Source organism: Odocoileus virginianus, chromosome 19 (assembly GCF_023699985.2).
Source record: "Odocoileus virginianus isolate 20LAN1187 ecotype Illinois chromosome 19, Ovbor_1.2, whole genome shotgun sequence".
NCBI classification, from domain to species: Eukaryota; Metazoa; Chordata; class Mammalia; order Artiodactyla; family Cervidae; genus Odocoileus; species Odocoileus virginianus.
Genome location: NC_069692.1, coordinates 55,092,139 through 55,164,227, shown reverse-complemented (window position 1 = coordinate 55,164,227; position 72,089 = coordinate 55,092,139). Strand labels below are relative to the sequence as shown.

At 36.6% G+C, this 72,089-nt stretch overlaps 1 pseudogene; it reads right to left on the bottom strand.

Annotated features, from left to right (window-relative positions):
- Nucleotides 1-13,834: 13,834 nt before the first annotated feature.
- Nucleotides 13,835-62,520, bottom strand: LOC110137809 (stathmin-like; annotated as a pseudogene).
- Between the last annotated feature and the right edge of the window lie 9,569 nt (nt 62,521-72,089).

Below are 72,089 nucleotides of genomic sequence, written 5' to 3'. Positions count from 1 at the left end.
TTTTTCTTGATCGCTCTTGCTTTTCCGATGATTCAATGGATGTTGCTATTTGACCTTTGGTTCCTCTGCCTTTTCTAAATTCAGCTTGAACATCTGGAAGTTCATGGTTCACATACTGTTGAAGCCTGGCTTAGAAAATTGTGAGCATTTCTTTGCTAGCATGTGAGGTAGTGCAATTGTACATCAATTACTTTGATAGCAAGTGAAATGAGTACAATGCGTGCACAATTGTACAACTGCACAGATGAGTATCTGTTTTTAACTCTCTCTGCCTTGGTGGCCAAAAAGATGGCTGCCTTTTTATCTTACTTTAATCTAGATAAAATTCCTTTTCTTACAAAATCTATTCTTGATGTTACCATGTTTTTAACAACAGTATTGATTTGATTTCTAATATGCAGCCTTCTGCATTCAATTGTTAAACAGAGTGTGAAATGGCAAGGGTGATTAGTAGTGACATTTCTGTTTAAAATCCAATAAACATGCATCTATCCTGGGCTGGTGTTCTGTTTCACCTTTGATAATATACATGTTTCGATGCTGTTCTCTCTAAACACCCCACCCTCGCCTTCTCCCACAGAGTCCAAAATTCTGTTCTGTACATCTGTATCTCTTTTTCTCTTTTGCATATAGGGTTATTGTAATTGAGAAGAATACTTCTGGGTTATTTTTTAAGCACAGTGTATCCATACTAAAGATTGTTTAGAGTGTTAATTACATGAACTGTTGTACTCTCTGTCTTTTAAATGTGAGTGTTAAATAGACGAAACTATATGGTCTTTTCTTCATCTCACAAATGACCTTCACATCATTAAAATATATATTATCATCTGATGTCATTCAGAATATTTCGGTTAATTTTGGAACTAACCCATCAGAATGACAGCCTAAAGAGATCTCTTGCATTAATACTGACTGATCTTTGTGCCTCTGGGGTCCATCACAAATTGCTTTAAGCTGCACCTACTTGTTTGTGTATCTTAATTGCTTACTAGTACATAAGTTCATAATATAAATTCAAATACAGGGATGGGCTATCATTTCCTCCTTCAGGGGCTCTTCCTGACCCAGGGATTGAACTCACCTCTCCTGCATTGCAGACACATTCTTTTCATCACTGAGCAACCAGGGAAGTGTGATTGCATAATTAATATTTAGTAATCTATTCTTTTCAGAAATCCTAAGGCACTTTCATTTTTAAGAAGAAAATAGAAAACCACGTAACGGAAGGTAAAAGGGAAAAAAAAATGTTTTTAAATGATAAGCAAATGTGGGAAATATAAAAGAAAAATATACAAAGGAAAGGAGGAAGTAAGGACTAAAGAAAGGATGGAAGGGAAGAAGAAAGAAGTGGCAATAGAAGGAAAAATAAAAAGGAAAAATTATACCTTAATAGTTTTATCTTCTACATTAAAATGATTGGTTTATTATAGTTTATCCCAAAGCAGACCATCTGTGAAGGTTTTTCTTTTTTATTGAATAACTTCATTGACTTTATATAAAGAGCAATTTTATAATTATGAGTTTAATACATTTAAATATCATATTATAGGCCCTGTTACTCACTGATTATTGACATATCTTTTCTAAATTGAAATAGTATTTGAACAAAGGAGGAGTGAGGAAATAGAAGAATTTTTTTTATACTCAGCATAGTTTTTGAGTAGTCCCTTGACTAAGTACTATTTAATTATACCCATTAAACGTTCCCACTGGTTGATAACAAGAGCAGATTATTTTACCCAATGGAAATGTTAAAAAAATACACATCAGAGTTTGAGGTTTGCATCATGGTATATAATTTTATTGATTAGTAAAATAGCCACTTTCATTTAAATGAGATAAGTCATGCAACCAAAATTAATAGTTCATAAGGAATTAAAGAGGTTAAGTCAGCCAAAAAATACAATATTATTTCAAGACAGGAAAAATGGAGGTGCTGTGAGTAATTGATACCTGGGTTTATAAATCAAAACAATTGCATATATTACATCTTGAAACCTGAACATTATAGCATAGATGTGTTTGATTTTCAAAGTATATATGCTGTCATTTCACAAGTAAATGGTCTGAGGAATTAAAAATCATTCCATGTCTTCAGAATTGCAGAAAGTCACCATGTCGTTGCAGAGGAATGATGGCTTTATTTCAGTTTGCATTCTCTGTTTCCACTGAGAGTTCAGTATTATCTGTGCTTTATCTAGATTAAGCCTTAACATAACTCTTTCATCAAAGTTAGTATCCTGACATATAGTGCCTGATTCTAATGGAACTGATGAAAAGACAAAGGAATGACTGCCCTGCCCACACCCAACATGTATCATTATTTCCTCCAGAGTTTTCAAATTTGACATTGAACAGGCAGTTTCACCACCTACAATCTCAAAGTGATTACTATTACTGAGCATGCCAAATGGATCAGTAGAATTTTGTCCTGAATTCTTTCCTTCCAAATAAGGAGTGTGAGATTAAATGGATATTAGAAGCACTTACTGAAATTCATGGATCAATTTTGTTGGCTAGCTTTGCAGACATTGCCTTATATGTTCTTAACTCTATACAAATAATTTTTTGTAAGTTAATTGATTTTCTTTGATCATTTTAAAAAAAATTGAAAAAAATTGCTCTGAGATTTATCCCACCCAAGTACTAACCAGGCCCGACCCTGCTTAGCTTACAAGATCAGACGAGATCAGACATATTCGGGGTGGTATGGCTGTAGACTGTCCTGAGACTTTTCAGTGACAAAGTTCAATAAAGATCATTTTATTCAATTATTGACTCAACAGAGAGTTATTAATCTACTATGTAACAGGAACTGGATTGTAGATAAAAATTAAGCAAGGAAAATAACCTGTCAATGAGCTTATGGAATAGGAGAGATAGATAAGTAAACAAATATGTAGAATAAAACGTGCTATAAAAGAGGTGAGCCTAAGTCTAGATGTCATGTTCAAAGTTAGACAGAAGTAGAGAGAACTTCAAGCAAAGGATATTCTAAGGTGTTAGGTCTTGGGGACTGCATTACATTGTTGAGAACTGGACAGTTTGTAGTGTCAAAACCTGGCTTTAATGAGCATAACAGGAAATGATGCTAGATCCTTTCCAGATCACAAGCATTACTTACATGAAATGTCTAGATATTTCATTGACAGTAAGAAGACAAGTTCAGCAAGAAAACAAATTAGAAGATTTGGGTGTTAGAAAAACCAACCGAGCATTTGTATGATGATTTTTAGTTATTCTTAGCTTCACCTTTTTAAACTAAACCAGTGGCAGAGAAATGGTGAGAGGAGAAGAGAGAGATTTTAGATGAAAGAGATGCAATTAACAGGACTTAATACCTAATTAAGGGCTTCTCTGATGGCTCAGGCGGTACAGAATTTGCCTGCAATGTATTCTTGCCTGGAGAATTCCTTAGACAGAGGAGCCTAGCAGGATATAGTCTATGGGGTCACAGAGAGTCAGATACAAATGAATGACTAACACACAGACACAGACACACACACACACACACACACACACACACACACACATTGCTTATTTAAACTTGACTGCAGAAATGGAAGAATAATTTAAATAATAATGATAATGGAATAACTGTACTCCAGATGCTAATTTTCCCTTAGGATAATATTATATTCCAGAATAACCAAGTCCTCAAAGATCAGACAATTCCTACAAACTACTACTGACTGGCTCAGTTGCCAAATTTTTTCTCATTTAATTATAACTTATATTTTCATAATACTAGGTCTCTGCCCCAAATGTATGACTATAAGTCTCTCATATATTCCTATTCTCTCGTATTCTCTAATATACTCCTATTCCCACATTTTAAGGATTTCCTCTTTCCAGTTTCAATCTCTTTCCATTACTTTCATCCCCAAAGTTTTCCACTCTGCTCTCTTAAAACTTCATCCCACAGTTAACCAATTTAATTTCATCATCATTGCTGAATATTACTTCAGTTGAATTTTCACTCTTTAAGAACCCATTGATAAATCTGCAAATCCCTAAATTGATACCTTCATAAAGCAAAAGTAAGCAAAATTTTGGAAGAAGAAGCATTATATGGGATACATACCCATGCTTCTCTGACTCAATTAGAAGCTCTTGCATTTACTATCGGAGAAGGCAATGGCAACCCACTCCAGTACCCTTAACTGGAAAATCCCATGGACCAAGGACCCTGGTAGGCTGCAGTCCATGGGGTCGCACGGAGTCAGATACAACTGAAGCGACTTAGCAGCAGCAGCAGCACCCCTTTACTATGTCTGCTTAGCTCCACAGCATGTTTAAGAAATATGTAAGTAGAAGCCAAAATATTTATTTCAAAATTATTTAGTTAATAATAAATGCAAATATTGGAAAAATTGTCCTTGTCATATTTTATAATATAAAAGAAATGTAGATCTTATTAGCCACTAAGGCTCTCAGCTGCCAAGTCTTGGTTTAATGCTGATGTTTTGTCCTTTGTATATATAGACTGATGTTAATTTAAAAAAGTCGACATTTGTAGATGACTTTATTTTTTAAAAATAGTTTAATAATATTGTCTTAATTCAATTCAAATATGCTCTATTTAGTGGGACATAAACATAATGGGATTTAAAACCTCCTAAAAATTGTTCAAAACCTAGATATTTCCAGAGAAGTGTACTGTGATTTGAGAAAAAAAAAAAAAAAAGTTCTCAAATTTTTATCACAATTAAAATCATAAGAATGATTTATATTTTTACTTTTACTTTCAACACAAAATATGTATTCGATGCATAATACAATGTTATCTTTCTACTTTTATAAATTTGCATTTTGGAATCGTTTCTAATCTAGAAGCTATTCCAACGAAAGGTCTCTAAAGCAATTTTTATTGTGGTAATGTCATTTAGCATGAGATCTACACCCCTAACAAAGGTTTAAGGGCAAAATGCAGTAATTTTAGTTGCAGGCAGAATGTTGTACATATCTCTAGAACTTGCTCATCCTGCATTATTGGACCTCTGTACCTGTTAGACAGCAACTTCTCTATTCCCTCTCCCACAGCCCCTGGCAACTGCCATTCTGCTCTTTGCTTCTATTTCTTTGAATAATTTAGATACCTCCTATAAGTGGAGTCATGAAATATTTGTCTTTCTGAGGCTGGCTTATTTCTCTTAGTAGTGTCTTCTTGACAACTCACGCAACAGAAATATTTTTAGAAACCATCATAAAAGATTATTTGGAATAATTATCAGACAGGTTAGATAATAAAGAGAAATATATGCATTTCTGGAAATAAACAAACTGCAAAAACTGAATCACCATACAATTGAAAATCTGAACAGATCAAAAATGAATAAGGGTATTGAATAAGTAATCAACATTTCCGAATAAAGTTTAAGACCAGCTTCTATCAAACATTTTAAGAAGAATGGATGCCAATCCTCCTCAAACTCCTCTAAAAAATAAGAAAAGAGAATATTTCCAAACTCATTTTTGAAGCCAACATTGCCGAGACAAAGCCAAAAAAGACACTACAAGGAAAGAAAAACTACAATATCCCAGACTTTGGGTACAGACAACATATTGGGCAGCAATTTTAGACTATCATTTCTTTAATTTTGACTATTTTTATTTGCTGACACTCTGGCAGTGCTGACTGGCACCATGTAAATTGTATTACCTTATTCATGGTCATTTCTTCTCAATATTCTTTGTTGGCATCTTAACATTTACTCTTAAATGTCAATATTCAGGTTCTTTATTCAGACTTCTGTTTTTCTTAAGTTAAACTTGACTCTTTTTCTTCAACTGTCTCATATGCCTTTATATTCTAAATTAAAAATTATTTCCCAGAATTCTATGAAATGCCCAAGAGATGAATATTTAAAGTCCGTCTCTCTGATAGTTCCAGAAAGTCTGATCCAAATATCTCTATATTTAATATGTGCTGTTGTTCAGTTGCTAACTTGTGTCCAACTCTTTGTGACTCTTTGGACTGTAGCACAGTAGATTCTTCTGTCCTCCACTACCTCTGGGAGTTTGCCCAAATTTATGTCCATTGAGCTGATGATACTATCTAACCATTTCATCCTCTACCACCCCCTTCTATTTTTGCCTTCAATCTTTTCCAGCAAGAGTCTTTTCCAATGAGTCAGTTCTTTTCATCAGGTGGATGAAGTACTGGAGCTTCAGCTTCAGCGGCCGTATTTTTACTGAGTATTCAGGGTTGATTTTCCTTAGGGTTGACTGGTTTGATGTCCTTGCAGTCCAAGAGACACTTAGGAGTCTTCTACAGAAACAATTCAAAAGCATCTGCTTTTCAGTGCTCAGCCTTCTTTATCGCCAAACTTTCACATCCATGCATGACTACTGGGGAAAAAAAAAAAAAAAGGTTTGACTATATGAATATCTGTCAGCAAAATGATGTCTCTGCTTTTTAATACAGTATCTAGGTTTGTCATACCTGTCTTTTAATTTCATGGCATCAGTCACCATCTGCAGTAATTTTGGAGCCTGGGGGGTGGGTGGGGGACACCGTCATGGCTTCCCCTTCTTCCCCTTCTATTTGCCATGCGTGACGGAACCAGATGCCTTAATCTTTGTTGTTTTAATGTTGATTTTCAAGCCACATTTTCCACTTTCCTCTTTCACCCTCATGAAAAGGTTCTTTAGTTCCTCTTCACTTTCTTCCATTAGACTGGTGTCACCTACATATCTGAGGTTGTTGATATTTATCTTGGAAACCTTGTTCCCGCTTGTGATTCACATGCCTGGAATTTAGTATGATGTACTCTGCATATAAGTTAAATAAGCAGGGTGGTAATATATAACTTTGTTGTACTCCTTTCCCAATTTGGAACCTGTCAGTTGTTTCATATCTGGTTCTAACTGTTACTTCTTGTCCTACATGCAGATTTCTCAGGGGATAGGTAAGACAATCTGGTACTCCCATCTCTAAGAAATTTCCAATGTTGTAATCCACACAACCAAAGGATTTAGCATAGCCAGTGAAGCTGAAGTTCAGTTCAGTTGCTCAGTTGTGTCTGACTCTTTGCGACCCCATGAACCACAGCACGCCAGGCCTCCCTATTACCAACTCCTGGAGTATGCATTTTTTTGTAATTCCCTTGCTTTATCCATTATCCAATAAATTCTGGCAATTTCTGGTACCTCTACCTCTTCAAAATCCAACAAGTACATCTGGAAGTTCTAGGTTCCTATACTGCTGAAGTCTATCATGAAGGATTTTTGATCACAACTTTGCTAATATGTGAAATGAGCACAATTGTATGGTAGTTTGAATATTCTTTGCCATAATCTTTCTTTGGGATTAGAATGAAAACTGAACTTTTCCAGCCCTGTGGTCATTACTGAATTTTCCAAATTTGCGGACATTTTCAGTATGGCACTTTAACAGCATCATCTTTTAGGATTAGAAATAGCAAAGCTAAAATTCCATCACCTCTATTAGCTTTGTTCACAGTAAATTTTTCATAGGGCACACTTGAATTCACACCCCAGAATGTCTGGTTTAGGTGAGTTACCACATCATTGCGGTTATTTGAGTCATTAAGATCTTTCTTGTATAATTCTTCTCTGTATTCTTGTCATCTCTTAATCTCTTTTACTTCTGTTAGGTCTCTACCATTTCTGTTCTTTATTGTGTCCATCCTTACCTCAAATATTCACTTGATACCTCCGATTTTCTTGAAGAGATCGCTCACCTTTCCCATTCTTTTGTTTTCCAATTACGTGTTTGACTACAACATTTTGTGTTAAATTTTTTTCATGTATAAGTAGAAATGGTAATAAATGTCCGATATGTAAATCCATCTTACATTATTTAAAATAATATTGCCTGTCAAGTGCCACTATCAAGTCTCTTTCAGACATCCAAGTTCTGGAAAATCACTGAAGGCAAAAAGTTACAGATGCTTAGAAAAAGTGCTTCCTATAGAAGCACAGTAAGCCCAAATGTATCTCTGGTGTGTCCCCTCTTTCCAGAATATTGCCCTTTGAAACTTGATAAAAGAATCAAACCCCCACCCTTCCAGGCCAACATTACTCTATGTACCAGCCCCTTTAATACCTTGGAAAGTAAACGCAAGCTGTCTTTTATTTTCTTATTAATACTTCTGTGAATATTTTCACAACATGCATTGGTTCATCTAACACTATGATTTCTCCAAATTGTATGGGACAAATGAGATCATCTGTGTGGCAGCTTTTAAAATCAATGAAGCTTATGGTAGTTCAAGCTTAAGGTTTTATCTTCTTGAGTTTGAAATGTAAGAAAAAAGTTGTGGTGTGAGAGATACACTTGGAAACCTTAGTAACTCTTTGACAAGACATGGTTCAAGCTCTCATTTTCAAATGGAAAAGTGAAAGTTGCTCAGTCATGTCCGACTCTTTGTGACCCCATGAAGGATACAGTCCATGTAATTCTCCAGGCAAAAATACTGGAGTGGGTCGTTATTCCTTTCTTCAGGGGATCTTGCCAACCCAGTGATCGAACCCAGATCTCCTGCATTGTGGGCGGATTCTTTACCAGCTGAGTCACCAGGGAAGCCCAAGAATACTAGAATGGGTAGCCTATCCCTTCTCCAGCAGATCTTCCTGACCCAGGAATCGAACTTGGGTCTTCTGCATTGTTAGCAGATTTTTTACCAACTGAGGTATCATAGGAAAGACCATCTCTATTTGGCTTTAAGCCCATGTTGGTAGGTCTGTACAAATTTAAATTTATCTTTCACATTGACAAACACAAGCACATGTATTAGACACACATAATAAGGATGTACTGCTTCAAATGTCCTTTTCTCAGTTAATAGATAATACTACTATACGAATACTTTATACTCCTTATATTTTTATCGTCTTGAATAACCTACTGTCAAGGAGTGGCGGGTGATGATTTTTTTTTTTTTTTTTAAGATTGGTTACATAGGTGCTGAAGTGTCCTGAGCCTTAGAGCTATATTTTCAAATGAGAATTTGAATTTTAAATGAGTTGACTCTTCCTGAAGCTACATAGCATCTGGAAATAGTTAATTAGCCATGACCTCTGCACTGAAACCCTCAACTCTCTTCTCTCTTTATTGCAATGTAGTCTCCTTCTGTGTTAGCATTCTGTTTTTTCCAATCTAACACATATTTTATTTCATTCTCTTTGCTCTATGATTTTTCCAAGACATATTATGTTGCCTGAAACCTAATCTCTTCCAAACTGAACCACGGAATTTAAAGTTCAGGATTCCGCGTCATTACCTCAGCCATTTCTGACTCCAAATTTTTCATTGCTGTTTCTCAACTCTGATTTTCAAACCTCATTTTGCACTTCTTGAGGTCTCCATTATTTGAGTTATTTTTTCTGTGTTTATTTTATTTTTAAGTAAATTTAACTGTTTTATCAGGTTTTCTTTTTTCCTACGCATTTTCAATTTTACTTTCAAATAAAGAATAAGTTCTCTTCTTTCGAATATACCTTTTGTAGAGTTTAAAGCATCTCTATTCAACATAATTTATTTTCTCTATACAAAGAGCTAAAACAAAGTTGATTATCATCTTTTTCATAAAATTAAAGACTCTAGGATGAAATTAAACAGATACAGTAGTCGACTTGTTTCCCATGTACAAACATTAAAATTCGGTCTTCCTATTAAAAAAAAAAAAATCAAAGAAGGAAGGCCTGGTGAGGTTTACGGGGGTGTGAAGTGAACACTTGGACTGCAAGGAGATCCAACCAGTACATTGTAAAGGAGATCAGCTCTGTGTGTTCACTGGAAGGACTGATGCTGAAGCTGAAACTCCAATACTTTGGCCACCTCATGCAAAGAGTTTACTCATTGGAAAAGACCCTGATGCTGGGAGGGATTGGGGGCAGGAGGAGAAGGGGACAACAGAGGATGAGATGGTTGGATGGCATCACCGACTCAATGGACATGAGTTTGAGTAGACTCCCGGAGTTGGTGGTGGACAGGGAGGCCTGGCATGCTGCGATTCATGTGGTCGCAAAGAGTCGGACATGACTGAGCAACTGAACTGAACTGAAGTGAACATGGTTTGCTGCCTAAGAGGAGCAGCAGTGTAGCTTTTCTTTTCCAGGAATGTAGTGTAAGGATTGGTTCATCATGGCATTTGCACCAGAGAATACTTGCTGTTTATTTTGTCACTATCCATGAGCTAAGAATTATTTTTTACATTTTCAAATGGTTGAAGAAAAAAAAAAAAAAACAAGAAACAAAAAATTACTACCTCTGACACATGAAAATTACATAAAATTCAAAAGGCATTAACATTGCAACTTTATTTCTAGGAATACATTGAAAGAAAATAAAGATATATCTACACAAAAACTTACACATGAACTGTCATAGCCCAAATGAACTGGATAAATAAATGTTATATATCCATGCAATGGAATATTCTTCAAGAATAATAAAAGATTGTACTGTTGACACACACTACAACATGCATGAATCTTGAGAGTGTTATGCTAACTGAAAACTGCCAGGCACAAAATATCATGCATTTTATGGTTTCACTTATATGAAATGTCCAGAATGAGTAATTCTTTAGAGACAGAAAATAGATCAATGCTTGCCAGAGGCTTAGGGGAAGAAAAATTGGGAGTAATGAAAGTGTTCCGGAGTTAATAATGAGGAATGTGAGACATTGTGAATTTACTTTGACTGACTTTATTCTATAGTTTAAAAGAATAAATATTATGGTATGTGAATTATATTTTAAGAAAATATTTTTTCTAAAAAAAGAGTTCATTTCCTTATTAGTTTTCATCAGTTTTGCTGTGAAATGTCAAGCAGTATATAAATAGATAATATAAGTAGATACACGGTATAGATGCACAGACACATAAATACATAGGTAAAGAGACAGAAGAATAGAGATAAATGTAGAAATTTTAAAACTTGTCTTGGTGTTAAGAAATTTTTGAAACTTATTTGAGGTTGCTTACCCTTTGTGCACAATCATTGTAAATTATCTCTGCTAATATTGCTTCTACACCTTTCCTTTTGGGATTCCAAATACCTGCTTGCTACACATTATTTTATCCTCTATAACACTCACACTATATCATATATTTTCCACTCATTCAACTTTTGAGTTTCATTCCATATCACATATTAGAAATCATTATACCTCTGTGTTTGGCTCTCCTGGAGGAGGAAATGACAACCCACTCCGGTATTCTTGCCTGGAGATTCTCATGGACAGAGGAGCCTAGTGGGCTTTATTCCATAGGGTCACAGGGTCAGACATGACTGAAATGACTGAACACACACACAACTCTGTGTTCATCTGTGTTTACTTGGTATTATAGTTCTATATTTTGGTTTTACTTGATTACTACTTTTTTCAGTTTTAAAAATTTTACTCAGTTTTCTAATAGCTTCTTCATCTTTTCATTATTACTGTGAACAGAGATACCATACTAATTTAAAGGCTAACCCCTATAGTTCAAACCCTTGGGGGTCATTGCTGTCTCTATTTTTGTTATTGTTCAAAAGCAAGTTGTCTTTTCTCCTCGTGTCTATGGTTATTTATGTATTGGCTGCTATTACATTTTCAAAATTGCTTGTAGAAAATTACAAGAATAAGAGAAATAACTTATGACTTTTTCTGTTGGAAGTGAAACTATCACAATTTCCATTTCATAAGAATAGGATCCTGTTACCCACTGGACCTTCTTATCTCTACAGTCTATCCAACTCAGTTGATCTTATTTAATATGTTAGTCTTACAGTAGTCTATGATGTGTGTGTCTCACTGTTGATTCAACTACAGACTTCTTGATAAATATTGCAATTTTTTTGTCTTTAAAATTGTTTCTGGAATAAACATCACTAAACTTACATTTATGCACTAGTATACTCTAATTGCTATGAAACTGAGTTTAAGAAGAAATAATTTTTAATTCACATATAATCTTTCAATTAATTTCTGAATTTGTTCTTATACATAGAAGAAATACTTTCTAAAATTTTTGAATAGTCAATGATCTTATTCTTGTTGGAACAAAATTGGAAGCTCTCAGGAGTTGAGTAAGTACACTGTATCTGCATAACAGTCAGATTAAGTTCCATGTTTTACACAGTACATAGCAAATTTGATGATGTTGCTGTTGTTGTTTACTCACTCAGTCATGCCAGCTCTTTGTGACCCCAAGGACTGCAGCATTCCAGGTTTTGCTGTCCTTAACCGTCTCCCAGAGCTTGTTCAAACTCATGTCCATTGAGTCAGCAAGGCCATCAAGACATCTCATCCTCTGCCATCCCCTCTGTTCCTACCTCCAATCTTTCCCAACATCAAGGTCTTTTTCAATGATTCAGCTCTTCACATCAGGTGTCCAAATTATTGGAGGTTCAGATTCAGTATCATTCCTTCCAATGAGTATTCAGAACTTCTTTCCTTTAGGACTGACTGGTTTGATCTCCTTGCAGTCCAAGGAACTCTCAAGAGTCTTTTCCAATACCACAATTCAAAAGTACCAACTCTTCAGCACTCAGCCTTCTTTATGGTCCAACTCTCACATCCTCCATACATGAGTAGTTGAAAAAAACACATAGCTTTTAACTATACGGACCTTTGTTTGCAAAGTAATGTCTCTGTATTTTAATATGCTGAATAGGTTTATCAGGAGATCAAACCAATCAATCCTAAAGGAAACCAACCCTGAATATTCATTGGAAGGACTGTTGCTGAATCTGAAGCTCCAATACTATGGTCAACTGATGTGAAGAACTGACTCATTAGAAAAGACTCTGATGCTGGGAAATATTAAAAGCCAGAGGAGAAAGGGATCACAGAGGATGAGATGGTTGGATGGCATCACCAACTCAATGGACATGAGTTTCAGCAAGCTCCAGGAGTTGATGGACAGGGAAGCCTGGCATGTTACAGCCCCTGGGGTCGCAAAGAGCCAGACACAACTGAGTGATTGAACTGATTAGGTTTATCATAGCTTTTCTTCCAAGGAGCAAGAGTCATTTAACTGCATGGTGGCAGTCACCATCTGCATGATTTTAGAGTCCAAGAAAATAAAATCTGTCACTGTTTCCGCATCTATTTGCCATTAAGTGATGGGGCCAGATGCCACAATCTCAATTTTCTGAGAGTTGAATTTTAAGCCAGCATTTTCAGTCTCCTCTTTAACTTTCATCAAGAGGCTCTGCAGTTTCTCTTTTCTTCTTATCATAATAGTGGTGTCATCTGCATATCTAAGATTGTTGATAATTCTCCCAGCAATCATGATTTCAGCTTGTGCTTCAACCAGTCTGGCATTTCACATGATGTACTCTGCATATAAGTTAAATAAGCAGGGTGTCCATATACAGTCTTATAGTACTCTTTTCCTAATTTTGAACCAGTCTTTTTTTTTTTTTTAAACATCACTGTGCAGTTTTATTAACCATTCAAGTACTGTAGCATCTGTAAGATCCGGACACAATTGGGATTTAAAAGCGAACACATATTCAACATCTAACAATTTGAAAGAAGCCACTACATACTCTTCACAGGCATGTTTTCATGGAACCAACACAGTACTAGCCATTAAACCCAGCACACCACGTGTACTGAAGTAGAAAAAAAAATGCAACAAGAAAAATAGCTACATTAGATAGACTTCAACACTTTAGGGAAAGGGTAATACACATTTCATTTCTCTCCTTTTGCCCCTAAATCAACATCATACCGTCTGAATTTACTTATACAGTCCTACATCAGCTTCCAGAATATTTTCCAGGGGGAAAAAAGTAAAATGACACTGGCCAGTACAGTCTTAAGATATTTAGGAAGGGGAGGGGGAGAAAGTCAGTTCTCAGAACAAATTAGTTGGCTTCAGTCTCATCAGCGGGATCTTTGGATTCTTTGTTCTTCTGCACTTATTCACTGTGCTTGTCCATCTCTCATAAATGGTCAAATTTGGCAGCTCTGTTTGCCCCTTGGTTCTCTTTGTTGGCTTCCATCTTGTGGGTCAGCTTCTCTTCTGCCATTTTACGGACATTGTTGTTCTTCTCTATCGTTTTCTGAAGCACTTCTTTCTCCCGCTTCGTTTCTCACCAAGCTGCTTCAAGACTTCAGCTTCGTGGGACTTGTGTCTTTCTTCCACAGCTTCTAATTTCTTCTGAATTTCCTCCAGGGAAAGATTCTTGTTCTTAGGAGGGGGAAGGGGAAATTCTGAGAGAGATTCTTTCTAATGAGGGCTGAGAATCAGCTCAAAAGCCTGGCCAGAGGCATGTTTCTCCAGATCCTTCATCTGAATATCAGAAGAAGCTACAGTGAAGAGGAGACAAGAGAATGGCAGTGTACTCTACACGATTCACAGGCAAGGAAAACCCTGCTCAGTCCGAGCCTCCCGGCCACACTCTGAGCACTAACAGACCCCGATGTGCACCAGTCTGTTGTTCCATATCCAGTTCTAACTGTTGCTTCTTGATCTGTATACAGACTTTTCAGGAGGCAAGTAAGGTAGTCCAGAATTCCCATCTCTTGAAGAATTTTCCACAGTTTGTTGTAATCCACATGGTCAAAGGTTTTGGCATAGTTAATAAAGCAGAAGTAGATGTTTTTCTAGAACTCTTTTGCTTTTTCTATCATCCAGTGGATGTTGGAATTTGATCTCTGGTTCCTCTGCCTTTTCTAAATTTATCTTGAACATCTGGACATTCTTGTTTCACACACTGTTGTAGCCTAGCTTGGAGAATTTTGAACATTAGTTGGCTAGCATGTGAGATGAATGCAATTGTGTGGTAGTGTAAGCATTCTTTGGCATTCCCTTTCTTTGGGATTGGAATGAAAACTGACATTTCCAATCCTGAGGCCACCGCTGAGTTTTCCAAATTTGTTGGCATATTGAGGGTAGCAAATTAACAGCATCATTTTTTAGGATTGAAAATGGTAAAGATAAATATTATGTGTGGATGTTTAGCTACTATTCCTAAAATGTTTACAGAAACAAATATAAATGTATGTACTTATCACAGTCTATTTCAAATGTTTAAATTTTAATAGAATGTATGAGGAAAATTTTTTTAAAAAAGAGAGAGAATAAATTTACTTTTTTTGTGGTATTTCCTTTCCCAAAGTAAATTATTCATTATGTGATGTGTCTTTCAAGTATAACTACTTCTTACCAGCATTAAAACAACTTATTGAGTTAATAGTACACCACCTAAAAGAAATAATAATAATTAATGGAATTTTAAAAGATAAATTGTGACTTTAGAAAGGCAACAAACCATATATACTGAGTTTCACCTAACTGTAATATGCAAAGTTGTGCCAGAGTATTTCACACTCTATATCATTTCTCAGATTTCAAGTATATTTGTTCCTGTCTTACTGATCCCTGCTACATTTTCATGAATTCTTCACTAAATCACATCACTGAATAGTTGGAAAAAACTGCTTCAGTATTTTTCATAATAAGAAGAGATTAAGTGAAACATAATAAGGCATAGTTCTGGAAAAAAAAGTGTACAGGTTTAATGTGTATTGGCTTTTATTGTATGCAGGGAAATGGAAGAGAAAAAAATAAACATCATTCTAAGTGCAATCTTCTAAAAAATGGAAAATCTTTTTTACTTCAGGAACTATTTTTTTAACAAGACAAAGATGGTGCTATAAAATAATTACTGGAATATTTTCCTAATACAAGTGTCTCAGTTTGCAGAACAGCTAAATGAATCAATTACCAAAGAATCCCACAGTGAAAGAGTTAGGTTTTTATAAGTTTTAGAATACAATCACAGAGGAGCCAAGATGGCGGAGGAATAGGACGGAGAGACCACTTTCTCCCCTACAAATTCATTGAAAGAACACTTGAATGCTGAGCAAATTTCACAAAACAACTTCTGATCGCTAGCAGAGGACATCAGGCACCCAGAAAAGCAGCCCATTGTCTTCGAAGGGAGGTAGGACAAAATATAAAAGATAAAAAGGGAGTCAAAAGAGCTACGGACGGAGACCCGTCCCAGGAAGGGAGTCTTAATAGAGGAAGTTTCCAATCACCAGGAAACCCTCACACTGGCGGGACTGGGGGAAGTTTTCGGCAATCTAACTGGGAGGAAAAATTAAACAAGGCCCACAGATTACGTGCCTAAAAGCAACTCCCAGCAGAAAAGTACCCCAGACGCCTGCACCCGCCAACATCAAGCAGGGGCGGAACGGAGAGGAGCGGGCGGCATTGCTTAGGGTGGGGACCGGCCTGAAGACCCTGAGAGCAATCGGAGGGAGCTTTTTTAAACTGTGGGATAGCAAGGGTCAAAATTAACCGGCCTGAACACACTGCCGGTGGTTCGCAAAACAAAGGGACTGAGAAACTCCAGAGAAGAGCCGGCCCATTCCCGCTGGAGGTAGGAGACGGGGGGAGGGGAAAGGGAAAACTCAGCCCCTGAGAAGCCACCCCCTCCCACACTGCAAACAGGCCCCGGTTCCTATCTAAAGACTTCCTGAGACCTGACTGGCAGCGCGCGCTGGGGCCGCGGAGGGAAAAAGCGCGCCGTACCTGGGGAGATTGCACCCAAGCCTCTGGCTGCCTGAGCCACTCAACGCGGAGGGAAAAGGCGTGCTGCACCCGGGGAGAGTACGCCCAAGCCTCTGGCTGCTGAACCGCTCAGGCCGGGGAAGGCACAAAACGCAGGCACAACTGAATCTGCGCTTTTGTGGAGTACCCGAAAACTGGAACCGCACTCAACGCAGGGCCCGCTCCATGTGGAGCAGCCGGGAGCCTGAGCAGTGTAGACGGCGAGAGCACTGACACCCGTGAGCGGGGCAAACCCAGTGTGGCCGGAACACGGCGAGTGCTATCCACACAGAGCGGTATCTGTCTGCAGCACCCCGCCCTCCCCGTAGCAGGACTGAACTGAACTAGCGAACCTAAATAAGAGATCACCTCCGCCCGCCTGTGTCAGGGCAGAAATTAGACACCAAAGAGACGCCAAACAGAAGCCAAATGAACAAAGGAAACCGCTTTAGAAAGGACTGGTGCAACAGATTAAAATCCCTGAAGGTAACACCGACTACACCGGAAGGGGCCTACAGATATCGAGAAGTGTAAGCTGGAAAGAGGAGCTATCTGAAATTGAACTGAACCTATGCTGACCGCAACAACTCCAGAGAAATTCCTAGATATATATTTATTAATTTAAAAACATTTTTTTTCTTTCCTTTTTTTATATTTTTTTCTTTTATTTTCTTTTAAAATTCCCTATTACTCCCCCATTACTCCTCAACTTTCATTTTCATATATTTTTACGATTTTTTTAATTAGGGAAAAAAATTTTTTTTTCTTTTTTTTTTCTTTTTCTTGTTTTTCTCTCCTATTTCCTTGTAAAGCCCTCTAATACTCCTCTATTATTCCTTAATTTTCATTTTCATTTCACTATAACCTTGCCAAAAAAAAAAAAGGGAGAGAGAAACCCTATTTTTAAACCAAATTTCATATCCATTTCTAAATTTTTTTTGTGTTTTTGTTTTTGTTTTTAAATATTGTATTTCAAAGAGTCTAACCTCTACACTAGATTTTTAATCTTTGTTTTTCAGTAGTATGTGATATAAATTTAGGTCATTTAAGAATGCAATATTCAGTTCCCATTTCTATTCAGGAGTGTGATGATTACTCTCCCACTTTTGACTCTCTGTTTTCTACCTCAGAACACCTCTATTTCCTCCTTTCCCCTTCGCTTCCCAATCCAACTCTGTGAATCTTTGTGGGTGTCTGGCCTACGGAGAACACTTTGGGAACAGATAATTGCATAGATCTGTCTCTCTCCTCTTGAGTCCCCTTTTTCTCCTCCTGCTCACCTCTATCTCCTTCCTCCCTCTCCTATTCTTCATGTAACTCTGTGAACCTCTCTGGTTGTCTCTCACGGTGGAGAATCTTTTCACCATTAACCCAGAAGTTTTATTATCAGTGCTGCATAGTTGGAGAAGTTTTGAGACTATTGGAAGAATAAAACTGAAATCCAGAGGCAGGAGACTTAAGCCCAAATCCTGAGAAAACCAGAAAACTCCTGACTACATGGAACATTAAGGAATAAGAGACCATCCGAAAGCTTCCATACCTACATCAAAACCAACCACCACCCAAGAGCCAATAAGCTCCAGTACAAGACATACCACACAAATTCTTTAGCAACGCAGGAACGTAGACCTGAGTGTCAACATACAGGCTGTCCAAAGTCACACCTAACACATAGACCTATCGCAAAACTCATTGCTGGACACTCCATTGCACTCCGGAGAGAAGAAATCCAATTTCACTCACCAGAACGCTGACACAAGCTTCCCTAACCAGGAAACCTTGACAAATCAATCGTCCAACCCCACCCCCTGGGTGAAACCTCCACAATAAAAAGGAACCTCAGACCACAAGAATATAGAAAGCCCACTCCAGACACAGCGATCGAAACAAGATGAAAAGGCAGAGGAATACCCAACAGGTAAAGGAACATGAAAAAAGCCCACCAAGTCAAACAAAAGAGGAGGAAATAGAGAATCTACCTGAAAAAGAATTTAGAATATTGATAATAAAAATAATCTAAAATCTTGAAAACAAAATGGAGTTACAAATAAATAGCCTGGAGACAAAGATTGAGAAGATGCAAGAAATGTTTAACAAGGACCTAGAAGAAATTAAAAAAAGTCAATTAAAAATTAATAATGAAATAAATGAGATCAAAAACACTCTGGAGGGAACCATGAGTAGAATAACAGAGACAGAAGATAGGAAAGTGAGTTAGAAGATAAAATGTTGGAAATAAATGAAGCAGAGAGGAAAAAAGAAAAAAGAATCAAAAGAAATGAGGACAACCTCAGGGACCTCTGGGACAATGTGAAATGCCCCAGCATTCGAATCATAGGAGTCCCAGAAGAAGAAGACAAAAAGAAAGGCCATGAGAAGATACTCGAGGAGATAATAGCTGAAAACTTCCCTAAAATGGGGAAGGAAATAGCCACCCAAGTCCAAGAAACCCAGAGAGTCCCAAACAGGATAAACCCAAGGTGAAACACCCCAAGACACATATTAATCAAATTAACAAAGATCAAACACAAAGAACAAATATTAAAAGCAGCAAGGGAGAAACAATAAATAACACACAAAGGGATTCCCATAAGGATAACAGCTGATCTATCAATAGAAACCCTTCAGGCCAGAAGGGAATGGCAGGACATACTTCAAGTAATGAAAGAGAATATCCTACAACCTAGATTACTCTACCCAGCAAGGATCTCATTCAGATATGAAGGAGAACTCAAAAGCTTTACAGACAAGCAAAAGCTGAGAGAATTCAGCACCACCAAACCAGCTCTTCAACAAATACTAAAGGATCTTCTCTAGACAGGAAACACAGAAAGGTGGTATAAATGTGAACCCCAAACAACAAAATAAATGGCAACGGGACCATACCTATCAATAATTACCTTAAATGTAAATGGGTTGAATGCCCCAACCAAAAGACAAAGGCTGGCTGAATGGATACAAAAGCAAGACCCCTATATATGCTGTCTACAAGAGACCCACCTCAAAGCAAGGGACACATACAGACTAAAAGTGAAGGGCTGGAAAAAAATATTCCACGCAAACGGAGACCAAAAGAAAGCAGGAGTCGCAATACTCATATCAGATAAAATAGACTTTCAAATAAAGGTTGTGAAAAGAGACAAAGATGGACAGTACATAATGATCAAAGGATCAATCCGAGAAGAAGATATAACAATTATAAATATATATGCACCCAACATAGGAGCACCGCAATATGTAAGGCAAACGCTAACGAGTATGAAAGAGGAAATTAATAGTAACACAATAATAGTAGGAAACTTTAATACCCCACTAACAACTATGGATAGATCAACTAAACAGAAAATTAACAAGGAAACACAAGCTTTAAAGGACACAATGGACCAGTTAGACCTAATTGACATCTATAGGACATTTCACCCCAAAACAATCAACTTCACCTTTTTCTCAAGTGCACACGGAACCTTCTCCAGAATAGATCACATCCTGGGCCATAAATCTAGTCTTGGTAAATTCAAAAAGATTGAAATCATTCCAGTCATCTTTTCTGACCACAGTGCAGTAAGATTAGATCTCAATTACAGGAAAAAAAATTATTAAAAATTCAAACATATGGAGGCTAAACAACACGCTTCTGAATAACCAACAAATCATAGAAGAAATAAAAAAAAATCAAAATATGCATAGAAATGAATGAAAATGAAAACACAACAACCGAAAACCTATGCCACACTGTAAAAGCAGTGCTAAGGGGAAGATTCATAGCATTACAGGCCTACCTCAAGAAACAAGAAAAAAGTCAAACAAATAAACCTAACTCTACGCCTAAAGCAACTAGAGGAGGAAGAAATGAAGAACCCCAGGGTTAGTAGAAGGAAAGAAATCTTAAAAATTAGGGCAGAAATAAATGCAAAAGAAACTAAAGAGACCATAGCAAAAATCAACAAAGATAAAAGCTGGTTTTTTGAAAAAATAAACAAAATTGACAAACCATTAGCAAGACTCAGTAAGAAACAAAGGGAGAAGAACCAAATTAACAAAATTAGAAATGAAAATGGAGAGATCACAACAGACAACACTGAAATACAAAGGATCATAAGAGACTACTACCAGCAGCTCTATGCCAATAAAACGGACAACTTGGAAGAAATGGACAAGTTCTTAGAGAAGTATAACTTTCCAAAACTGAACCAGGAAGAAATAGAAGATCTTAACAAACCCATCACAAGCAAGGAAATCGAAACTGTAATCAGAAATCTTCCAGCAAACAAAAGCCCAGGACCAGATGGCTTCACAGCTGAATTCTACCAAAAATTCAGAGAATAGCTAACACCTATCTTACTCAAACTCTTCCAGAAAATTGCAGAAGAAAGTAAACTTCCAAACTCATTCTATGAGGCCACCACCACACTAATTCGAAAACCAGACAAAGATGCCACAAAAAAAGAAAACTACAGGCCAATATCACTGATGAACATAGATGCAAAAATCCTTAACAAAATTCTAGCAAACAGAATCCAACAACATATTAAAAAAATCATACATCATGACCAAGTGGGCTTTATCCCAGGAATGCAAGGATTCTTTAATATCCGTGAATCAATCAATGTAATACACCACATTAACAAATTGAAAGATAAAAACCATATGATTATCTCAATAGATGCAGAAAAAGCCTGTGACAAAATTCAACATCCATTTATGATTAAAACTCTCCAGAAAGCAGGAATAGAAGGAACATACCTCAACATAATAAAAGCTATATATGACAAACCCACAGCAAGCATCACCCTCAATGGTGAAAAATTGAAAGCATTTCCCCTGAAATCAGGAACAAGACAAGGGTGCCCACTCTCACCACTACTATTCAACATAGTTTTGGAAGTGTTGGCCACAGCAATCAGGGCAGAAAAAGAAGTAAAAGGAATCAGATAGGAAAAGAAGAAGTGAAACTCTCTCTGTTTGCAGATGACATGATCCTCTACATAGAAAACCCTAAAGACTCTACCAGAAAATTAGTAGAGCTAATCAACGAATACAGTAAAGTTGCAGGATATAAAATTAACACACAGAAATCTCTTGCATTCCTATACACTAACAATGAGCAAACGGAAAGAGAAATTAAGGAAAGAATAACATTCATCATTGCAACAAAAAGAATAAAATACTTAAGAGTATATCTACCTAAAGAAACAAAAGACCTATACATAGAAAACTATAAAACACTGATGAAAGAAATCAAAGAGGACACAAACAGATGGAGAAATATACCGTGTTCATGGATTGAGAAGAATCAATATTGTCAAAATGGCTATACTACGCAAAGTAATCTATAGATTCAATGCAATCCCTATCAAACAACCAACGGTATTTTTCACAGAACTAGAACAAATAATTTCACAATTTGTATGGAAATACAAAAAACCTCGAATAGCCAAAGTAATCTGGAGAAAGAAGAATGGAACTGGAGGAATCAACCTGCTTGACTTCAGACTATACTACAAAGCCACAGTCATCAAGACAGTATGGTACTGGCACAAAGACAGAAATATAGATCAATGGAACAGAATAGAAAGCCCAGAGATAAATCCACAAACCTATGGTCACCTTATCTTCGACAAAGGAGGCAAGGATATACAATGGAAAAAAGACAACCTCTTTAACAAGTGCTGCTGGGAAAACTGGTCAACCACCTGTAAAAGAATGAAACTAGAACACTTTCTAACACCATACACAAAAATAAACTCAAAATGGATTAAAGATCTAAATGTAAGACCAGAAACTATAAAACTCCTAGAGGAGAACATAGGCAAAACACTCTCCAGACATAAATCACAGCAGGATCCTCTATGACCCACATCCCAGAATTTTAGAAATAAAAGCAAAAATAAACAAATGGGACCTAATGAAACTTAAAAGCTTTTGCACAACAAAGGAAACTATAAGCAAGGTGAAAAGACAGCCCTCAGACTGGGAGAAAATAATAGCAAACGAAGCAACAGACAAAGGATTAATCTCAAAAATATACAAGCAACTCCTCAAGCTCAACTCCAGAAAAATAAATGACCCAATCAAAAAATGGGCCAAAGAACTAAACAGACATTTCTCCAAGGAAGACATACAGATGGCTAACAAACACATGAAAAGATGCTCAACATCACTCATTATCAGAGAAATGCAAATCAAAACCACAATGAGGTACCATTATATGCCAGTCAGGATGGCTGCTATCCAAAAGTCTACAAGCAAGAAATGCTGGAGAGGGTGTGGAGAAAAGGGAACCCTCTTACACTGTTTGTGGGAATGCAAATTAGTACAGCCACTATGGAAAACAGTGTGGAGATTTCTTAAAAAGCTGGAAATAGAACTGCCATATGACCCAGCAATCCCACTTCTGGGCATACACACTGAGGAAACCAGGTCTGAAAGAGACACATGCACCCCAATGTTCATCACAGCACTGTTTATAATAGCCAGGACATGGAAGCAAACTAGATGCCCATCAGCAGATGAATGGATGAGGAACCTGTGGTATATATACACCATGGAATATTACTCAGCCATTAAAAAGAATTAATTTGAATCAGTTCTAATGAGATGGATGAAACTGGAGCCCATTATACAGAGTGAAGTAAGCCAGAAAGATAAAGACCATTACAGTATACTAACACATATATATGGAATTTAGAAAGATGGTAACGATAACCCTATATGCAAAACAGAAAAAGAGACTCAGATCTATAGAACAGATTTGTGGACTCTGGGAGAAGGCGAGGGTGGGATGTTTCAAGAGAACAGTATCGAAACATGTATATTATCTAGGGTGAAACAGATCACCAGCCCAAGTTGGGTGCATGAGACAAGTGCTCGGGCCTGGTTCAGTGGGAAGACCGAGAGGGATCGGGTGGAGAGGGAGGTGGGAGGGGGGACCGGGATGGGGAATACATGTAAATCCATGGCTAATTCATTTCAATGTATGACAAAAACCACTGCAATGATGTAAAGTAATTAGCCTCCAACTAATACAAAGAAATGGAAAAAAAAATAAAATAAAATAAAAAAACAAAACAAAACAAAAAGAATACAATCACACACACACACACGCACATGCACACACATAGAATCAGTTGTGTAATAGAATCTGTAATCCTACAATGTAAGGTACCTGGAGCTTATTATCATATAGAATAAAGGAAGCCATTTTAAAAAAACAATAAACTGACATTTTCATGGAGGATATATTACATAAATAATTTCCTAAGGCCAAAAGTGTCTTATCATTAAGGTGGGCATTATAGTAAAAGAATTGCCTGATGTTAAATTCTATAATTTTAGGTAGTGAAAGTTCTAAGAATTTGCTGCAATTTATATAAATAGATAAATTTAATAAACTGAAATCAACCAATTAAAACTTTAGAAAATAGTGATTCCCTGGTGGCCCAGTTATTAGAACTTCCACTGCAAGGGTGAGGGTTCCATCCCTGGTCAGGGAACTAAGATTTTGTGTGTCACAATGAGCAGCCAAAAAAAGAGAAAGGAAAGAGAAACCCTATTGTTATAATGTTACCAAAATATACAAAATATATAAGCCAAGAATATTAATAGTTTCAAGCTCAAGTGTTAAAAATAGCCAATGGCCCATTTCCTCTCCCTTAAACACTATAAAAAAATACTGGCAATCCAAAGTGCAAAGTTACTTTTAATACAGGAGACCAACAAAGGCAACAGAAGAATTACCACAAACTATCAAGGCTATGGAAAACTGTAATGTATTCATCACAAGAAACAAAAATATTCATATATTTTCTATTATAATTTATCATTAAAGTTTTTACCTTTTTTGTAGCTAGCAATTGTGACAGAATTAAATAACGACTTTTAAGACACAAAGACATTCAGCAAATGATAAAAGATCCCCCCATGATTATTCCAACGATTTCAATATTTTAAGTAGCAAATCTCTCTTATCTTGTGAAACGTTCAACTATGTTCTCTCCTCAGGGAAATTTCAGAAGACAATGCATAATTTAATCATGATTCTAATTAAATGCTGAGTAGGAACCCCACAGTGTGAAAGTTACATGGCAATGTCACTAATTATTTGTTACTTTAACTTGTGGTCTAAAACAATTCTAGGTAGCTTCAGGAAAGTATGCATAGAATTAGCAATCCATAGTAGATATTTCTCAAGAATACTCTTGAGATGTCACACATTTCATAATTATTGGCTATGAAGCACTTTTCCCATTGCCTTTGTGATTTATGTTATCTCTCTTTGTAGAAAAGTACATAAAATATAATTGTTTTTCATTATTGAAAAACATAACTATAATTATTCATAGTTAACCCATTAAATAATCTGCATGATATCCAAGCAATATAAAATAACTCTTGTTGACTTCAATACTCTTGTTGACTTCCTCAAGGACTAAAACTTAGCTTTTAAATTTTCAATGTTTTGGACTTCCAGTTCAACATGTTGGAGTAAAAGAACGTGTGCTCATCTCCTCCTGTGAGAGCATTAATATCACAATCGGCTGTTGAACAACCATTGACAGGAGGATACCTACCAAAATAAGATACCCCATACCCAAAGACAAACAAGAAGCCACAGCAAGACAGTAGGATAGGTACAATCACAATAAAATCAAATCTCATGCCAGCCAGATTAGTCAGCCAGAAACTGAGAACAGTAATACCAAAGAAATTCTCCAACTGTTGAAAGGGTTCAGAACTCCACACCAGGTTTCCCAACCTGGGGATCCAAAAAAGTGACTGAGAATCCACAGGGAATCTGACTCTGAAGGCTAGAGGGGTTTGATTACAAGACTTCAGAGGACTGAGGGTTACAGAGACTCTACTTTTGGAGGGAGCAAACAAAACCTTGCATGCACCAAGACTCAGAGGAAAGGAGCAGTGACTCCACAGGAGACTGAACCAAAACTACCTGCTAGCGTTGGAGGGTTTCCTGTGGTGGTGTGCATTGGCAAGGGCTCACCACAGGGATGAGGCTCTCGAAGGATCAGGCCAAGAATGGCCCCCTTTGTGCAAACCCTCTTAGAAGTTATCAATAACTGACCATAGAGTCCATAGACTCAAGGGTCGCCTCAGGCCAGAAAACTACCAGGGAGGGGATAATTGGATTAAAGCTTTACTGAGCAAGGCCCTGTTTTTCCCACCACCAGTGCCTTCCATCAGGAAGTTTGCGCAATCTTAGCCTCCTCTGCCAGAGGGAAGACAGAAGAAGAAAGAAGAACAGCAATCCCACAGGAACTAAAGCAAAACCACATTACAGAAAGTTAAACAGCATAAAAAAGAAGAAACTTATATCCCAGATGAAGGGACAAAATAGAATATCAGAAAAACCATTAAATGTAGTGGAGATAGGCAACTTCCCAGAAAAAGAATTCAGAATAATAATAGTGAACATAATTCAGGATCTTAGAAAAAGAATGGAGGCAAAGGTTGAGAAGATGCAAGAAATGTTACCAAAGACCTAGAAAAAATGAGAGAACAAACAAACAGAGATGAATAATACACAAGACATACTTGCATGAATAATACACAATCCATAGCAGAATATCTGAGAAAGAGGAATAGAGAAATGACCTGGAGGACAGAATGGTGGGAATTACTGCCACAGAACAGAATATAGAAAAAGAGAATGAAAGAAATGAAGACCATCTCAGAGACCTCTGGGACAACATTAGATGCATCAAAATTCACATTATAGGGATGGGTCCCAGAAGGAGAATAGAGAGAGAAAGACTTGAGAAAATATTTGGAGAGATAATAGCTGAAAACTTCCCTAGCATGGGAAAGAAAATAATCAACTAGGACCATGAAGAATAGACAGTCCCAGGCAGAATAAAACTAAGGAGGAAAACACCAAGACACATAGCAATCAAATTGATAAGAATTAAAGACAGAGGTAAAAATATTGTTTCTCAGTTGCTCAGTTGTGTCTGACTCAGGGATACCATGGACTGCAACACACCAGGCTTCCCTGTCCTTTATTATCTCACAGAGTTTGTTCAAACTCGAATCCATCCAGTTGGTGATGCCATCCAACCATCTCATGCTCTGTTGCCCCCTTCTCCTCCTGCCCTCAATCTTTCCCAGTATCAGGATCTTTTCCAATGAGTTGGCTCTTTGCATCATTTGACCAAAGTATTGCAGCTTCAACTCCAGCATCAGTCTGTCCAATGAATATTGAGGGTTGATTTCCTTCAGGATTGACTGGTTTAACCTTGCTGTCTAGGGGATTCTCAAGAGCCTTCTCCAGCACCACAGTGTGAAATCATAAATTCTTCAGTGCTCAACCTTATTTTTGTCCAACTCTCACATGTGTACATGCCTACTGGGGAAAAAACAAAACAAAACAAAACAAAACAAAGGTAGCTTTGACAAATAAGAACCTTTTTCAGCAAAGTGATGTCTCTGTTGTTTTTTAATATGCTGCCTAGGTTTGTTATAGTTTTCTTCCAAGGAGCAAGCATCTTCTAACTTCATCATTGCAGTCACTGTCTGCAGTGATTGTGGAGCCTAAGAAGATAAAGTCTATCATGATTTCTATTTTTTCCCCATCTATTTGCCATGAAGTGATGAGACTGGATGCCATGATATTAGTTTTTATGAATTGAATTTTAAGCCAGATTTTTCACTCTTCTCTTTCACCTTCATCAAAAGGCTTTTTAGTTCTTCACTTCTGCCTTTAGGGTGGTGTCATCTGCACATCTGAGGCTATTGATAATTCTCCTGTCAATCTTGATTCCAGATTGAGCTTCATACAGTCCAGTATTTCACATGAAATGCTCTGCATATAAGTTAAAGGAGCAGGGTGACAATATACAACCTTGAAGTACTCTTTTCCAAATTTTGAACGAGTCCATTGGTGCATGTCTCTTTTCTATCTCTTTCCTTCTAGTCCTGCATGCAGGTTTCTCAGGAGGAAGATAGGGTGGCCTGGCATTCCCATCTCTTTAAGAATTTTTAGCAATTTGTTGTGATCCACATTGTGAAAGGCTTTAGCATATTCAATGAAATAGAAGTAAGTGTTTGGCCCATTTTTGGATTGGGTCATTTATTTTTCTGGAGTTGAGCTGGAGGAGTTGCTTGTATATTTTTGAGATTAATCCTTTGTCTGTTGCTTCATTTGCTATTATTTTCTCCCAATCTGAGGGCTGTCTTTTCACCTTGCTTATAGTTTCCTTTGTTGTGCAAAAGCTTTTAAGTTTCATTAGGTCCCATTTGTTTATTTTTGCTTTTATTTCTAAAATTCTGGGATGTGGGTCATAGAGGATCCTGCTGTGATTTATGTCGGAGAGTGTTTTGCCTATGTTCTCCTCTAGGAGTCTTATAGTTTCTGGTCTTACATTTAGATCTTTAATCCATTTTGAGTTTATTTTTGTGTATGGTGTTAGAAAGTGTTCTAGTTTCATTCCTTTACAGGTGGTTGACCAGTTTTCCCAGCACCACTTGTTAAAGAGGTTATCTTTTTTCCATTGTATATCCTTGCCTCCTTTGTCGAAGATAAGGTGACCATAGGTTCGTGGACTTATCTCTGGGCTTTCTATTCTGTTCCATTGATCTATATTTCTGTCTTTGTGCCAGTACCATACTGTCTTGATGACTGTGGATTTGTAGTAGAGTCTGAAGTCAGGCAGATTGATTCCTCCAGTTCCATTCTTCTTTCTCAGGATTACTTTGGCTATTCGAGGTTTTTTGTATTTCCACACAAATTGTGAAATTATTTGTTCTAGTTCTGTGAAAAATACTGTTGGTAGTTTGATAGGGATTGCATTGAATCTATAGAACTCAACAGACATTTCTCCAAGGAAGACATACAGATGGCTAACAAACACATGAAAAGATGCTCAACATCACTCATTATCAGAGAAATGCAAATCAAAACCACAATGAGGTACCATTACACGCCAGTCAGGATGGCTGCTATCCAAAAGTCTACAAGCAAGAAATGCTGGAGAGGGTGTGGAGAAAAGGGAACCCTCTTACACTGTTGGTGGGAATGCAAATTAGTACAGCCACTATGGAAAACAGTGTGGAGATTTCTTAAAAAGCTGGAAATAGAACTGCCATATGACCCAGCAATACCACTTCTGGGCATACACACCAAGGAAACCAGATCTGAAAGAGACACATGCACCCCAATGTTCATCGCAGCACTGTTTATAATAGCCAGGACATGGAAGCAACCCAGATGCCCATCAGCAGACAAATGGATGAGGAAGCTGTGGTACATATACACCATGGAATACTACTCAGCCATTAAAAAGAATTCATTTGAATCAGTTCTAATGAGATGGATGAAACTGGAGCCCATTATACAGAGCGAAGTAAGCCAGAAAGATAAAGACCATTACAGTATACTAACACATATATATGGACTTTAGAAAGATGGTAACGATAACCCTATATGCAAAACAGAAAAAGAGACTCAGATGTATGGAACAGACTTGTGGACTCTGGGAGAAGGAGAGGGTGGGATGTTTCAGGAGAACAGCATTGAAACATGTATATTATCTAGGGTGAAACGGATAACCAGCTCAGGTTGGGTACATGAGACAAGTGCTCGGGCCTGGTGCACTGGGAAGACCCAGAGGGATCGGGTGGAGAGGGAGGTGGGAGGGGGGACTGGGATGGGGAATACATGTAAACCCATGGCTAATTCATATCAATGTATAACAAAAACTACTGTAATGATGTAAAGTAATTAGCCTCCAACTAATAAAAATTAAAAATAAAAAAAAAAAAAGAAGAAGTAAGTGTTTTACTAGAATCCCATTGTTTTTCCTGTGATCCAATGAATTTTGGTGATTTGATCTCTGGTTCCTCTGATTTTTCTAAATCCATCTTGTACATCTGGAAGTTATTAGTCCAAGTAGTTTTGAAGCTGAGTTTGAAAAATTTGGGGCATTGTCTTGCTAGCATATGAAATGAAAGGAATTGTGTTGCAGTTTGAAATTTCTTCGGAACTACCCTTCTTTGGAATTGGAATGAAAGCACATTTTCCAGTCCTGTGACCACTGATGAGTTTTCAAAATTTGCTGGCATGTTGAGTGCAGCACTTGAACAGCATCTTATTTTAGGATTTTAAATAGCTCACCTGAAATTTCATCATCTCCACTAGTTTCGTTCATAGTAATGCTTCCTAAGACCCACTTGACTTCACACTTCACTCCCAGGATGTCTGGCTCTAAGTGAGTTATCCCACCACAGTGGTTTCAACGTTTTAATTTAAAACTATTCATCACAAAAATCTAGTATGTTATCCATGATATTGAAGTGAAGCAGAAACCAAAAGTATTTCAAATTTCAAATAAGATTCTGCAGTACTGGATGTGTATTTGTATATATTTGGTAAAGCCCATCACTGAATTATACTACCTTAATTTTTCATGAGGCAATTTCTGGTGCTGAAAATGAACCAGTCTTGTATGCATGAAAGCAAACTAAAAATGAAAGAAACCAAAAAACCTTTTCACCAACCTCTCCAGGGCAAGAGTGAAAGAGATTCCCGCCCCCTCCCCGTCCCGCTCATTAACAGATGCATTGATCACAAATGTTTGCAATATGAAAAATTTCATCAAGTCAAGCTAAACAAAGTTTCCATAAAAATAATTCTTGAGACAGTAATTGTATGCATAATTGCAAGTATTTTTTGAAGGATATAGTGAAACATTACTTGATTACATTTAGAATTTTATCATTATGATAACAAGCTTTCTATTTTACTTCACATTTGCTTTACAAGACAGCATTATATACTATGAAAATTGATGCACTATGAACATTGTGCACTAACCAAATAATATCAACTTGGAAAGTAATAATAAAATGTCAGAAAGCTAAATGATGATAGAAATTAGTCATAATCTCCAAAGCTCAGCTTACTTTTTTGTTATAAACCTTATAGAAGAAGCTAATAGCAAACTGACTTTTAATGACCTGTCTTACTTTCACATAAAATCTGAATAGTCATGGAATTTCTCCTTAAGCATCAGAATTTGATTGATCATTTATCTTTTGGAATGTTGTAGTTTTTACTAAAATAATTTTAAATAAATCTGATAACTCATAGAAGGTAAATGGGAAAATATTTGTCTAGCCTCAGCCTTTTATTTATTTTTTAAATTATTTTAAATTAGTTTTTATTGAAGTATAGTTGTTTTGCAATGTTGTGTTAGCTTCTACTGTACAGCAAAGTGAGTCAGCTATACAAACATCTCCTCTTTTTCTGTACTTCCTTCCCATTTAGGTCACCACAGAGCCTTGAACAGTGTTCCCTGACCTACACAGTAGATTCTCATTAGTTATCTACTTTATACATGTTATCAGTGTATATGTTGAACTTAATCTTCCTATTCATCCACCCATCCCATCCCTTTTTCCACCTTGGTGTCCATACATTTGTTCTGTATGTCTCTGTCTCTAGTAAGAACATTAGTGCTTTGGAAACCCTGCTTGAAGTTAACTGACATAGAAAGATGGACTTATTAATCCCTTTGAAATTCTTTCTTCAGTTCTATTCTGAGTTTTCAGTCTGAGACTTACACAATGGGACATATATATGCTAATAAGAATGCTAACTATACTTCAATTAAAAAGCAATTGAATGAATGAATGAGTGAATACATGCATACATACATATTACCTAACAAAGTATCATTTGAAGATTCCCAAAGCCCACGGGCTTCCCAGGTGGCGTTAGTGGTAAAGAACCTGCTTGCCAATGCAGGAGATTTAAGAGATGTGGGTTTGGTCCCTGGCTCAGAAAGATCCCCTAGAGGAGGAAATGGCCACCCATTTCAGTATTCTTGCCAGAAAATCCTATGGACAGAGGAGCCTGGGGAGGCTACAATCCATAGGGTTGCAAAGAGTCATACGTGACTGAAGCAACTTAACACCCACTCAAAGCCCATTCTATTGACCATTCTACTACTTGAAAAGGAGAAAATAAATGAGAAGTCATGCCTACATTTTAACACTATATATCTTTGAATTGCTAAAACAACATATATAATATATTTTCCTTAAGACTTAAGCATATTCCATATGTTTATTATAACATGCATCATTTTATATTTCTAACAAACAAGTCAATCCTAAAGGAGATCAACCCTGAATATTCATTGAAAAGACTGATGGTGAAGCTGAAGCTCCAATACTTTGGCCACCTGATGTGAAGAGTCAATTCACTGGCAAAGACCCTGATACTGGGAAAGATAGAAGGCAGGAGGAGAAGGGGATGACAGACGATGAGGTGGTTCAATGGCATTACTGACTCAATCGACATGAGTTTGAACAAACTCCTGGAGATGGTGAAGGACGGGGAAGCCTGGTGTGCTGCAGTCCATGGAATTGCAAAGAGTCAGACATGATGGAGCAGTGTATAACAACAAAGCCAAAAAAGAAAACACACACACACACACACACACACACACACTTTATAATTTTGTATGAGTGAAAGTGTGTTAGTCACACAGTCATATCTCACTCTTTGAGAATCCACAGAGTGTAGCCCACCAGGCTCTTTCGTCCATGGAATTCTCCAGGTAAGAATATTGGAGTATGTCAATATCCCCTTCTCCAGGGGATTTTCCTGACCCTGGGATTGAACCTGAGTCTCCCACATTTCAGGAAGGTTCTTTACCATCTGAGCCATAGCTTTGTATAAGGGATATTAATTTGAGCTGAAATTTGCCCCACAGAAATTTACAGCTTTATGATGAGAATAATATCGGAGAATAGAGAAATTCACTTGCCACTGTTCTTGTAGATTTTATCATATTGAATAGATAATATCATCTTATTTTAAACTACTTTGAGACTGTGAGTCATACTGCTTGCTATGTTATAGAAAATGTTAAACCTCATTGATTTTCTCATGTCATTGGTTCTTTTGGAACATGCTTCCTGAAAAAGATGATGGTTTATAGATCATGTTCTGTAGAACTGTAAAATATTTAGCAGCAGTGAATGAGACAGGGAGAACTTCTTGTTCCTTCACTGTGAATCTACTACCCATTCCAAAATATAAATCAGAAGAATAGAATATACACCAAGATAGAGCAAGAGACACATAAAATCAAGTGTTACAAAAATCTAATGTACTATTGAACATCAGTAATTATTTCCTGACTTATAATACTGATATTATATCTTTAAAATATTATATGTTCTGAAACATTTTATATAAAAATCTGTTTCAAGCAATTATAAAATACAATAAGTCATACAATTATTTTTTCATTTTTGTATGAGGAAAATAAACAATTTTGGTTAGTATTTTTAAATTTTGTTAGACATTAATGAATGCTGCCTGCATATTTCACATTGGCAGACATGAAATAAAGCTTAGCTTTCTATTGATAAAATTACATAAATAAATTTGCATGAAGAAAACTTTTGTATTCCATTCTTGAAGTAATTATCTTGCAATCAAAGTAATAGTTAAGATTCAGTTCCACAAGGCCAAAGCTTAAAACAATGTATTATGATTATGTTGACAGACAAAAATATTATAACTAAAATTTCATCCATATCTTAACTATATCCTTGAGCAGTTACAATGAATACAAAACACTCTTTAACGATAGCCCATGAATCCTCACTTCACAGAGATTAGATAATAATATGGGAAAGAGTACACACTGACACACAGTACAAAACAATAAAAGCTGCAAAACAGAACTGCTATTATGGAAACAAAGTTTGGGTGATTTTTAAATGCTAAAACCTACCTCAAACAGACAGATGGTAAATCCAGATCAGTTTCTGTATAGAAAGGGGACATAATGCTATGTAATACATGCTCCTGTTAGATTTATGTGATTATAAGTAGGAGAATTTTCATTGTCCCTCACTGTCTGTAACAGATTAATCTTTTTTGTTCCCTTATACAAAGCAAAAAGGGTTTCCCAGATAGTGTTATAATGGAAAAGAACTTGCTTGTCAATGCAAGAGACATAAGAGACAAAGGTTCAATCCCTGGGTTGGGAAGATCCCCTGGAGGAGGGCATGGCAACCCAACCCAGGATTCTGGTCTGGAAAATATCATGGACAGAGGAGCCTAACAGGCTATAGTCCATAGGATCGCAAAGAGTTGGAAACAATTGAAAAGTCTTAGCATGCTTGCTTGTACTAAGAACAGAATTGATTTAAATTTTTCTACAAAAAATTATATATTTGTTCATCTTCAAAAATAAAATTGCCATCATATTTTTTAAAACATCCTACAAATTTCAGAAACCTTTATGACCAGAATAATCTCACCCCCATTTGTCAAGCATAAACATTGGTACTTTAGGTTTATTTAAAGTTAGCTAATATGTCAACATAATTTGAAAAGGGTTGTGGATCATACAAATAACAAAATCTGTTAAAAGACAAATTATAATTTGATCTTTCAAAGTTTCATCTATTGAATGTAAAAGACAGAGAAAAGAACTGACTTTCTTCTTAGCAAATATTTTTTCCCTAAGTTCTGTAGTCATGACTAATAAATATAATTTTTTCAGTTCATTTAAGTGGAGCAATTAAAATGTATAAAGAGTGAAAATTTATTTTGACATCTGCAGGAATGTATTATAAACATCCTATTTGCAACTTAATGGTGACAAGATATTTTATTCAATTTCAGAAATTTAAAAGTTAAATATCAGTTAATATCAACAATATATCTATTTTTCTTAATTAAGCTTTGTGTTTTTTTTTTCTCCAAGTGTTTAAATGTAAACAAACAACATCTGTAAAATTTATCCTTATGGAGAATTTGATTAGTTTTAAAAAAGCCAACCAGTACAATTAAAAGACTAATAAGGAAAGGAGTTTTGGAAGGTGATTTTGGGGTTCCAAAATCACTGTAGATGGTGACTGCAGCCATGAAATTAAAAGATGCTTGCTCCTTGGAAGAAAACGTATTACCAACCTAGAGAGCATATTAAAAAGCAGAGACAATACTTTGCCAACAAAGGTCCGCTAATCAAGGCTATGAATTTTTTCAGTTGTCATGTATGGATGTGAGAGTTGGACTATAAAGAAAACTGAACGCTGAAGAACTGATGTTTTTTAACTGTTGAGTTGGAGAAGACTCTTGAGAGTCCCTTGGACTGCAAGGAGATCCAACCAGTCCATCCTAAAGGAAACCAGTCCTGAATGTTCATTGGAATGACTGATGTTGAACTGAAACTCCAATGTTTTGGACACCTGATGCAGAGAGCTGACTCATTGGAAAAGACCCTTATGCTGGGAAAGATTGAAGGAGGGAGGAGAAGGAAATGAGAGAGGATGAGGTAGTTGGATGGCATCATTGACTCAATGGACATGAGTTTGAGTAAACTCCGGGAGTTGGTGATGAACCGGGAGGCCTGGAGTCGTCCATGGAGTCACAAAGTCAGACACGACTTAGTTACTGAAGTGAACTGCCTGAAGGAAAGGAGTTGCTTTCATTTTTTTTTGGTGAAAATAGCAATGAGATACATTAAAATAAGAAGAATGGTCTTACCACGAACTAAATGTTAAAGTGAAAAAGAGAGCTGCTTTAAGGTAAGATAATATCAAGCATTGATTGAATTTGCATATTCCAAATTTGAAGAATTAATAGAACATTCAGTTACCTGTGGTTATCTACCATTTAAAAATGCAGTAGTATTTGCATTTTTATAGTGTATACACTATAAAAGTCATAGCTAGATTTGCAAAATAAATAATGTATCCCAGACAAAAATGGAGAAATAGAAAAAGAGCAAGGAAAGACATTTGAGCAGAACTTATATTTAAGTGGTATGAGGAATGAGAGAATGGTTAAAAATCACTGTAATCAATGGTGGTCTCAAAAAGAATAAAAAGAAAAAAATGAAGAAAAATAAAGAATGAGAACATTGTTTATGGGTCTGAATGGCTAGAAGATGAATTGGTAAAGGCTTTCTCATTGGAACTGCAAATAAGAAGCAAATATGGATGATCAGGTGTCAGATACCTGAATTTAAAATTATATATGAAGCTGAAGTTTATGATCAGGAAAATTGAATATAATCTATGTGGGATGAAATAGCATCAACGATGAAGAATGACTTGGAAGGGAAAATTTTGTGTGAGAGAGCACCCTTATTAAAATGGACAAACTTAGTTGAGTCAACAGGCACATACTTGTAACCTTTACAGAATTTATGACTCTACACACAGAACACGTGCACACTGAGCTACTTGTGCTGGTTACTAAAGAGTCTTAGGCCAGTTGTCCTGGTTATAGTACACCTCATCTCTAAACCTGAAAGCTGTAGAGTCTTGTATGATTGGGTGAGGGACTCTGATCCCTGGAACAGTTTTCCTGAAAAGTTTATTAAAATGGAATAGGCAATTTATGTTGACTGCATGTGTTTGTCACTCAGACATGCCTGAATCTTTTTGATCCCTTTGACTGTAGCCTGCCAGGCTCCTCTGTCCATTCCCTTCTCTAAGGGGCCTTTCTAACCCAGGGATCAAAGCCAGGTCTTCTGCACTGTGGGTAGATTCTTTACCCTCTGAACCACCAGGGTAGCTCCTGTATGTTGTACCTATATGTTGACTACCCAGGTGAAAATAAGAGACTGTAACAGAAATGGCAAAATGAAAAGTGAAAAGTGCCAAGATTCAAAATACTTTTTTTTTCTTTTATGTAATATTTTATTTAAAAATTTTAAACAAAATATTGAAATAGTAAATAAACATTTATCAACTAAAAGAAGAGCTTTGTCTATGTGAGCTTCCAGTTTTTGTCCAGATAAAATCTGGATTAACTTTCTTTACCTCTTGCCTACTGTGTGAAAATTAAGGACGTTATTTCAACAACTTGGTCCTCAGTGTTTCATCTACAGATTGGGGACTAGTAATTACTATTGCAAAGACTTTGAGAATTAAGTGAATAAATGATTAAGAAATTATTTTGTAAAATTTTAAACTTCATCTAATTGATGTTGTTTATTTGCTTTAATTTGTCTGTTAATGACTATATACTATTGAATTTTAATCTATTTCCATACAGATGGCTTGTATTTTTTGGTAATTGCCTTAGCACATTTTTCCTTCTGTGATTTGATATTTTACAATGTATTTAGAATATTTTCCCTGTACATTATGAAAATGTACACTCATTTGTATTTTAGATGCCAACTTATCTATTAACTTCAGTTTTGTTTATGGTTCTCTTTTTGTGATAGATATATATCATAATTTTGTATAGTCAGTTATATCTATCTTTTGTAGCTTCTCCTGCTTTTATGTTTTGTAAGCAATTTTCCTTGATAAGTCTCAGGTCACTAACTATTCAATATTTTATGTTCTTTATTATTTTGCATTTACATTTATTTTTTATTTTATTTTTTTATTTATTTTTTTCCATTTATTTTTATTAGTTGGAGGCTAATTACTTTACAACATTGCAGTGGTTTTTGTCATACATTGAAATGAATATCCTTTAACAATTTAATTTCTAAATGTTGGGAGATGAAGCAGACTATTTTTCTATATATTCAGTTGTTCTATGAAAATGTATTGAATAATTATGTCTTATCTCCTTATTGTAATACCATATTTTCTTATTTTGAGCATGTTTCTGAGATATCAAGTTTGTTATAGTATGTTTTATCTTGATTGTATTGTGAATTTATTATCTTTAAAAATTCTCATTATTATATGATTCGTGGGATATATTATCCTTTTATCTCCAAAACTTTTTAACTATTTATTTATTTTATAATTCCATATCTGATTTGAAGTTCTTCAATTCCCAATGTATCTTCTTAGAATTTTATTTGTAACTTCAGCATATTCATACAAATGTTTGAAAGCATAGCCCTTACTATTTCAAAGTAATTTGAAGTAAATATAGTATTTTCTGGGTGACTAAGCACACACACACCCCTCACACATTATTTCCCCTCCTGTGTCAGTGCTCTACAAGTCCTATAGCAGAAACATCTATGTAAGCAAACATCTAAGAAACTAACTTGTTTTCTGTTATGATAGGAAATTAATTGCATTTTTATCTGGATGCTTAATGTTTATTGAGTATTGGAGATGCATTAGGTAACTTAATATCCATCAACTTCCTTCTTGAAATTGTTCTTTTGAGAGAACTGTATTTCAATAAATATCATAGGAAAATTTGTGGTGTGCTTTAAAGATCTGTGTTGGGTTCCTGGCAATTTGTGAAAGTGAAATATGAGAAGAAGCACAATTCAGTACATTCCTTTGTTGCACAATTTCTAGAGAAAAACAAAATACTCCTCAAATATGCAGAAATAAGAACACGGTATCAATATGTTAGGATAATAACTGGCAGGTTTATGGCTTGGGAGACTGGTTGATTTTACTCTGTACTTGGGTTGCTTTTGACTTCATAGTTGAAACTAAGGCTACTTAGTCCAGTTCATCATATTGGGGAATGAACTCTGCACATAATGGAATACAGGAGAAAGGGAATTCCAAATAAAATGATGACATAGATGAAATCATGCTGACAAAGATACTTGGGAAGTAAGGTGACAGAATTCATTAAAAATTAAAGACCAGTAAAATTCATAAGGCTTCTCAGGGGCCTTAGTGGTAAAGAATCCACCTGCCAATTTAGGAGACAGTGGTTTCATCTTTGGGTTGGGAAGATCCCCTGGAGAAGGAAATAACAATCCACTCCAGTGTTCTTGCTGAGAAAGAGGGATTCACAACTATCTACTTAAAAATGTGGAGTCTCATGGAAATCGTTTACCTCCTCTAAGATACTGTTGTTAAGCCAATTCAGGATAGGGTGACAACTGTGAGATTATAGTGTAACATTTGGGTTCCTGAAGGCATTTCTTTTTTTTTTCTTACCAAATGGGCAAAAAAAAATGGGTACTGAGAGTATTAGTTTGTCTCATGAAGCTTTAAATTTTGACATAGTCTTACACTTCTTAATGATATTAGATCAATCAGTTACACTTTTCTCCCCAAACAAAAGTTTTATTTATATTGAAAGTATGCTGAGACAGGTAGCTCTCTCTCTTTTTTTTTCTTCATATCTGAAAAGCTGCCTTTATTTTTACAGTAAGAGCATATCACCTTCAAGGTTGAACAGATTCAAACAGGCTCTAAATGGGGGCACTATTTGAGATTGTACACTAATGCTTAAAGGTCAGCCGTACGGCCCTGTTGCACCTTTGGATTCTGTTCAAGTGTCATTTAAATATATTCTTTATACATTCGAATTTCATTGCATTTATTCTAGAGCAATACAAAATTCCATGCAATATTCAATTTACAAATAGAATGCATATGATAGCTTAGGACCATCAAACAAGGAATAAACAATCACAAATGGATGAGGGGAGGGTAGGATCAAAAGATAGAGGCAATACAACAATTTCAAGATTTCAACTTACAGTTTTTATGTCAAGTATTAAAATAACAAACAAAATGTTTTCCCATACATTCTAGCTTCAATTGCTACTGGCAAAAATAACTTATGTCAACATGTCATTTTAAAGGTATAGAATAGGAAAGAAAATAATAGTATAGTCAGAGTGACAGACATATCTTGCCAAAATATGAATAATTCCAACTCTCTTATGCATTTTTCACTCCTGTTGGGTGGTGATGTCTTATTCAGTTGCTGTTTTGTGCTTGCTATGTATTTTATGCAATATTGTCAGTTAAGTAGGTTAAATAAATGCAACTTCCCATACTTTGAAGCCTGGGTAAAAAAAATAAGACAAAATCAGTTTGAAAGAAAAAAGTCTCCTTAGTCAAGAGACATGTCTAGTGAGGAAGAGCTTTTCCAAACTTAAAAATCAATTAGATAATGATGACTACCATTTATTTTGAAAATCTGTTGGAAATGAATGCATTCTTATAAAGATATTGCAAATTTTATTTTTCACAAATTAAATTTGTCTTTGACATTTATTTAAAATCACTTGAAAGCAAATAAAACCGCATGTTCTATGTTCTGATTTACTATTCTTATGTGTAGAAAATAATTTTTATATTTATTTTCAGGATTAACTTGAATTTTATCCTGCACATTTTAATCTTAAGAAATTAGAATATTTTTCCTTCTCAACTGACATCTTTTTTATTTTAAATTTCTTCATGTAAAATCATAATCAAATTTAATGCCTTATGCTATTTTTTCAGAATAAAAAATATCTTTTCTTTTTTTAAAGAAAGCTTAGGATTTACTCTCTTAACATTAATTACATGTAACATAAAATACTTTTAATTATATTTATATTGTTTTACATTATATCTCTAGTGCTCATTTATCTTAAAACTGGAAGTTTTTATCTTTTGATTGCCTACATCCAATCCACTTTCCCCTAACTCCCACCTCTGCTGACCACAAATCTGAATATTTTTCTGTGAGTTTCTTTGTTTTTTTTTGAAATGTAACTGATCTACAACACTGTTAGTTCCTATTACATGAAATAGTGATTCAATATTTCTATACATTTCAGAATTATCACCACAGTAATTCTAGTTACTATATGTCACCATACAAATAAATTACATTGTTATTGACTATATTCCTCACACTGTAGATTTCATACCTGTGATTCATCTGTTTTGTACTAAAAGTTTGTTCCTCAATCTCCTTCACCAGTTTCTCTCATCCGTCCATCATGCTTCTCTATGACAGCCACCTATTTATTCCCTGTATCACCTATGATTCTATTTCTGTTTTGTTATTAACACTCATTTGTTTGCTTTTTTTAGAGCCACATATATGCAAGCCATACAGTATTTATCCACCTCTGTTTGACTTATTTTATTTAATACAATACCCCCTATATCCACTCATGTTGTTGCAAATGGCAACTTACATTCCCTTTATGGCTGAGTAATATTCTTTTGTCTGTGTGGACACACACATCATCATCATCACCATCTTTATGCATTTGTCTATTGATGAGCACTTAGGTAGCTTCTATATCATGACTTATGCAAATAGTGGTGCCGCAAACATTGGGCTGCATATATATTTTCAAATTAGTGTTTTCATTTTCTTCAGATAAATAGCCAAGAGTGGAATTGCTGAATCATACAGCAATTCTATGTTTAACTTCTGAGGTACCTCCATACTGTTCTCCATATTTGCTGCACCAATTTAAATTTCAACAATATATGAGTGCTACCTTTTGTCTACATCCTTTCTAACTTTTGTTATTTGTGGTCATTTCGATAACAGTCATTGTGACAGGTGTCAGGTGATATTATATTCTGACCTTGATTTGCACTCCCTGATGATCAGTGATGTTGAGCATCTTTTCATGTACCTGCTGGCCATTTGTATGTCATCTCTGGTAAAATATTCAGATCCTTTCCCAACTTTTATTTTGGCTCCAACCCATGGCACGTGGGATCTTACTTCTTTGACTAGGTATTGGAGCCACATTCCTTGCTTAGGAGTGGAGTTTTAGCCACTGAACCACCTGAGACATCTCCTTTTGTCCACTTTTTCATTGAGTTATTTGTTATTTTGATATTGAATTGTATGAGTACTTTGTATATTTTGAACATTAAAATCTGCTATTATAACAATGTTAATTCTTATTTTGTTTGCAAATGTTTTCACAGTCAGCAGGCAGTGTTTTCTTTTGTTGATAGTTTCCTTCACTGTTCAAAATCCTTTTAGTCTAATATAGTTTTATTTGTTTATTTTCATTTCTGTTTCCTTTGCCTACAGAGACAGTTCTGAAAATTGCCAGTCAGAATGGCTGCTATCCAAAAGTCTTCAAGCAATAAATGCTGGAGAGGGTGTGGAGAAAAGGGAACCCTCTTACACTGTTGGTGGGAATGCAAACTGGTACAGCCACTATTGGAGAACAGTGTGGAGATTCCTTAAAAAACTGGAAATAGAACTGCCATATGACCCAGTAATCCCACTCCTGGGCATACACACTGAGGAAACCAGAACTGAAAGAGACATGTGTACCCCAAGTTTCATCGCAGCACTGTTTATAATAACCAGGACATGGAAGCAACCTAGATGCCCATCAGCAGATGAATGGATAAGGAAGCTATGGTACATATACACCATGGAATATTACTCAGCCATTAAAGAGAATACATTTGAATCAGTTCTAATGAGATGGATGAAACTGGAGCCCATTACACAGAGTGAAGTAAGCCAGAAAGATAAACACCAATACAGTATACTAACACATATATATGGGATTTAGAAAGATGGTAACAATAACCCTATATGCAAGACAGAAAAAGAGACACAGATGTACAGAACAGACTTTTGGACTCTATGCAAGAAGACAAGGGTGGCATGATCTGAGAGAATAGCATTGAAACGTATATATTATCAAGTGTGAAACAGATCACCAGTCCAGACTGGATGCATGAGACAAGTACTCAGGGGGGGTACACTGGGACGACCCAGAGGGATGGGATAGGGAGGGAGGTGGGAGGGAAGTTCAGGATGGGGAACACATGTAAATCCATGGCTGACTCATGTCAATGTATGGCAAAAACACTACAATATTGTAAAGTAATTAGCTTCCAACTAATAAAAATAAATGAAAAAAAAAGTATAACTGAAAAAAAATAAAAAAATAAGAAAAATAAAATTATAACTGAAAAAAAAAATCTATTGCTGAGACTGATGTCATAGAATGCAGTGTTTGTGTTTTCTTCTAGAACTTTTCTTCAAGTAGTCCCATCTTTCTTACTACCTCTACTTTGTACTCTTACAATAAGTGCTTTCACAATTCTGAAAATTAATCCCAGTGAATATTAAAGTGAAGTAGATGTGTATCATCTTATTTGAAAAACTATAGAAGGCCCATCAAATATGTCACAGGTTCCTCAATTCACATGAAATTAGTTCTAGGATTTTTTTTTTTTTCCTGGTCTCAGTTGTATTGGAAGATAACAATCTTCACTGGGAAAAGTTTTAGTAATATGCCCATCATGATATATACTATATAATTTAATGCAATTGAAGTATAATCTTGATTCATAAAATCTTCATGTGTCATAGTATCTATAATATTAGCTTTAAAAAGTTAAAAATCACTTTATTCATCTATCTTCTATTTCCATAAAGAACAGTTTTGTACTGTAAACAAAATAAAGGCTATTATCCAAAATATATGTTTAATTGAAGTACTCAGTATCCTTAGTTCATCCAAGGAAAACACTTTACAATGCGTCTCTATGGCTGTCAGAATAGTGGCCTTCAAACATAAATGTTTACATACTAACCTTCAGAACATGTAAACTAAATATACATGAATATAAATGACAAATAGGATTTAACATTTTAGATAAAATTAAAGGTCTAATCGAATGGTTTTAAAAGAAGTGTACTATCCTGGATTATCTAGAGATTCAATATAATCACTCCCCAAAAGTGGAAGGACACAGAAGAGGAGGTCAGAGTGATGCAATGTATAAACTCACCATTCTTGGCTTGAAGCATGAAAGAAGAGAATTAGGAGCCAAAGAATTTTGATGAATAAATCTAATGATTAAAAAGGATGTTATTTTTCATGACTCTCTGAAGGAAAGTGAATGTTTACAACGAAAGTAAACAAAACAAGCAACCCAAACATAAAAAGGACAAGTTGAAAGTATTTGCAGACCAGTTTAAAAAGAAAAACAAAACAAATGAACAAAAAATCCCCCCAAAAAATCCCTGTGCTACTTTCATTCAGGCCAGACACAGTAGCTCCTGTTATTCTGAAACACAAGGACCAGACTCACTGGGACACCTGCCTTCAGAGGCCACAGATCCTGTAGTCAAAGGAGAAAATGGTCCATGGGACATTTTTGGGCAATTGACGTTCCTTATAAAGACAGCTCAATATGTTTTCGTATAGAAGTGGTGAGAACTATTTCTGCTTCTGGTGATACATTTACTCCTGAGCATCTTAGCAAATTTGAAGGAGATGGTGAATGTGTTTCTGTCAATGATAACAAGAGTCATGTGAGAGATGCCCATATGCAGATGGATTGCACTACTATTGCCAACCTTGTCAGGATGATATTCCTTAGTGTGTTACATGATCTTTTACTACAGTTCCACTTTAAGGGAAAATGACAGATGGATACAATAAAACCATGTGTACATAATGTAAATGAAGGGACACAATATCCACAGCAGCAGCAACGATGGGGATGTAAACAAATGAAGTAAGTAATAATGTTCTAAAAATAGTGGCTTTTTGTCATATTTGGTCTGCTGTTGATCCAGATACCTTTGTCTTTGTGGGTCTCTCTGTTTCTCTCTCTCTAGATAGCTAGATAAATCAGTTCAGTTCAGTTCAGTCGCTAAGTCGTGTCTGACTCTGAGACCCCATGAATTGCAGCACACCAGGCCTCCCTGTCCATCACCAAACCCCGGAGTTTACTCAAACTCATGTCCATAGAGTCGGTGATGCCATCCAGCCATCTCATCCTCTGTTGTCCCCTTCTCCTCCTGCCCCCAATCCCTCCCAGCATCAGGGTCTTTTCCAATGAGTCAACTCTTTGCATGAGGTGGCCAAAGTATTGGAGTTTCAGCTTTAGCATCAGTCCTTCCGATGAACACGCAGGATTGATCTCCTTTAGGATGGACTGGTTGGATCTTCTTGCAGTTCAAGGGACTCTCAAGAGTCTTCTCCAACACCACAGTTCAAAAACATCAATTCTTTGGCTAGATATAGATAAATATACATATAGATAACAACTCATAGATAATGTACATTATATAATATAATCCAGGCTTTATGCATTTGTAATACTATTATTCATTATCATCATGCATATTTTCCTTTGTTTTTAAAATTAGTTTAAAATTAAAATGTTTTCACAGGCTCATAAAATTACCATGGGTGAGCTTTAAGCAATTATGCTTACTAGATGTGGTGGAAAAATTATCCCTGGTATTCATAACCATTAATATGCTGTGTTAAGTCACTTCAGTTGTGTCTGACTCTGTGCATCCCTATAAACTATAGCTCACCAGGTTCCTCTGTCCATGGGATTCTCCAGGCAAGAATACTGGAGTGGGTTGCCATGCTCTCCTCCAGGGGATCTTCCAGACTAGGAATCAAACCAGTCTCTTACATTTCCTGCATTGGCAGGTGGTTTCTTTACCAGTAGTACCACCTGGGAAGCCCCTAATTTCAATATACTAACGTTAAAAGAAAAGAGAAATAGAAACAGCAGAGGATATATCACCAGATTGGGTTTTTGCAAACATCCCAGACTTAAACAGCACTGAGAAGTCCAGTGTCACAGCACATCTGGAATCCCAGTTGGAAAAATGTCCCAGGCAGTGCATCTGCTCCATGTGTGAGACTTTCATTAATAATCATTAATAGCATCAACAATTCTATATTCATTCAGATATCTCCAATTCTTGATTTTTTATAGTAAACTAACCATGGAAAAATATAGGCAAACTAATTAGTTAAAATGCATAGTATGAATGGGCTCAAAATAAATTATTTATGTATATGAGTATAAGCATTAAGATAATGATTAAAGCTAAAAAGTCTATTTTCCTATTTTATTTACAGTGCCTAAAATTATATTGAAAATAATGAGTATTTTATGAAAATATTCTACAATTTGAATGTATCATTTCTCAACAAGATAAGTGAGCAATGGAAATGACACTATTAGTCAAGCCCAGGCATGCACAATAACACATGTGTGCAAGAACATCACTCACAGAAAAATTCCAAGTCTGCCCACATCACCTCGTAAGGTATAAATGAAGAATTGACAATGGAAAATTAAAGCTTATATGTGCTCTACACGATTGCACTGATAGAAATGACTTGGAAGCATTGAACTCATTTCATTTCTGCCTTAGTAAAATTATCCATCAGTGGGTCATAACATAGATAAGTTAGTTAAACTAGAAAATCCTGAAATTTAGACTTCATGCTGAAACAATGTAGCAAGCTAAGCAATTTTCCCTAGACTAAGATGTGTTTATTTAAAATGATCCATAATTTTGGTTTCTTACAATCCCTGCCTCACTTTTTGAATTAAACTGACCATCTGAACTTATGTTAAATATATATGCTTAAGCTTGCCAAACGAACACTTATTTCCTAGGAAAATTCTAAAATGTGATAGGAATATCAAATAGGTTAAACATAATTTGACCTACTGAAGACAGGTTTTGCTATGACAAGTGTACACAAAATGAGGTGGGTATTTTAGACCACAGTAACACCTACTTCTAGAAACATAAATAACAATTACGTGATTTCCCAAAAAATGCCTTTCTTTCAAGGAACTCGGGGAAATATGTTCACATATCACCTTCTGAAATGGGAACAATTTATGTTCTTTCAACTGTGAACACCAATCACACAAAGACATTTGGAAATTTACATGAGATGGAAAATAATTTCAAGGCAATCAACTAAACCATGATAAAAATTACACATGCATCACAGCATTGGGAGAGAGATGAAAGTGTGACTTGCCAAAAGAGAATCAGTTTGTGTATAGCCCTGGCTGATGGGCTGGTGCCCTGAATGACAAAGAGCTGTCTGTAGGCAAATGACAGTGTAGACTGATTTGCTAACTCAGTCTTCAATAAGAAACACATGTGTCCAGGGATACAGTGTGATAAAGAAAGGCTCTGACTCTTGGGATAAGTCACCTGTCTGTGCTCTGTGTTGGCTCATAACTGCTAACGTGAAGTAATGTGGTCTGTTTTCAGTAGTTGGTTGATTCCTGGTGTCAAATAAATTATTCATAATACCCCAGAAAAGTAGGACATGAAAGTAAAACATGAGCACCAACAGGCTGAAAATATTTACAAATAAGATAATGACCCGCAATTAAGTTGCAGTTAAGGGCATCAGGTATTCTGAAATGAGGCCCTAATTTCATTTCCATTGGTTCCTTATCCAATGTAAGATTTGATTTTTAATCAGTAAGTGATGGATAATAATTGTGTTTTTTTCAGGAGGATCTTATGAGAAATGAATCAGTGAATAATAATAAGGTTGTCATTAGCAGCAAAACACAATGTGTAGAGATTTTTTTTCTTAATTTTTACTTTCTTAGCTCCATTTATTACTTGATTCTTAGTAAATTAAACTAAGAATAATACTGAAAAATATCCCCAAATTTCACCAGACTTAGATAACAGAGCTTGTGAAAATGAAACAGACATTGATGCTTGCTCTAATCATTTAGGTTTTGTTCATACCATCCTTCTCCCCTTCCTCCTAACAGCCACCACCACCCACCATACTACTCTTGCCAACAACACTTCTTCTCTAATATAGAAGAGAGGTATGGGAGAGGACCGGAAAAGTCTCATTTACTTTTATAGCCCTGAGTCCTAAGCTTGATTGCTGACCTTATTCAATGATATGTATTTATTAACCCATCAATACTGATTTATTTAACTTCCATTGCATGTCAGGTATGGGGCATACAGTGGTAATTGGATAGAAAAAGTTCTGAACCTGCCTGATGGAGTGTACATTCAAGTGTGGATGACACAGAATCCAAAAAATAGAGCATATTCTACCCTCTGCTAGAGATACATTCAAGGAAATGACTAGAGAATCATATACACTGTGGTCAGGGGTCACATCTATGGAAAGCTAGTAATTGAGCAGAGAATGGAATACAGTTAGAGGAAGCAGCCACATGAAGATGTAGGGAAAGTGAGAAAGCCTGTAAGATTTGAACACAATGAGCAAAGAGGAAGGAAGTGCTCAAAGCACGTGGACAATTGTAAACCTTAGTATGGACTTTGGATTTGAGAGACCAAGCCCTAAATTAATAGAGGAAGGAATAAGGCTAAGGACTACTGAAAAGACAGCAGAGTAAGATATGCTACCAAACAATAAAAATGTCAAACATAAGAATATAAACAGAGGCACAGGATTGAGTTCTTAAATTCTGTAAGTGTTTTAGAATTGACAAATGATGTAATACTAATAATTATATGTATAATCTCTCACCTACTCTCATGAAAGTTTCATTGGCATAGTGTTTCAGGTCCTTGCAGAACAAAATGTTTATTTAAAGTGATTATATGTAAACTTTCCCATTGGAATCCTACTTGTCTCGTCTCCTTTAAAGGTTTTTAAATAATGAGAGAATACAGGAAATGTGGCATAGTAGCTAAATTATCTTCCTATTTATGTACATAGACCTAATGTCTGGTGTAATTAATTATATTTAATGACTCGATGGACATGAGTTTGAGTAAACTCTGAGAGTTGGTGATGGACAGAGAGGCCTGGTGTGCTGCGATTCATGGGGCCGCAAAGAGTTGGACACGACTGAGCGACTGAAGTGAACTGAATCATCACATTTAATTATTCCATTTAAAATCTAGAGGATATTTTTTAATATAAAGAGAAATTGCTGTTATGAGTACACTGGAGAGTGCTCTTATAAAATCAATTGGCATGATCTCAGATGTAGGAAACATGAAGACGTAAGCAGGTTTGTAAATATATGGAAGCAGAGACAATAAATAACAGTGTTTGGCAGAAGAAAAAACATGTGAGAGGAAGCATGGTAAAAGATAACAAAAGATACAAATTTAAATGTAACTGACAGTTGTGAAAAATGGAAAATGATTTGTAGTATGAAAAATACAAATTTTGCTAAAAATTTCTTACATATTTCAATGACAGTTTCTATTTATCAAAGGAGGGTTTTAAGTACACATTTTAAAATATATTGTACTTCTTGATTACAATGGCATCTATCTAACAAGCCCTCCACCTAGTCTTTCCTATAGTCCTGTAGGAAACTCAAATACACATACATATACCACAAAGCACAAAAGATCCCTGAAGTCTGACAGGTAACTATATCAATCAATGACTAATTGGAAATACAGACACTACACTAGGTCATCCCAAGTGAATTTGAATCTGGGAATCAGTTTTCACAGATTTCAGAGAGACTCAAGAATAATGTAGCCCTGAGGTTAAAAAATGGTAGTATCTTCAAGAGTAGTTAATACTCCTAAGGACAGGGGGGCATGAGAAACAGGGTGGTTACCAGAATTTTAAAGCACAGAAGAATTTCACAGAATAATAAATAGTCAGACCTCCAGGAGAGGGCTTGAGTAGCTTCAGCTGGTATCTTTGAGTATCCTTTTTATTCTACATACTAATAGAATGTCAGTTAGTAAAGAAATTTAGAAAATGCAGCTTATAGAGCCCCAAAACAGCAATCAAAGAGAAGGTCTATAAAACTGATATTATTTCTAAGATGACAGACAAAACATTAGAAGACAACTTATTGGCATAATCTAAGGGGAATTTTTAATGAAAAAAAAAAAGAGACTTTAAGTTTTACTTTATGAATAAAAAGAAATGTTCTGACTGTCCCATTACACTTACAGATACACAAAACAGTTTTTATAGGCTTTATGATCTTAATCTCACCAAAATACTTTTACATTTAACCACATCCATTTAGGGAAAACTACCAGAGATCAGAGTGACAGGAAAGTGGAGTATGGCTTGCTGTTAAGAATTGTGTACTGGTAAACACAGATAGACATGGTTGTCTGTGGGAAAAGAAGAGGCAGGAATAGCCCGGATAGCAATTCAAACATGGGATTGTGATTTTTGTGTGTGTATCCCATTGCGCTAAAGCACAGATTCTGGAAGGAGTTAGGTCCTGCACAATATAGGATAACTACATTTAGATGAATGCTTGGTTTGCCAGGAAACTGGACTAGGAGCACTGAATATTAATCTACTTCCTAGTCTATAAGATAATAGCTCAATTATCACTCAGTGGAAACTCAGAAGAGGCTAAACTATCATTCACATGAACAGTCTTTGGCTAAAATCAAGTCATGGTGGATACTGGTGCCTTGTTTGTGGACAAGTGAGTAGTAAATCAACCATTGGATTTAGTAAAAATCAAGAAAGAGGTAACCCAGTCATAAAGACTCCTGGGGGAAAATATTTCTATGACAGATGAAGACTAAAAATATCAACAAATATATGGAATGAAACAGATACAGTAGGAAAAAATCAGGATGATATTGCAGTATAATGCTATTAAAATGTAGATAGGATATTTTATCAGTTATATGGAAAATTAGAGTTTTATCCCAAAACCCAGCATAAGTGATGCGTGATAAGATGATAATTGGAAAAGAAAAAAATATATTCAGGTAAAAGGTGAGTTGTAGGTTATTTACAGAAAGAAGTAAGAAGAATTGAAAGGGAAGAAATAATAAAAAAACACTTTTGTTTAAGAAGAAAATAGAGGGCATTTGAAATCTATACAACTCAATACAGCATTTTAATCATAGCTAAAAAAATCTTGAAACATTTCATCTTACCGTTTTATACTTTATGAACTTTGTCATATGGTATCCCTGTTGCTTTTGTTCAGTTTCTCGGTCATGTCTGACTCTTTTCAAGTACATGAACTGCAGCACACCAGGCTTCACTGTCATTCACTATATTCCAGAGTTTGCTCAAACTCACGTCCATTGAATCAGTGATGCAATCCAACCATTTCATCTTCTGTTGCCCCTTTCTCCTCCAGCCTTCAATCATTGCCAGCAGTCAGGATCTTTTCCAATGAGTCAGTTCTTTGCATCATGTGGCCAAAGTATTGGAGCTTCAGCTTCAGCATCAGTTTTCCTTAGGAGTGACTGCCTTTTTCTCTTTGCTGTCCAAGGGACATTCAAGAGTCTTCTCCAACACCACAGTTCAAAAGCATCAATTCTTTGAAGCCCAGCCTTCTTTATTGTCCAACTCTCACATTCGAACACGACTACTGGAAAAGTCATAGCTTTGACTATATAGACCTTTGTCAGCAATGTGATATTTCTGCTTTTTAATATGCTGTCTAGGTTTGTCATAGATTTTCTTCCAAGGAGCAAGCATCTTTTAATTTCATGGCTGCAGTCACTGTCTGAAGTGATTTTGGAAGCCGATAAAACAAAGTCTGTCAGTTTCCATTTGTTCTCCATCTATTTGCCATGAAGTGATGAGACTGGATGTCATTATCTTAGTTTTTGGTATGTTTAGTTTTAAGCCAGGCTCACCTGTGTGTATTTGGCCATCTCTAGCAGAGGCATGGGTTTACAGTGGCCTGCAATAAGGTCAGGGACACTGGATCCTGCTGACAGCAGCAGTCCTGGGAGGCGAGGCTTGCTGACATAAGTCCTTTTGGAGGTGATCACCATTATCCCTACTGTAGTTTGGCTGGAGTCCAAACTACAGGGAGGGAACACAGATGCACCCATCAGCATAAAATTGGATTAAAGACTTACTGAACATCGCTTTGCCCACAAGAGAAAGACCCAGTTTTTCCCACAGCCAGCCCATCCCATCAAGAAGCTTGTACAAGTCTCTTATCCTCATCCATCAGAGCACAGACAGAATGAAAACCACAATCACAGAAAACTAAGCAAAATGATCACATGGATCACAGCTTTGTTTAACTTAATAAGCCATGCCATATAGGGCCAACCAAGATGGACTCATCTTAGTGGAGAGTTCTGACAAAACACACAGTGAACCATTTCAGCATTCTTGCCTTGAGAACCCCATGAACAGTATGAAAAGGCCAAAATAAATGGTGTGTGCATATGTCTACTCAAACCTGTCTGACTCTTTGCATCCTCGTGGACTGTAGCCTACCAGACTCCTCTCTTCATGAGATGTTCCATACAAGAACATGGAGTGGGTATCCATTCTCATCTCATGATCTTCACGACCCAGAGACCGAACCTCAGTTTCCTGCATTTCTGGGGATTCTTTACAGTCTGAGAGACCAGAGAAGCCCCAGAGATGATATACTTAAATTAATCTTTTAGTTTATTTTTACCTATATGTTTTATGCAAAAATTTATTGAGAAGTTTGACCTAAATAAGTAGAAAAAATTTATACAAATGAAGAGTGTATATCTCTTCACATATATCTAGGCACTAAAACATCAAAATATGTGAATATTCACTCATAAGTACAAGGTGTTAGTATCAATATAAGCATGTGGCTGCTCAGTAACTCAGTCCTGTCATACTCCTTGTGATCTTATGTACTGTAGCCCACCAGACTCCACTGTTCATGGGATTTTCCAGACAAGAATACTGTAGTGATTTGCCATTTCCTCCTCTAGTGGATCTTCCTGACTCCAGGATCGAACCTGGGTCTCCTGCATTGTCAGACAGATTCCTTACCACTGAGTCACCTAGGAAACCCATCATAAAATATTAATATGTGCTTGCATCAAGAAATATTAATTTGCATAAAATTGTAAAATTCTGCAAAAATAATATAAATTGTGTTGTGTGTCATGCTTAGTTGCTCAGTTGGGTCTGACTCTGCAGTCCCACGTACTATAGCCCAGCAGACCCTGTTGTCCATGGGATTCTCCAGGCAAGAACACTGGAGTGGGTTCCCATTCCCTTCTCCAGGGGATCTTCCAGACCTGGGGATAGAACATGGGTCTTCTGCCCTGCAGAGGGATCCTGTACAGTCTGGGCTACCAGGGAAGTCCCTATAAATTGTTTTACTGATATACAAAATTAATATAGACAAATACATTAAATTTGCCAACAAATATAAGTCAAAGTTAAGTAACATTTGTTTATTTTGTGTAAATTTCAAAACATAATACAACTACCACTCTGTTATCATCATGAAGGCATTTTTTAATATTAAAATATTTTAACTAAAAATAATGCAATGTCAAAAATGGAATAAGTACATAGTATAAACAATTGTTATGAAATTCAATATAAAACACAAAACCAGGAATGTCAAAGCTATTTCATGATCAATACTCAATAGTACCTAGTATATATATAATACAAAATATATTTTATTACACCTCAAAATCTTTTGACTCTAATATATTCTATAATCCTAACACATATATTAATTATAATTATCAAGATTTTTTTCTAAGAATTTATTTTTAATGGCATTTTTATAGACTCAATGTTATGGCAAATAAAATGCAAAATAATTTTCCAATTTGTCTAGGATTCAATATATATCTATTTATCTCAAAATTAGTGAAATTATTATTTGAATTTAATCTACATTTACAAATTAATTGCTGGATCACATTAATCAATTAATCAACCAATCAGTCTGACATTAATTGAGTGAATGACCCTAAGAAATCCTGCTTAATACTTAACTTTAGCCACCAGATGTGAAAAACTGACCCATTGAAAAAGACCCTGATGCAGGGAAAGATTGAATTTGGGAGGAGATGGGGACAACAGAGGATGAGATGGATGGATGGCATCACCATCAAGTGATGGACATGAGTTTGAGCAATCTCTGGGAGTTGGTCTTGGACAGGGAATCCTGGTGTGGTGAAGTCAGTGGGTCTCAAGGAGTTGGACATGGCTGAGTAACTGAACTGACTGAACTGAAGCAGAACTAGATGAGCAAGGCAAACAAAATGACTTAATATTGCATCTACTTAGGAGAAATAGGGGGGCTTCCCTATTAATTCAGTTGGCAAAGAATCTACCTGCAATGCAGGAGACCTGGGCTCAATCCGTGGGTTGGGAAGATTCCCTGGAGAGGGAAATGGCAACCCACTCCAATAATTTTGCATGGAGAATTTCTTGGACAGAGGATACTGGTGGGCTACAGTCCATGGAGTCACAAAGAGTAGAAAATGATTGAGCGACTAACACACATATGTCACACACACACACAAACACACAAGAGAAATAGGAGGATGCTAAGTGATCTGAGGTTCATCTCACAATATGTTGTGTCCTTGTGATTGCCATCTAGTATCCAAAGTAGACATATGTTAATTCTTGATCATTTTTACATGTATAAATTGACTGCATCAATTTTGAACAACTGTTTAAATCTAATATCTGATAAACCTAGATAGCAGACAGTGTATTAAAAAGCAGAGACATCACTTTGTTGACAAAGCTCCACATAATCAAAGATATGGGTTTTCCAGTAGTCAAGCATGGATGTGAGAGTTGGGCCATAAAGAAGGCTGAGTACTGAAGAATTTATGCTTTCAAATTGTGGTACTGAAGAAAACTCTTGAGCTCCTTGGAAAGCAAGGAGATCAAACCAGTCAATCCTAGATATTCAGTCAATCCTAGATACTTATTATAATGACTGATGCTAAAATTGAAGCTCCAATAATTTGGCCACTGGTTGGGAAGACCCAATTCCTTAGAAAAGACCCTGATGCTCAGAAAGGTTGAGGGCAAGGGAAGAAAGGGGCAACAGAGGATGAGATGATTTGAGGGCATCACCAACTCGATGGATTTGAGTTTGAGCAAACCCTGAGAGATAGTGAAGGACAGAAAAGCCTGTTGTGCTGCAGTCCATGGGGTCTCAAAGAGTCAGACATGACTTAGTGACTGAACTACAGCATGGTCATTTCATTCCATGAATACAGGGGTATCATGGAAAGCAAAGTATCTTCCAAAAAATCTGGTAAATCTAAAAGGCTAAAATTTGTATTATCACTATTAATAATGTTTTAAATGTTTTACTGTAAAAATTGCCAAACATGAGATAAAGCATATATATTTCCTTATATATTTATATAAGGAAATACATATATATTTCCTTCATGTATTTAATAACATGAGCTATTATTAAGATAAATATTTTAAAATGCCAATAAATATTTACAACACCTGCTTCTAATTGTTCATTTTCAGTGGTGACCAAAGCAGACCTGGGACTTGGTGATGTAATATCCAGTAGCAACCTCAAAGGAAGGGGGCTCCTTTAGTTAGGAAAGTCCTAGAAGGTATTTTTGAGAATATGATAATTCAGTTATCACCTAGCTAATGAGCAAGAAAGCACATAAAAATGATCATGCAAAAAGTCTTCTGTGCCTTAGAGTAAGGAATATAAATGATCTTCATGACCAAGTGGGTGAAGGGTAGACAGATAAATAAAGCTAAGCTGGAAAATAAGCCGAGGGAAGAACACTTAGTATTTTGTGGACCATGGTAGAATGTCTAGATACTATGTTGAAGTACTGAGTTCCCCCTAGTTTAATAACTTTATTTGATTTAAATACACACAAAGAATACTTTGACTCTTATTTGGAAGATGGATGATCGGGGATGATTATAAGCATGGAGATCGGCTGTGAGATAATATTCATTATCTCAGTTGAGAGATTTTGGTACCTTTAACAATGAAAGAGCTAAATTGGAGAAAATGAATAGCATGAGAGTAAATTTTAAAACAATAAACTAGGTTTTGGAAGCGGGTGTTGAAAATATTTATTGGTACTTAAAACTGAGTAAGAAAAATGCATCAATAAAATTCCTTTTTTTTTGTCCTACAATCTTGGGGTGAAAAAATATAAATGTATTAGCAGAAGGAGGAGGAGAAGGCAGGAGGAGAAGGGGACGACAGAGGATGAGATGGTTGGATGGCATCACCGACTTAATGAACATGGGTTTGGGTGGACTCTGGGAGTTAGTGATGCACAGGGAGGCCTGGCATGCTGTGGTTCATGGGGTCGCAAAGAGTCAGACACGGCTGAGTGACTGAGCTGAACTAACAGAATATATGCAAGCAAAAATATGAGAGATAATGGTGAAGCATCATTGTTTTATTTCTGGCATTGAGTGTTTAATTTATCTGATAAAATTATTATTGAGAGGTATCAAATGTGATCTGTGAGACTGGCCCTTAAAGAAATAAATAGGAGGAAAATACGTTTTTATATTGACATATAGGTGACATGAGACATTTTTGATGCTCATATTCTCCCTTTCCCTAATTTAGTGATAATTCACTGAGGTAAGAATTTAATTATGAAATGGATGATTTGGAATTTGAACATACAGCTTGTTTTACAAAAAAAAAAAAAATATGGATGGAGATGATATTGTGCCAGTTCTGAGTTCAGGTCTTAAGAAACTTTAAGTACTGCCACTCAACATTTTTGTGTTTCTTCCAACTGCCTTGAGAAGCTGTCTGGGTATTTGTTGGTTCTTACATGAAAGAAATATGGAATAATCTGGAAAACAATCCTTAGCCTGAACCATAACTGCTCCAATGACCCTGCTGTGGTTATAATCTATAGCTTGATGGAAAGAAATGTAAACAATTAATGGACAATGATTTTTCTTTCTTTCTAAGATTGGAGCTGGGGGGCAAATAGCAGACATTAGAGGAAGGTATTGGAAAGTGAACAGAATTATTTTAGAAACTGACTAGTAAATCTAAGAAGTCTAGTATGATATCCAAGTAGTTTGTCAGGTCCATTTTATATTGAGAACTATGAATTTATTCTAAGAGAATTCTACTTTATTCTGAAATAATATGGCTTATATAAATGTCCAGTTGAAGACACAGAAAAAGTAGACAGTAGGAATTTGCCAGAGATCTGAGACACATATGTAAATTGTCAAAGAGTCTTAGAGGAGTATTCTTAAAATCATCAACCATGTAATCTAGGTCATGAGGAGAAATGAGAATAAAGGAAAGGTTGATGAGTTGGTTGGAAAAATGGGGGTCAATGAACTATGAAAAGAGAATATTTGTAAAGAAGCCATTTGAGTAATAAAAGGTAGAATGCATCACAGGCTACTTGCAGTTTAAACATCTGTTCTTCTCATAACAAAATTGAAGCAATCTAAAGACAAATTAAGTGATCAGTTTCTTGACAGAATGAGTCACAGTTCTTTCCTTTGCATTACTCTCATATAATTTTCTCCTAGATTAACTATATTGTGCTCCTGAATCTTGTTCCATATCTGGACAGATTTTAAAGTCAAAATGGAAAAATACAAATATTTGGTGAATAAGAAAGCATTGAGTAATCTACATGGATTTAGTAACAATGTAATAAGACAAACTTACTATTCCAATTAGTCATGTTTACCCCCTTCGTGTATCACAGCCTTGTTGTGGTGAAGGGGTTTGCATAACTCAGTGAAGCCATGAGCCATGCCATGTAGAGTCACTTAAGATGAATGGATCATAGTGGAGAGTTCAGAAAAAATGTGGTGCACTGGAAGAGGGAATGGCAAACCACTTCAGTATTTTTGCCATGAGAACCCCATGAACAGTATGAATTAAAAAAAAAAAAAAAAAAATGACACCAGAAGATTAACACCCCAGGCAGAAGGTGTTCAAAATGCTACTCAGGAAAAGTAGAAAGTGATTAATAGTTCCAGAAATATTGAAGTGTCTGGGCCAAAGCAGAAATGATGCTCAGTTTTGGATGTATCTGATGATAAAAGTAAAGTCTGATGCTTTAAAGAACAATATTGCATAGGAATCTGGAATGTTAGGTTCATGAATCAAGGTAAATTGGTTGTGATTAATGAGATGGCAAGAGTGAATATTGCTATCTTAGGAATTAGTGAACTAAAATTGATGGGAATGGGGACATTTAATTCAGAGTACCATTATATCTACTATTGTGGGCAAGAATCCCCCTTAAAGGGAATGGAGTGGCCCTCAGAGTCAACAAGAATCTGAAGTACACTTGGGTGCAGTCTCAAAAATTGCAGAATGACCTGTTTTTTTCTAAGGCAAACCATCCAAAATCACAGTAATCCAAGTCTATGCCCCAAGACTTAATGCCAAAGAAGCTAAAGTAGACCAGTTCTATGAAGACTTAAAAGACCTTCTAGAAATAGCACCAAAAAAAAAAAAAAAGTCTTTTTCATAATAGAAAATTGGAATGCAGAAATAAGAAGTCAAGAGATACCTGGAGTAATGGACAAGTTTATCCTTGGAGTACAAAAAGAAGCAGGGGAAGGATAACAGAGTTTTGTGAAGAAAGCACTTCACCATAGCAAACATTTTGCAATGCCACAAGAGACACCTCTACACATGACCATCATTAGATAGTCAATACACAAACCAGACTGATTACATTCTTTGCAGCTGAAAATGGAGAAATTCTATGTGGTTAGTAAAAAGGAGACTTGGAGCTGACTGTGGCTTAGGTCATGAGCTCCTTATTGTAAAAGTCAGACTTAAATTGAAGAAAATAGGGGAAACTGCAAGACCAATAAGGTATGACCTGAATCAAATCTTATGATTATGTAGTGGAATTGATGAGTAGATTCAAGGGATTAGATATGGTAAACAGAGAGCCTGAAGAACTATGGACAGAGGTTCATAATACTAAACAGGACGTGGAAACCAAAACTGTCCCCCAAAAAAGGAAATGCAAAAATGCAAAGTGGTTTTCTGAGGAGGCCTTATAAAAGACTGAGAAAAGAAAAGTGAAAAGGCAAAAGAGAAAGGAAAATTTATACCCAACTGAATGCAGAGTTTCAAAAATTAGCAAGGAGAGATGACAAACTTTTCTTAAGTAAGTAAAGCTAAGAAACAGAGTAAAACAATAGAATTGCAAAGCCTAGAAACCTCTTCAAGAAAATTTAAGTTATCAAGGGGACATTTCATGCAAGGATGGGCATAATAAAGGACAGAAACCATAAGGACCCAAGAGAAGCATGAGAGATTAAGAAGAGATAGCAAGAATACATGGGAAAGCTATTAAAAAAAATAAGCCTTAATGACTCAGATATAAATGATGGTGTGGTCGCTTACCTAGAGCCAGACATCCTGGAATGTTAAGTCCAGTGAGTGTTAAGAAGCATTACTATGAACAATGTTAGTGGAGGTGATGAAATTCCATATGGCCTATTTCCAATTCTAAATGATGATGCTGTTAAAGGACTGCACTCATGTCAGCAAATTTGGAAATCTCAGCAGTGACCAAAAGACTGGAAAAGGTCAGTTTTCATTCCAACCCCAAAGAAGAGCAATACCAAACAATGTTCAAACTACCATGCAATTGCACTCATTTCACATGTTATCAAAGTAATGCTCAAAATCCTTCAAGGTAGGCTTTAGCAGTACATGAAACAAGAACTTCCAAATGTATAAGCTAGTTTCAGAAAAGGTAGAAAACCTAGATATCAAGTTGGCAACAAGTGTTGGATAACAGAAAAAAGCAAGGGAGTTCCAGAAAAGCGGTTGTTTCTGCTTCATTGACTATGCTAAAGCCTCTGATTATGTGAATCACAATAAACTGTGGAAAATTCTTAAAGAAATGGGAATATCAGACCATGATACCTGTGTCCTGAGAAACGTGTATGAAGGTCAAGAAGCAACAGTTAGAACCTGACATGAAACAAAGGACTGGTTCAAAATTGGGAAAGGAGTACATCAAGGCTCTATCTTGTCACCTTGCTTTGTTCTTTTATTTTTATTAATTTATTTTAATTGGAGGATAACTGCTTTACAATATTATGATAATATTTGCCATACATCAATACATATCGGCCATAGGCATGCCTTTGTCTTCTGCATCCTGAGCCCACTTCCCTCCCACCGTATCCCTCCAGGTCATCACAGAGCACCAGCTATGGGTGCCCTGCTGCACACATTAAGCCTGCACTGCTTATTTTACATATTGTAATACATATGTGTCAATGCTATTCTTTCAAACCATCCCACCCTCTCCTTCTCCCACTGAGTCCATAAGTCAGTTCTTTACATCTATGTTTCTTTTGCTGCCTTTCATGTAGGACCATCATCATCATCTTTCTAGATTCCATATATATGCATTAATAGATGGTATTTGTCTTTCTTTTTTTAAATTTACTTCACTCTTAATAATAGACTTTAGGTTCATCCACCTCAGTAGAACTGACTCAAATGTTTTTCTTTTTATAGATGAGTAATACTCCAAAGTGTGTATGTACCATAACTTCCTTATCCATTCAACTGCCAATGGACATCTAGACTGCTTCCATGTCCTAGCTATTGTGAATAGTGCTGCAATGAACAATGGCGTACATGTCTTTTTCAGTTCTAGTGTCTTCAGGATATATGCCCAGTGGTGGGACTGTGGGGTCATATGGAAGCTTTATTCCTCATTTTTTAATGAATCTCCATACTGTTCTCCATAGTGGTTGTTTCAGTTTGCACTTTCACCACCAGTTTAAGAGGGAGGGCTCCCTTTTCTCCATACCCTCTCCAGCATTTATTGTTTCAAGACTCTTTGACAATGACTATTCTGACTAGTAGGAGATGATACTACATTGTGGTTTTGATTTGTATTTCTCTAATAATGAGTGATGTTGAGCATCTTTTTATGTGTTTATTAGCCATCTATATGTTTCCTTTGAAGAAATGTGTGTCTAGCTGTTCTGCCCACTTTTTGATTGGGTTGTTCACTTTTCTGGTATTGAGCTGTATGAACTGTGTGTATATTTTGGAGATTAATTTTTTCTCAGTTCTTTCATTTGCTATTATATTATCCCATTCTGAGGGCTATCTTTTACCCTTGCTTATACTTTCCTTCATTGTGCGAAAGTGTTTAAGTTTAATTCGGTCCCATTTGTTTATTTGTGTTTTTATTTCCACTACTCTGGGAGGTAGGTTATAGAGAATCTTGCTGTGATTTATGTCAGACAATCTTCTGCCTATGTTTTCTTCTAAGAGTTTTTACTTTCTGGTCTTACATTTAGGCCTTTAATCCATTTTGATTTTATTTTTGAGCTTCCCTGGTGGCTCAGATGGTAGAGAATCTGCCTGCAATGTGGGAGACCAGATTCAATCCCTGGGTCTGGAAAAATCCACTGGAGAAGAAAAGGTCAACCCAGTCAAGTATTCTTGCCTGGATAATTCCATGGACAGAAGAGCAAGTCTGTGGGCTACAGTCTATGGGGTCACAAAGAGAAAGACATGACTGAGTGTTCTAGTTTAGTTGATGAGTTTTCTCAGCACCACATGTTGGAAGCGACTGTCTTTCCACCACTGTATATTTTTGTCAAAGATAAGGCATCCATAGGTGTATGGATTTATCTTCAGACTTTTATTTTGTTCCACTGATCTATATTGCTGTCTTTGTGTCAAGCCACACTGTCTTGATGACTGCAGCTTTGTAGTATAGTCTGAGGTCAAGAAGGTTTTTTTTTTTTTTTTCCTCTAGTTCCATTCTTTTTTCTCAAAACAGCTTTGAATATTTGGTGTTTTTTTTGTGATTCCATACTAACTGTGAAATCATTTATTCCAGTTCTGTGAAAGATATCATTGGTAGTTTGGTCAGTTGAGTTGCTCAGTTGTGTTTGACTCTCTGCAACCCCATGGACTGCAGCACACCAGGCTTCCCTTAACATCACCAATACCCAGAGTTTGTTCAAACTCATGTCTATCAAGTTGGTGGTACCATCCAACCATCGAATCCACTGTCATCCGTTTCTCCTCCTGTCTTCAACCTTTATCAGAATCAGGGTATTTTCCAATGAGTCAGTTCTTTGCATCAAGTGGCCAAAGTATTGGAGCTTCAGATTCAGCTTCAGCATCAGTCCTTCCAATGAATATTCGGAACTGATTTCCTTGAGGATTTACTGGTTTGATCTCCTTGTAGTCCAAGGGACTCTCAAGAGTCTTCTCCAACACCACAGTTCAAAAGTATCAATTCTTCAGCACTCAATTTTCTTCATGGTCCAACTCTTCCAACCATACATGGCTTCTGGAAAAACTATAGCTTTGATTATACAGACAATTGTTAGTAATGTAACATCTCTGGTTTTTAATATAATATGTAGGTTGGTCATAGCTTTGCTTCCAAGGAGCAAGTGTCTTTTAATTTCATGACTGCCATCAATCACAACCATCAGTAATTTTGGAGCCAAAAGAAAAAAAAAAAAGAAGAAATATCTCTCTCTTTCTATTATTTTCCAATCTACTTGCCATGAAATGATGGGACCATATACCATGATCTTAGATTTTTCTAATGTTGAATTTTAAGACAATGTTTCACTCTCCTATTTCACTTTCATCAATGGTTCTTTAGTTCTTCTTCACTTTCTGCCATTAGGGTGCTATCATCTGCATATCTGAGGTTATTGATATTTCTCCCAGCAATCTTGATTCCAACCTGTGCTTCATCCAGCCCTGCATTTCACATGATGTACTCTGCATATAAGTTAAATAAGCAGGTTGCAATATACACCTTTATGCACACTCCTTTCCCAATTTTGAACCAGTCCATTGTCCCATATCTGGTTTTAACTATTGCTTCTTGACCTGAATACAGATTTCTCAGGAAGCAGGTGAGATAATCTAGTATTCCCCTCTCTTAAAATTTTCCACAGGTTTTTGTGATCCACACAGTCAAAGGCTTTGGTGTAGTCAATAAAGCAGGAGTAGATGTTTTTCTATTCATATCAAGATGGCAGAGTAGAAGGATGTGTGCTCATCTTTTCCTGTGAGAACTCCCAAACTGCAACTCGCTGCTAAACAACCATCAGCAGGAGAATGTTGAATCCTACCAAAAAAAGATACCCCAACTCCAAGAGCAAAGGAGAAGTCCCAACAATACTGTAGGAGGGGTGAAATCACATTTAGAATCAAATCTCATATATGCTAGAGATGCCCAGAGGGCTCAGACAAAACCCTGTGTGCACCAGGACACAGAGAACCCACAGAAACTCAGTGAGACCTGCCTTTGAGTGTTTTGGTGTCTCCAGTGAAGGCCTGGTTCTGCAGTGGCCTGCTGTAGGGACAGGTGCTCTGGCTGCAGCAGACCTTAGAGGTGTGGTGTGCGGCATAAATATTCCTTGAGGAGATCACCATTAATCCACCATAGAGCTGCAGAGAAGACAACCCACAAACTGGAGAATGATTCTACCAAAGAAGTTTTCACATTGTTGTGAAAGTTCTAGGGCCCACAACAGATTCCCCAACCTGGATATCCGGCAAAGGGACTGAGAACCTCCAGGGAATTTGACTTTGAAGGCCAGTGGGGTTTGATTGCAGAACTTCTGCAGGACTGGAAAACAGACCCTTGGAGGGCACAAACAAAATTTTGTGGTCACCAGGTCCCAGGAGAAAGGAGCAGTGACCCCACAAGAGATTGAGACAGACTTGCCTGTGAGTCTCCAGAAGTCTCTGGCAGAGGCCTGTGTTGGCAGTGTCTTGCTGCAGGGTTGGGGCACTGACTACAACAGTCTTTTGGAAGGAGGTCACCATTAGCACCATTACCCCTAACATAGTTTGGCCTGAGGCCAAACTACAGGGAAGGAACACAGCCCCACCCATCAACAGAAATTGGATTAAAGATTTACTGGGTACATCTGAGCAAGACCAATTCCTCCACAGCCAGTCCCTCCCATCAGGAAGCTTCCACAAACCTCTTATCCTTCTCCATTGGAGAGAAGACAGAATGAAAACAACAGTCACAGAAAACTAACCAAACTGATCACGTGAATCACATCTTTGTTCTCAATGAAACTATGAGTCATGACATGTAGGGCCATCCAAGATGGACAGGTCATGGTGGAGAGCTCTGACAAAACATGGTCCACTGGACAAGGGAATGGCAAACCACTTCAGTATTCTTGCCTCAAGAACCCCATGAATAGTATGAAAAGGCAAAAAAATGACACTGAAAGATGAGCTCCACAGGTCGGTAGGCGCCCAATGTCCTACTGGAAAACAGCAGAGAAATAGCTCCAGAAGGAATGAAGAGGCTGAGCAAAGCAAAAGCAATGCCCTGTTGTGGATGTGATTGTTTATGGACTTAAAGTCCAATGTCTCTAATACCCTTTGTTAAAATGAAGCACATGTGTGTGATGTGTTCTAAGTTGCTTCAGCCCTATAGTATGCTTTGTGACGCTATGAACCATAGCCTGCCAGGCCCCTCAGTTCATGGGATTCTCCAGGCAAGAATACTGGAGTGGGTTGCCATGTTCTTCTGCAGGGGATCTTCCAACCCAGGGATTGAACCCACATCTCTTCTGTCTCATGCATTGGCAGGTGAATTCTTTACCACTGTGCCACCAGGGAAGCCCTGGAATATAATATATTGCCATATTTTTAAGTACTATTATTCATACATGGATTTCTACAGCAATGATATCTTAAAATATATTATATATATATATATGTATCATTTATATAAAATTTATAAGTATTTATTTTGGAAGTATAGATAGGGCTTATAATAAACATTCATAAGTGTTAATGAAAGACTATGCAGTTTATGCAAAGTTATTGCTAATCAATGTTTATTCCATCAGAAGGACACATCTATTATAATTTATCATAGAAAAAATACTCATCTAAAAACATCAAGAAAGAAATAATGTTTGAGTAAATCTGATCATTATGGCCCAGTTAATTTGACATGCAAGATTGCTCATCATAACAAATATGAAATAAAATACAAATTTAGAACTAGAACCAAAAGCAAATTATAATTTTACTCCAAATGAAAATATAAATCTTTGATATAATCTTTTCAATTAAAAAAAAGTGAATACAAAGTTACTAAATAAGAAAAGATGGTTTCTAATATAATAAATCCAGGGTGAATTCTTGATTTAAAAAATACTTCTACGAGATAATAGATAATAGTTTAAAATAAAGTGATATTTTGTGTGTTTGCTCAGTCACTCAGTCATGTCCAACTCTTTGCCACCCCATGGACTAGAGCCCCCCAGGATCCTCTGTCCATGATATTCTCCAAGCAGGGATATTGGAATGGGTTGCCATCTCTTACTTCAGGGTATCATCTCAGCCCAGGTGTTGAATCCTCATCTCTTACCTTCTACATCAACAGGTGGAATTTTTACCACTGTGCTACCTGATAACTATAGCTTGTGAATTAACAAACACCAGGCAAAAAATGACTATCTTTTATTATATGAAATGTAAAATTCATTGAAATATTACTAACAAAATAGGAGAGGTTTCATAATCTTAAAAAAAAAAAAAAAAAAAAACTCCCAAAAATCTCTATCCATATTTTGTGCCTCCAACCTTGTATATTTCAGCCAAAAGCATAAAAGATGGTCATAAACCTTGAATAAATAAAAACAAAGTCATGATCACACTATTGGATAAATTAAGTGTGAGATTTTAAGCAGACCAATAAATATTACTAGAATGCTTCAGAACAATAAAACAGAGAAATGGGGTGGTTATTTTCAGTACAGTGAGCAGAGTTGTCTAGGACAGAATCAGAAGACTTGTCAAAAGTTCTTTCATTCTAGGACAAGGTGACCCTTCTGCACAGCTTCAAGTAGGCAAATTAGAAGTATCTCACAGAGGAATATCAAGTGAGTAGGAGAAGCTAAATCAAAGTGTAACCGGGCCTCTGAGGAAGCCTAGGCAGATGAAATCATGTGTTATACTTTCACCAACTTGAGTTACAAGACAGGCAAAGCAACTAGTGATCAGATGGAGAAGAAGTGTTAATTAGTCCAGGTATAAAAGCAATCATACCATGCTGCCAATTCAGAAACAGGGAGGGAGGACTTGGTGGCCCAGTGACTAAGAACCCATGCTTTTACTGCAAGGGGCACCAGTTTCTACCCCAGGTTAGTAAACTAAGATCCTGCATGCTTTTCAGTGTGAGGAAAAGACAAAAACACAAGGAACATGCAGAAGACCACAAAATCTAATACATAAAATGAGTTACAGTCTGAAATGTCCCTCTACAAATTAATACGTTGAAGCCCTAACTAACCCCAATATGACAGTATTTGGAGGTAGGGCTTTTGGGAATTACTTAAGATAAAAATAAACATAAAGGTAGGGCATTAATCCAATAGGATTTTCGGCCTTACAAAAAGAGGGAAAAAGAAGAGCTGTCTCTCTCTCATGAAAGCCCAGGTAAGGACACACAGAAAGGCAAGGGGCTATAGGTCAGGAAGAGGTCTCTTACCACAACCAAGCTGTGTTGGTTCTTTGATCTCATACATCCACCTCCGAGGATATCAAAGATGTGAATTCCTTTTTTTTCAAGGCACCCAACCTGCATTATTTTGTTGTGGCAGCCTGAGTAATTTAAGACACATTGGAATATTTCGCCCTTCGTATAGCAACTGTTAAAATTGTTACATATGAATATTTCAAAATGTGGCTGATTTGTTTTTGCTCTTATCCAATTCTTTAAAAACATAAATCAGTTAAATATAATAAATTACATTTACTAGTAGGAGAAGTAATAAATAAAGGCTTAAGAGGTAAGTGAGTACCTGAGTTAAATTCAAAATGTAAATAAATGTCTACGTCACAGACTAGAAGTAAAAACAGGCACGAAAAACAATAACAATTGTCTTGAAATGACCATTTTTACATAGATGGGTAGAAGATTCATGAAGAGGAGTTATAGTATCACTGTGTGTGTTAGTCACTCAGTCATGTCCAACCCTTTGCCACTGCCTGGACTGTAGCCCTCCAGGCTCCTCTTCCCAAGGGATTTTCCAAGCACGAATACTGGAGTAGGTTGCCATTTTCTTCTCCAGGAAATCCTCCCCACCCACGGATCGAACCAGTGTCTCTTGCATTGCAGACAGATTCTTTACCATCTGAGCTACCAGGGAAACGCATATTATTACTGAAATAGTCCAAATCTGTTTCCCTTATTTGAATAAAGATGTGAAATCCTAAGCAGTTTGTGCAAGAAGCATATAACCTGTACATCCACAAGGGATCTAATCAGTTACCTAGTTAGAAATTATATAGGATGACTCATTTATTGTTTTAATACTGCTGACAAGTGAAGTTTTAATGGACACTTCCAGTGAGTGAGGCAGTTTGATTTTATTCCAGGTAGTCTAACATTAACTTCACCTTGTTTCAATTATTCTTTTTTTTTTTTGACACTACAATATTAATCATTGAAATAGTGACATTTTAATTTGCTATATTTTGATCTGTGGTGTCAAATAACTTTATTTTCCTTAAGGTTAGCAGTTATGATATTTTTAAAATTTATTTATTTTTTATTGAAGGATAATTGCTTCATAGAATTTTTCTGCTTTCTGTCAAACCTCCACATGAATCAGCCATAGCTATACATATATCCCCTCCTTTTGGAACATCCCTCCCATCTCCTTCCCCATCCCACCTCTCTAGGTTGAAACAGAGCCCCTGTTTAAGTTTCCTGAGAGATACAGCACATTCCCATTGGCTATCTATTTTACATATGGTAATGTAAGTTTCCATGTTACTCTTTCCATACATATCACCTTCTCATTTTTAAAATAGTTTCTGGGGAAATTTTATTTATTTATGTCCCTATGTACCATGGATATCCCCTCTCTGGATGAGTGAGCTAAAAACTGATTATGTTGCTTTATTATAATTTAAAGTTATTTTCCAAACTTCTTAAAGTTTAAATTCCTTGTGTGTATATGCATCCTAGATCATGCTGACTTGTTGTCCGTCATGGACTGTAACCCTCTAGGATCCTCTGTCCATGGAATTCTCCAGGAGTGGGTTGCCATTTCCTACTCCAGGGGATCTTCTCAACCCAGGGATTGAACCTGTGTCTCTTATGTCTCCTGCATTGTTGTTTATCACTAGCGCCACCCAGAAGCCCTTAAATTCCTTAACATGCCCCTCAAATGTTCATGTTTATCGACCACCAATTCCATTCCTAGAACCATTTTTAAAGTAAAATTTAATTTCAGAATATTTTTAGAATTACTGAAAAGTTGTAAAAATAGTTCAGAGTTCATATGTACACCCACAGCCAGTTTCCTCATATCTCAGCCAATGAAATAATATTAATGCATTATTGTTAAAATACATATCTTATTCAGTTTTACTTAGCTTTTACCTAATCTCCTTCCTAGTATCCCACTGAGAATGCTACTCTACCCTGTTTCCAAAGAACAGCACATTCTGAAATACCAGGTGTTAGGATTTAGGAGTGAAATTTGAAGTTTTGGAAGGAAAAATTCAATTATACACGTCAAAGTCCTAGGCAACCACTAATCTACTTTCTGCCTCTATGCATCTGCTTGTTCTAAATAGTTCAGATAAATGAAATCACACTATGTGGTGTTGTGACTTTTCTCTCACATGTAGCTTCATGTTTTCAGGACTGAGCCATTTTGCATCCTGTGTCAGTACTGTTCAACCTCTCTAGAGAATTTTTCATTTCAATTACTAAACTTTACAGCTATAGAATTCCCATTGAGTCTTTTTTATAGTATCTATCTCTCATTGATATTCTCTATTTGGTGAAAAATTGTCATCATACATGTCTTGAATTATTTAATTTTGGTTTCTTTAGTCTTTAAACAGGTTTATAATAGCTGTTTTGAAGTCTTTGTGGGCTTAACCCACCATCTGCTTCCATTGCTTTTTCCCCCCTGCATATGGGTAACTTTTTCCTTGTCTTTACATCTCTTATATTTGTGGCTGTAAATTGGATGTCTTAGATAATATGTTGTAGCTCCTCAATATAGACCCCACCTCTCCACCTGGTGGTGGCTATTATTGCTGTCTGCCTGGTGATGCAACTCTTTGGTGATTTGCTTAAATTAATTGTGTGAAATATATTTTCTCTGCAGTGATGTACCTGCTCATGTTGTTTTCTGCTTGTTTTTATTTTTTAGCTGAGCTACCTAGAGATTGTCCCTGGGGTGTAAGGCTAAGGTATATGCAATTTTGGAGGGGAAAAAAATGTGCTTAAGTCTTCTTAGCCAGTTAGATTTTTACCCTTTTACTGTTGAGTGTGTTTGTTGCTTGGAAACTCCGGGAAGTTAAGTACTTTTGTCTCACATTCAGTCAGAGACCATTAGTTCAGAGATTCCCTCTCTGAGGGCTCCTTGGAGGGTGCCACCCTGGGCCTTAGACCCAGCCTTCCAGATTGTTGGGGATAAGTGATATTTTATTCTTAAGTTTGGCTCCTTTAAGAGTCACCTCTGAGTTAAAATAACTAACTGTTCAGTAAGTGTTTCTTTAGAAGTTGTGTTTAAGGCCCTTATGCCAGTGAGGCATCTGTCCTGTGTTGATGGGTCTGCTTGTGGCTTAGAGAAAGCCTACAATTTCACTGCATGTCCTGATCTAAGCACTCTGACTCTAAGTGCACCTAACACTTGCTCATAGTCTTCCCAGGCTGCAGAATTGACTGTGATTTTGGGGTTTCCCTCATGGATCAGCTGGTGAAGAATCCACCTGCATTATGGGAGGCCTGGGTTCAACCCCTGGGTTGAGAAGATCCCCTGGAGAAAGGAAAGGCTACCCACTCTAGTATTCTGGCCTGGAGAATTCCATGAATGTATAGTCCATGAGGTCACAAAGGGTTGGACACAACCGAGTGACTTTCACTTTCAGAGTACCTACATTTCTGTACACCTATTCCTCTCAATTATTCTACCATAACTTAAGCATTCCCTATTCATGTGTGTTGGCAATTAATTTGAATGAAATTGTATAAAAGAATTGGACGTGAATGAGCGACTTTCACTTTCCAGGAGAATTTGTCTAGATTCTCTTCTGTTAAACTTCTGGCTGCTCTGTTGTTTGCTTGTATTATGAACCTAGTATTTTCTTTGTAACTGCGGTTCACCAAGATCTCCATTATTTTTGACAATATCATTAAGCATGAAACTGTCCATTCTCTATGAAAAAAAAAAAAAAAAATAAGTCCCCTCAAGCAAAGCTGTAGAATTCTTTGTGCTATGGTCCACCTTTCCCATAACCAGAACCCCTTTTTACCGTACCAGAACTGGAAGTAAGTATCCTATTTTATCAATGATGTGAGTATGCATGCTAAGTCATTCCAATTGTTTCCGATTCTTTGCGACCCTATGGACTGTCGCCCTCTAGGCTCCTCTGTCCATGGGATTTTCCAGGCATGAATACTAGAGTGGGTTGCCATGCTGTCCTCCAAGGGATCTTCCTGACCCAGGGATCAAACCCATGTCTCTTACATCTCCTGCATTGGCAGGCAGGTTCTTTACCACTGTGCCATCCAGGAAGCAATACTCCTGTCCTAAGTACATGTATGGTTGTGGGAACACAGCCCTTGATCCTTCTGCATTGCCCCTTCTGGCAGCAAACCTCCACCTATCCTTAAGCTAGGGCATGGGCAATCAAGGCCCCAGATTTCCACCATCTGTCAGGAAAATCCCGAAGCAATAATTTCCTTTTCACTAGTGGGGACGGTGTAGAGGAAGGATGATCTGTTCCTCTGTCTCACTTGCCTGGAATGGAGCTTTGGTATCAGAGCTGGATGGTGTGATGACAAAAAAGGGCAGCTATCTCTCCAGAGGTAAAACCACAGTCCTTCACGGGGAACTAGGCGGAGAGTGAATCGAGGTCTTCTTGGCTACACCCGCCTGGAATAGGGTACTTAGGTTTGGGCTTCTGTTATATAGAATTGAGTGTTAATGGTGGTGGTGGGCCTGACAAGTTATGGCTCAATTTCCACAAATTCTTGTTGCTTCCCTCAAGGTTTAGTAGATCATTTATTTGCTGATCTTCTTGTTGTATCTTTTTAGGAGAATTTTCGTAGTTTTGAATGATTTTTTAAAATAATTTTAACCACTTTAATTGTTGTGGGGGAGGGTCCACTGAGTTCCACTGAGAATACTCTGCATTCCAGAAGTCCCAGATATTTTATATACATCTTTTGTTTTATTCTCTTTGTTCATGCTCTGTACTTCACCTGATTAACTTCTCTACTGCCTTCTGAGAACAACTTAAACAACGTTCTCTGACCCGGGCTAGGCCAGTCACTGCTTTCATAGAAAATGCTTCACATTTGCAAATTTGAATGTCAGTCCTAATTCATTATTTGTGTTACTATATTTACTTCCATCTTCTGGGAAGATTGATAGCTCTTTTAAGATAAGAAACTTTTTTTTTCTTTTTTCCCTTAGTTCTTGCTGCATTTCCACAGTACTAGTTTTATTAATTGCCATAATGTAGTAGGTACATAATAAATGCAATGGTAGTAGCTACTTGAGCTAATGTGACCCAATATTACACAAAAATCTTGTATAAGGAGATCCACGGTTGTCCCCCAGTCTTGATACAGCTCTTGCTCTTAGAAAGGCTGAGCGGGAAACTCTTATCATAAGGTTGTCCATGTAGAGAAATATTAGAATCCTTCCTTGAGAATGGAGGTAGAGAGTGTATTTCCATTTGAATTTCCTTAGTTTAATCACCCTAAAATTAGCCGGATTCAGCTATATTTGTCCATTTATAGGACTTCCCAGGTGATTCAGTGGTAAAGAATCCACCTGCCAATGCAGGAGACACAGAAGATGTGCCTTTGATCCCTGGGTCAGGAAGATGCCTTGGAGAGGGAAATGGAACCCCCTCCAGTATTCTGGCTTGGAAAATCCCATGAACAGAGGAGCCTGATTGACTGAAGTCCAAGGGGTTCTGGAGAGTCAGACACAACTGACAGACTGAGCATGTACAACCAGAAGATCACTAGGATTATTACCACTGACCTGAAAGCTGCAAAAACCTAGGAACCAGCATCATCCTTACTGTGAATAAAGCTTGATGAACAGCCTGATGGTCTTGAGCCTCAGTATCTCACTAACTTGTGGCACAGGTTCACTTCAATTGTGCCTGTTGAACTCAGATTAGAGATCCTGAATTTTAAAGAATTATATTTTTAGGATATAACTCGTTGTTATTCAGTTGCTCAGTAGTGTCTGACCCTTTGCAACCCAATGCACTGCAGTGTACCAGGCTTTCTTGTTGTTCACCATCTCTTGGAGCTTGCTCAAACTCATGTCCACTGAGTTGGTGATGCCAACCATCTTGTCCTCTGTCATCCCCTGCTCCTTCTGCCTTCTGTCTTTTCCATCAGCATCAGTCCACTCAGTGAATATTTAGGGTTCACTTACTTTAGGATTGACTGGTTTGATCTCCTTGCAATCCAAGGGGCTCTAAAGAGTCTTTTCCAACATCACAGTTTGAAAGCATCAATTGTGCAGAACACAACCTTCTTTATGGACCAAGTCTAACATACATACATGACTATTGAAAAAACTATAGCTTTGACTACACATTTCTTTGTTGGCAAAGAGATGTCTCTGCTTTTTAATACAGTGTCTAGGTTTGCCATTGTATAGGAAACAATGGAAACAGTGACAGACTTTATTTTCTTGGGCTCCAAAATCACTGCAGATGGTGACTGCAGCCATGAAATTAAAAGGCACTTGCTTCTTGGAAGAAAAGCTATGGTCAACCTAGACAGCATATGAAAGAGCAGAGACATTACTTTGCCAGCAAATGTCCATATGGTCAAATCTATGGTTTTTCCAGTAGTCATGTATGGATGTCAGAGTTGGACTATAAAGAAATCTGAACACCAAAGAATTGATGCTTTTGAATTGTAGCATTGATGAAAACTCTTAAGAGTCCCTTGGACTGCAAGGAGATCAAACCAGTCAATCATAAAATAAATCAGTCCTGAATATTCATTGGAAGTACTGGTGCTGAAGTGGAAGCTCCAATACTTTGGCCACCTGATGCAAAGAACTCATTAGAAAAGACCCTGATGATGGCAAAGATTGAAAGCAAGAGAAGGGGACAACAGAGGATGAGATGGTTGGATGTCATCCAAGACTCAATGGACATGAGGTTCAGCAAGCTCAAGAATTTGGTGATGGTAAAGGAAAGCTGGCATGCTGCAGTCCATTGGGTCACAAAGAGTTGGACATAACTAAGTGACTGAACTGACTAAGTTTGTCATAGCTTTTCTTCCAAGGGACAAACATACTTTAATTTCATGTCTGCAGTCACCATCTGCAATGATTTGGGAGCCTAAGAAAATAAAGTCT